General features: G+C 37.0%; 1 pseudogene; it reads right to left on the bottom strand.

Annotated features, from left to right (window-relative positions):
* Positions 1–34,129: 34,129 nt before the first annotated feature.
* LOC132521804 (E3 ubiquitin-protein ligase RNF138-like) lies at positions 34,130–36,411 on the bottom strand (annotated as a pseudogene).
* Between the last annotated feature and the right edge of the window lie 35,678 nt (positions 36,412–72,089).

Below are 72,089 nucleotides of genomic sequence, written 5' to 3'. Positions count from 1 at the left end.
AGACTTGTCTGCTCACCTGCCGGGGCGGGCAGAGCTGGGAGCTGAGGCTCGGGCCTCGGAGCGCAGGGAGAGGACTGGTGGCGTGAACACAGCCTGAAGCGGTTAGTGTGCCATGGCTAGCTGGGAGGGAGTCCAGGGAAAAGTCTGGACCTGCCGAAGAGGCAAGAGGCTTTTTCTTCCCTCTTTATTTCCTGGTGTGTGAGGAGAAGGGATTAAGAGCGCTGCTTAAACGAGCTCCAGAGACAGATGCGAGCCGCGGCTAACAGCGCAGACCCCAGAGGTGGGCATGAGACGCTAAGGCTGCTGCTACCACCACCAAGAAGCCTCTGTGCGAGCACAAGTCACTATCCACACCTCCCTTCCAGGGAGCCTGTGCAGCCCGCCACTGCCAGGGTCCCGGGATCCAGGAACAACTTCACCGGGAGAACACACGGCACGCCTCAGGGTGGTGCAACATCCTGCCGGCCTCTGCCACCGCAGTCTCGCCCCGCATCGTGTCCCTCCCTCCCCCCCAGCCTGAGTGAGCCAGAGCCCCCGAATCACCAGCACCTTTAACCCTGTCCTGTCTGAGCAAAGAACAGATGCCCTCCGGCAACCTACATGCTCCAAAGCTGAGCCCCGGGAGCTGTGCAAAAAAAGAAGAGAAAGGGAAATCTCTCCCAGCAGCCTCAGGAGCAGCGGATTAAATCTCCACAATCAATGTGATATACCCTGCGTCTGTGGAATACCTGAATAGACAACAAATCATCCCAAATTGAGGAGGTGGACTTTGAGAGCAAGATTTATTATTTTTTCCCCTTTTCTTCTTTTTGTGAGTGTGTATGTATATGCTTCTGTGTGAGATTATGTCTGTATAGCTTTGCTTTCACCATTTGTCCTAGGGTTCTATCCATCCGATTCTTTTCTTTTACTTAAAAAAATGATTTTTCTTAATAATCATTTTTTATTTTAATAACTTTATTTTATTTTATCTTACTTTATTTTATTTTATCACCTTTCTTTCTTTCTTTCTTTCTTCCTTTCTTCCTTCCTTCCTTCCTTTCTTTCTTTCTTTCTTCCTAATTTTTCGCCCTTTTATTCTGAGCCGTGTGGATGAAAGGCTCTTGGTGCTACAGCCAGGAGTCAGTGCTGTGCCTCTGAGGTGGGAGGGCCAACATCAGGACACTGGTCCACAAGAGACCTCCCAGCTCCACATAATATCAAATGGCAAAAATCACTCAGAGATCTCCATCTCAAAACCAGCACCCAGCTTCACTCAACGACCAGCAAGCTACAGTGCTGGACACCCTATGCCAAACAACTAGCAAGACAGGAACACAACCCCACCCATTAGCAGAGACGCTGCCTAAAATCATAATAAGACCACAGACACCCCAAAACACACCACCAGACGTGGACCTGCCCACCAGAAAGACAAGATCCAGCCTCATCCACCAGAACACAGGCACTAGTCCCCTACAGCAGGAAGCCTACACAACCCACTGAACCAACTTAGGCCACTGGGGACAGACACCAAAAACAACAGGAACTACGAACCTGCAGCCTACAAAAAGGAGACCCCAAACACAGTAAGATAAGCAAAATGGGAAGACAGAAAAACACACAGCAGATGAAGGAGCAAGATAAAAACGCACCAGACCTAACAAATGAAGAGGAAATAGGTAGTCTACCTGAAAAAGAATTCAGAATAATGATAGTAAAGATGATCCAAAATCTTGGAAATGGAATAAAGAAAATGCAAGAAACATTTAACAAGGATGTAGAAGAACTAAAGAGGAAACAAGCAATGATGCACAACACAATAAATAAAATTAAAAATACTCAAGAAGGGATCAATAGCAGAATAACTGAGGCAGAAGAACAGACAAATGACCTGGAAGATAAAATAGTGGAAATAACTACTGCAGAGCAGAATAAAGAAAAAAGAATGAAAAGAACTGAGGACAGTCTCAGAGACCTCTGGGACAACATTAAACACACCAACATTCGAATTATAGAGGTCCCAGAAGAAGAAGAGAAAAAGAAAGGGACTGAGAAAATATTTGAAGAGATTATAGTTGAAAACCTCCCTAATATGGGAAAGTAAATAGTTAATCAAGTCCAGGAAGCACAGAGAGTCCCATACAGGATAAATCCAAGGAGAAACACGCCAAGACACATATTAATCAAACTGTCAAAAATTAAATACAAAGAAAACATATAAAAAGCAGCAAGGGAAAAACAACAAATAACACACAAGGGAATCCCAATAAGGTTAACAGCTGATCTTTCAGCAGAAACTCTGGAGGCAAGAAAGGACTGGCAGGACATATTTAAAGTGATGAAGGAGAAAAACCTACAACCAAGATTACTCTACCCAGCAAGGATCTCATTCATATTTGATGGAGAAATTAAAACCTTTACAGAAAAGCAAAAGCTGAGAGAGTTCAGCACCACCAAACCAGCTTTACAACAAATGCTAAAGGACCTTGCTCTAGGCAAGAAACACAAGAGAAGGAAAAGAACTACAATAACACACCCAAAACACTTAAGAAAATGGGAATAGGAACATACATATCGATAATTACCTTAAATGTAAATGGATTAAATGCTCCAACCAAAAGACACAGACTGGCTGAATGGATACAAAAACAAGACCTATATATATGCTGTCTACAAGAGACCCACTTCAGACCTAGAGACACATAGAGACTGAACGTGAGGGGATGGAAAAAGATATTCTGTGCAAATGGAAACCAAAAGAAAGTTGGAGTAGCAAGTCTCATAGCAGACAAAATAGACTTTAAAATAAAGACTATTTGAAGAGACAAAGAAGGACACTACATAATGATCAAGGGATCAGTCCAAAAAGAAGATATAACAATTGTAAATATTTATGCACCCAACATAGGAGCACCTCAATACATAAGGCAAATATTAACAACCATAAAAGGGGAAATCGACAGCAACACATTCATAGTAGGGGTCTTTAACACCCCACTTTCACCCATGGACAGATCATCCAAAATGAAAACAAATAAGGAAACACAAGCTTTAAATGATACATTAAACAAGATGGACTTAATTGATATTCATAGGACATTCCATCCAAAAACAACAGAATACACATTTTTCTCAAGTGCTCATGGAACATTCTCCAAGATAGATCATATCTTGGGACACAAATCAAGCCTTGGTAAATTTAAGAAAATTGAAATTGTATCAAATGTTTTTTCTGACCACAATGCTGTGAGACGAGATATCAATTACAGTAAAAGATCTGTAAAAAATACAAACATATGGAGGCTAAACAATACACTACTTTAAAACGAAGTGATCACTGAAGAAATCAAAGAGGAAATAAAAAAATACTTAGAAACAAATGACAATGGAGACATGACGACCCAAAATCTATGGGATGCAGCAAAAGCAGTTCTAAGAGGTAAGTATATAGCAGTACAATCCTACCTTATGAAACAGGAAACATCTCGAATAAAAAACCTTACCTTGCACGTAAAGCAATTAGAGAAAGAAGAACAAAAGAAACCCCAAAGTTAGCAGAAGGAAAGAAATCATAAAGATCAAATCAGAAATAAATGAAAAAGAAATGATGGAAATGATAGCAAAGATCAATAAAACTAAAAGCTGGTTCTTTGAGAAGATAAACAGAATTGAAAACCATTAGCCAGACTCATCAAGAAAAAAATGTAGAATTAGAAATGAAAAAGGAGAAGTAACAACTGACACTGCAGAAATACAAAAGATCATGAGAGATTACTACAAGCAACTCCATGCCAATAAAATGGACAAACTGGAAGAAATGGACAAATTCTTAGAAATGCACCTCCTGCCAAGACTGAATCATGAAGAAATAGAAAATATGAACAGACCAATCACAAGCACTGACATTGAAACTGTGACTACAACTCTTCCAACAAACAAAAGCCCAGGACCAGATGGCTTCACAGGCCAATTCTATCAAACATTTAGAGAAGAGCTAACACCTATCCTTCTCAAAGTCTTCCAAAATATAGCAGAGGGAGGAACACTCCCAAACTCATTCTACGAGGCCACCATCACCCTGATACCAAAACCAGACAAGGACGTCACAAAGAAAGAAAACTACAGGCCAATATCACTGGTGAACATAGATGCAAAAATCCTCAACAAAATACTAGCAAACAGAATCCAACAGCACATTAAGAGGATCATACACCATGATCAGGTGGGGTTTATTCCAGGAATGCAAGGATTCTTCAATATACACAAATTAATCAATGTGATACACCATATTAACAAATTGAAGGAGAAAAACCATATGGTCATCTCAATAGATGCAGAGAAAGCTTTTGACAAAATTCAGCACCCATTTATGATAAAAACCCTCAAGAAAGTAGGCATGGAGGGAACTTACCTCAACAAAATAAAGGCCATACATGACAAACCCAAAGCCAACATCATCCTCAATGGTGAAAAACTGAAAGCATTTCCACTAAGATCAGGAACAAGACAAGGTTTCCCACTCTCACCACTCTTATTCAAGATAGTTTTGGAAGTTTTAGCCACAGTAATCAGAGAAGAAAAGGAAATAAAAGGAATCCAAATCGGAGAAGAAGAAGTAAAGCTGTCACTGTTTGCAGATGACATGATACTATACATAGAGAATCCTAAAGATGCTACCAGAAAACTACTAGAGCTATTCAATGAATTTGGTAAAGTAGCAGGATACAAAATTAATGCACAGAAATATCTGGCATTCCTATACACTAATGATGAAAAATCTGAAAGTGAAATCAAGAAAACACTCCCATTTACCATTGCAACAAAAAGAATAAAATATCTAGGAATAAACCTACCTAAGGAGACAAAAGACCTGTATGCAGAAAATTATAAGACACTGATGAAAGAGATTAAAGATGATACAAATCGATGGAGAGATATACCATGTTCTGGGATAGAAAGCATCAACATTGTGAAAATGACTCTACTACCCAAAGCAATCTACAGATTCAATGCCATCCCTATCAAACTATCACTGGCATTTTTCATAGAACTAGAACAAAAAATTTTGCAATTTGTATGGAAACACAAAAGACCCTGAATAGCCAAAGCAATCTTGAGAACAAAAAACGGAGCCTGAATCAGGCTCCCTGACTTCGACTATACTACAAAGCTACAGTAATCAAGACAGTATGGTACTGGCACAAAAACAGAAATAGAGATCAATGGAACAGGGTAGAAAGCCCAGAGATAATCCCATGCACACACAGTCACCTTATCTTTGATAAAGGACGCAGGAATATACAGTGGAGAAAGGACAGCCTCTTCAATTTGTGGTGCTGGGAAAACTGGACAACTACATGTAAAAGTATGAGATTAGATCACCCCCTAACACCACACACAAAAATAAGCTCAAAATGGATTAAAGACCTAAATGTAAGGCCAGAAACTATCATACTGTTAGAGGAAAACATAGGCAGAACACTCTATGACATAAATCACAGCAAGATCCGTTTTGACCCACCTCCTAGAGAAATGGAAATAAAAACAAAAGTAAACAAATGGGACCTAATGAAACTGCAAAGCTTTTGCACAGCAAAGGAAACCATAAACAAGACCAAAAGACAACCCTCAGAATGGGAGAAAATATTTGCAAATGAAGCAACTGATAAAGGATTAATCTCCAAAATTTATAAGCAGCTCATGCAGCTCAATAACAAAAAAACAAACAACCCAATCCAAAAATGGGCAGAAGACCTAAACAGACATTTCTCCAAAGAAGATATACAGATTGCCAACAAACACATGAAAGAATGCTCAACATCATTAATCATCAGAGAAATGGAAATCAAAACTACAATGAGATATCATCTCACACCGGTCAGAATGGCCATCATCAATAAATGTAGATACAATAAATGCTGGAGAGGGTGTGGAGAAAAGGGAACACTCTTGTACTGCTGGTGGGAATGTGAATTGGTACAGCCACTATGGAGAACAGTATGGAGGTTCCTTAAAAAATTAGAAATAGAACTACCATATGACCCAACAATCCCACTACTGGGCATATACCCTGAGAAAACCATAATTCAAAAAGAGTCATGTACCAAAATGTTCATTGCAGGTCTATTTACAATAGCCAGAAGAATGGAAACAACGTAAGTGTCCATCATTGGATGAATGGATAAAGAAGATGTGGCACATATATACAATGGAATATTACTCAGCCATATAAAGAAACGAAGTTGAGTTATTTGTAGTGAGGTGGATGGACCTAGAGACTGTCATACAGAGTGAAGTAAGTCAGAAAGAGACAGACAAATACAGTATGCTAACACATATATATGGAATGTAAGGAAAAAAAAAGTGTCATGAAGAACCTAGTGGTAAGACAGGAATAAAGACACAGACCTACTAGAGAATGGACTTGAGGATATGGGGAGGGGGAAGGGTAAGCTGTGACAAAGTGAGAGAGTGGCATGGACATATACACACTACCAAATGTAAAACAGATAGCTAGTGGGAATCAGCCACATAGCCCTGGGAGATCAGGTCAGTGCTTTGTGACCAGCTAGAGGGGTATGATAGGGAAGGTAGGAGGGAGGGAGATGCAAGAGGGAAGAGATATGGGAACAAATGTATATGTATAACTGATTCACTTTGTTATAAAGCAGAAACTAACACACCATTGTAAGGCAATTTTACTCCAATAAAGATGTAAAAAAATAAAATAAAATAAAAATAGAAAGAGAACTACCATATGACCCAGCAATCCCACTTCTGGGCATATACCCTGAGAAAACCATAATTCAAAAAGAGTTATGTACTACAATATTCATTACAGCACTATTTACAATAGCCAGGACATGGAAGCAACCTAAGTGTCCATCGACAGAGGAATGGATAAAGAAGATGTGGCCCATATATACAATGGAATATTACTCAGCCATAAAAAGAAACAAAATTGAGTTATTTTTAGTAAGGTAAATGGAGCTTGAGACTATCATACAGAGTGAAGTAAGTCAGAAAGAGAAAAATAAATAGCCTATGCTAACACATATACATGTAATCTAAAAAAAAAAAAAGTTTCTGAAGAACCCAGGGGCAGGACAGGAATAAAGACACAGATGTAGAGAATAGACTTGAGGACACATGGAGAGGGAAGGGTAAGCTGGGACGAAGTGAGAGAGTGACATGGACATATATACACTACCAAATGTAAAATTGGTAGCTAGTGGGAAGCAGCTGCATAGCACAGGGAGATCAGCTTGGTGCTTTGTGTCCACCTATTGTGGTAGGAGAGGGAGGATGGGAGGGAGACGCAAGAGGTAGGAGAAATGGGGGTATATCTATATATATATATAGCTGATTCACTTTGTTATACAGCAGTAACTAACCCACCATTGTAAAGCAATCATACTCCAGTAAAGATGTTAAAAAAAAATGATTACAATTAGACACAAGTAGGCAGAAATATTTTAAATTTATATATAAATTGTTTTATGAAAATAAGTATTACAGTGATATTCTGGCAATAATCTCATAAAATTCTTAAATATTCTCTTTGTATTTTATGTTTAACTCACAAATAGCATTACTATTTCATCATATTTAAATTTAATTAATCAATTTACAAATGTAGGTTATAAACACTTTGGAGCAATTCAAATGCATACTAAATGTGATAGTATTTCAGTTTTACTCTTCACTGAGGATTCATGCACATGAACAGAAACAACTCATGCTCTTCAGGGTTAGAAAGATGAGTACACTATAGTGATCACTAATGATATGTTCTCTCCTCTCTGTTTCCTACACAGGCATTGAAAAACATCAGAAGACTTCAATAGAAAGATATCAATTCAAGTTTATGTATTTAACTTCCCCTTTTACCCAAATCCTATTGGAAAGTCTAAGGAAATATAGAAATAAGAAAGATAGAATTAAAGATGGCAGACCAGCTTAGGTATTATCAAAGAGGCAGATTAAATAAATTGCCAACCAATGGATAATAGTTTGAATTTCAACCCTGGTGTTATGGGTTGAAGTGTTTGCTTCAAAAATTTATATGTTGAAGTCCAACCCTTAGTACCTCAGAAAGTTACCGTTATTTAGAAACAGGGTCTTTAAAGAGGTAATTAAGTTAAAATGAGATAATTAGTGTGAACCCTAGTCCAATATAACTGGTGTTTCTATAAGAAGAGGAAATGAGGACACAGATAGGCAGAGAAGAAAGACCATATGAAGACCCAGGGAGAAGATGGCCATCTACAAGCCAAAGAAAGAGATCTCAGAAGAAACCAACCCTGCAGACATCTTGATCTTGGACTGTTAGTCTCCAGAACTGTGAGGAAATAAATTTCTGTTGTTTAAGCCAACAAGTCTATGGTAATTTGTTATGGCAGTACTAGCAAACTCATAAGCCGGGCAAAAGAAGGTCCTACCTCAAAAGTAATTGGTAGTATTTTCCAAACAAATATGTGGAAAACCCTTAAGCATGGAATCATATTTGAAAAGATGCTATAACCTCAGTTTGGGATGGCAAAAAAGGTAGATGGAGGTGTCAAATTTAGTTGAGCCCCAAGCAACTGGACGCAGCATTTGTCCAGTGATTTCACTTAATGTAAATGAACACTGATGGTTTCTGATTGAGAAATAAAGACAAGAGAGAATGAGGATAGCAATGTAATAGGTAAATTTGGGTTATCAAAACAAAAATGAGTTGAAACAAAACCAAAAGGTTCAGAACTCCACTTACTTTCCATAGCATTCCTAGTGTTCTAACTGTGAGTTTCCACTGTCACCTGATGCAGACAACTACAAAATCCAACCAGCAGAGGCTGGAGGAAATGTTGGGGAGCAGTTCCAACAGAGAACATATTAAGAAGCTTTGAGAATTTTACAAGAACCCTATGCCTCAAATGACTTCTCTCAAAGTCTGCTTGGCACGGAGAACCTGAATAGTTGAGTGGAGACTTTAAGCATCTTGAGTCTGGTGGACTCCCACATCGAATGCAATACACTTCACTCATCTGCAAGTCCAACTGTAGACTAAGCACCAAAAGGAAAAGGAACACCACAAGATCAAGAGCCCCTAAAAGGGAGACCAAGATAAATTATTTTAAATATTCCCCTACCTAATGTATACCAGAAGTAGTGGTGAGTAAAAAATTCAAAGAAAAAAATACAGTTAAGTATATCTTGATTTTTTTCTAAATTTTAATTCCTAAGTTCTTAGATTCTAATTCTTGGGTTCTAAATTCTTATTTATAAAGTTTACTTTGAACTTTACAACTAGTTGATTGTAATCATTTAAAAAATTATTTGACTAGAAATGATGTAAGCAACAGTGATGTACTGGAATCAGTTTATAACAGCTCACAAGAGTAAATTCAGCATATGTTCCTAATTCCACATCTGGTGACATTGATGCTGATAGCTTGAAATTTGCCATGGCAGAAATATTTACACCATAAAAATCAGCAACTTCTAAAATTCAGGGATTGTTTTTTTATTCCTCCAGAGAGTTACCTGTTAAGGATTTATAAGTACCCATACTTATAATAATTATATAATGGAGTTTGTAAGTTTGAGGATGAATGAGTCAATTCACCATAACAATTAAAATACAAGATGTTGAGGATTGACTATAGTAAGAATTGCACAGATATACAGGAAGAAAGCTGTAAAAAGTTATGGAAGAACATAAATGAAAACATAGCAAGTATGCAGGAAGTCTAAATTTTATAAAAGATGTCAAACTGGGCTTCCCTGGTGGCGCAGTGGTTGAGAGTCCGCCTGCCGATGCAGGGGACACGGGTTCGTGCCCCGGTCCAGGAGGATCCCACATGCCGCGGAGCGGCTGGGTCCATGAGCCATGGCCGCTGAGCCTGCGCGTCCGGAGCCTGTGCTCCGCAACGGGAGAGGCCACAGCGGTGAGAGGCCTGAGTACCGCCAAAAAAAAAAAAAAAAAAAGAAAAGATGTCAAACTTCCCCAAAAACTATTCTTTAAATTTATTGTAATTCCAATATAATATCTACAATTTGGGAGGTTGATCCAGTTAAAGTTTATTTTGTCCATTTGGAGAAAAAAAGAAATGCTAAAGTATAGACAAAAAAAATGTTTAGAGCAAAATGATAATAGATTTCTCTAACCAGATCTTGAAATATTTTATAAACTCATTTTATTAAAAGAATATGGGACTTCCCTGGTGGTGCAGTGGTTAAGAATCTGCCTGCCAATGCAGGGGACAAGGGTTCGAGCCTTGGTTTGGGAAGATCCCACATGCCACGGAGCAACTAAACCCGTGCACCACAACTACTGAGCCTGCACTCTAGAGCCCACGAGCCACAACTACTGAGCCTGTGCACCACAACTACTGAAGCCCACGTGCCTAGAGCCCATGCTCTGCAAATAGAGAAGCCACAGCAATGAGAAGCCTGTGTACAGCAATGAAGACCCAATGCAGCCAAAAATTAATTAATTAATTAAAAAATAAAATTAAAAATATGACAATGAAAAATAATGATTATATCCTTGGAACAATGTGGAGTACAGGAAGAGATAGATGCTTAAATTTATTATATTAAAAAAGATAGCATTTCAAATCCATGAATGAAAGGGCACATTGTTTTATAAATAATATTGGAAGAATTGGCAACAGTTGAGAAAAAAAGCTACATCCTTGTCTCACACCACTCTATTATGTTGAAGAAGCAGGACTCATAGGTCACAATTACAAACTAACATTGTCTTGTCTCCATTTTCCTTTAAATATGATCTGAGGTCTGCTGATGTCTGTTTGCCCTCATTGGTGACCCTTTGGGACAAGACCTAAGCTGACCCCACCTGGTGTGCTTTTGTGCTGAGGGGCATAGTGAAGGAACTTTTGATCATAGGAAACATTCAGGAAACTCTGTTCTGAGAAATTCTGGGAATACAGATCAGCCAATCAGCAGCAATCTGTCCTTCATTCTAACATCAAAGAACCTAGTAAGCTAGTCACTTGTCCCTTAAGTTCTCCATCATGCATCAGACACCTATTCACCATGTCCTGAAACTTTAGAGGACACATTGAACTTGCTAAATGGTATCCTTAAAGAGAAGGGAGACCCACCTATGCCATCCCTCCCCCTGACAATGATAGTGAGATTCATAGGACATTCATGAGGCTTTGGGTAAGGAAGCTTTATCACAAGAACATCCATTCCTTTAATTAGCAAATCGTGCCCCTCGTCTATCCTTGATGTAGTTGAGAGGTTGAAGAGTACTGCAACCATTATGATATAAAATTGTAGTGGCTGCATCATGTTCTGGTCCCTCTAGATAATTTAGCATACAGTATCTATTGTATCTTGGTACCTTAACACAACTTTAATTGTAGGATCATGTTATACATATTTATAAAAATAAATTCAAAATGGAGTTAATATACTGTGAAGTATTATAAGAATATATGAAGATATGTTTATAATCTTGAAAAGAAAGGAACTTCTAACCTTAAAGGGTAGAAATTTTAAAAGATCTATAGATTTGACTAAATAAAAGACTATACTGAAGGAGACAGAATATTAAAAAGCAAATTACAAACTCAGAAAAACATATGCAACATAAATGACAAATAAAGGGCTAATATCCTTATTGTATAAAGATTAGCACAATAGAAAATGGCAAAAGTGGCATAAACAGGCAAGTCACTAAAGAAGAAATACGCATGGCCTTTAAATATATGAAAAGATATTAATCTCACTAATAAATGAATGTAAACTAAAACAACAGTGAGGATTTTTGTCTATCAGGTTGGCAAATATTACAAAGATTGATAGTTCTTAGTGTTGTTAATTTGGGGCAACAAGCATTCTCACACACTGTTGATGGAATCAGTATATTTTAGCAAATTTTTGGTTGGTAATCTGGTATAATTTATCAATTTATAAATGTATCAATTTATATCACATGCACTGCCTTTGACCCAGTGCAGTGATGCACCACCCAGACCCCCTTGTAGGAACTCATTCCCCCAGCTGCTGGGAGGGCTGCTGGCAGACAGCGCTAAGCTGTCAACAGTCTTCAGGAGTCTGAAAGAGAGCCACCTTGCTCAAAGGCAGGTCAGCCTCCTTCCTTGGGTAGCCTGCATCCAATGACTAATCAATTTAAGGATCATCTACCTCACTCCAGCGTGAGACAACTCAAGCCATCCCAGGGGCCAGCCCAGCTTAAAATTTCCCTGGAGGATCAGCTAAGGTTCCTTGAGACTGCATGGTAGCCAACTTCTCACTAGTCCTGCTTCCTTCCCTTCCATTCCACCAGCATTGACCCAGGAGCACTTCCTAATATACCTCCTAAATGCAATCTTCATCTTAGAGTGTGCTATTAGGAGACCCAACCTGCAATACCCAGCAATTCTATAGGTAAGATTTTATCGTATTGAAATAATCACAGGTTTATGAAGGTGTAAGGGGCAGAATGTCCATTACATAATAGTCTATAAAAGGAAAAAAATAAAATACCAAGCTAAATATCCATTAACAGGAGTGTGGTTAAATACATTATAGAAATCATACCATGAAGTTAAAAAGCCAATTATAGAATGATACACATATAGTTAAATTTTTAAATATCCCTATATGATATGTTTAAATATGTGTTTATACATGCATAAAAGGATTTGGGAAGATACTGCAAACTCTTAGCCATGTTTATGTTGGTCTCCACGTACTACATTTCTGTGTTTGATTTTGTTGTTTACATAAAAAGCTACTGAGATACCCAATAAACAATGTAAAAACAGGATCACTAAACAAATAGAGGCTGAATGTTTAGGCTCGAGTCTCAACTTGGATAAAGAACACAATGTGAAGGGGCCTTCTCTAACTTTATGGCCACTGGCATCTTCATGATGCAAGTTCACAAATTATTTTGCTTTCCTCAATTAAAAAGTATTTCATTAGGATAATTGTTAGCATGTCTCTAGAAACATAATCATTCCTCATTTTTTATGCACACTCACATAAATATGAAGAAACAACAGAAAGTGAAAAGGACAAAAGGCTATGACTTTAAACATTTAGGTTCAAATTCTGGTTCAATCTCCTATTCAGTTTATAACCTGAAACACATCTCTGTCTCTCCTCATCAAAGGTGAGAGGTGAATATGAGAATGCGTGTCTTCCTCACAGTTGTGAGGATCGGATGCAATTACCCCTAGAAAAATTCTTTGAAAAAAAAGGAAAGTAAGATACTAACATAAATGTAAAAAGTAGCCATAAGTTTTAAATTGTTTTGCCATCTTGGAGATCAGCGTTATCTCACCCGAGTCTTCAAGACCTATTTATATTGGCCATTCTCACACAGCTCCAGTTCCCATATAACATCTGTGGGTGGTTTGTTTGAGCCAAATGGAGAAGTAGCTAGTGGGTCCATGCATCAGAGAAACAAAATCTTTTCTAGGTTGTATATGTGTGACTGGGAGAACAATATTCTAGTCCAGTCTCTGCCAGTAATTCCTGATATGACCTTTACTAGTCACTTTCTTCTCTAGGCTTATTTGATTAAAAATAATAAACACATATATACATGTGTGCATGCATATGTACAGACATCCATCCATACATACATATATAAATAGTTCAGAAAATAATGAAGGTATCAAGCAATATAATATATAAGTTTTCTTCCAGTTCAAAAGTACTTTCACTATGTGTTCTTGGACATACTATTTATCTGGCTTTTAATATTCAGTTTCTCTGAGCTTCAGCATCTTACTGAGTAAAATATGGACAAACAGTGGAAAAGAATAATCTCTGGGATCACTCTTGACCCTGAAATTTCAAAGTCTGTTTATGGAAAAACTGCCAAATATGTGGGTGTAGGTGTGTGTATGTATCTCACTATGGCAGTTAGTCCACAAGTGGGGAGGCATTCATTCATTCATCCATTCATTCATTTATTCATATATTTTAATAATCTGAGTATTTATTTTTGGTAAAGCAGTGAGGGGAATATAAAAGTGAACAACACAAATGCCCTCTTTTCCTGGACTAACATTTAAATAGGAAAAATACAAATTATATGGAAATAATGACAACATAAGGTAGAAACTAATAAGAAATGCATGCAAAGTATAGATAAAACATTAGAAATTCAGAGTAGGGAGATAATGCTCCCACCTGAGGGAGTCTTAGAAAATTTCATTAACAATATGACCTTTGAACCAAGCCTTAAATATGGGGAACGAATCCTTCCAAAATTCTCTGTATACAAAGATCACAGAAAAAAATTCAAGAGCAGAATCAGTTATACATGCAGAATTTCTTCTTCCTACCAGCAAGTCACATACTAAGTAGTTTGCTGTTTATTACATATTTTAGAAATTTCTTGCCTTGTATTGATAGCAAATTAGCTGAAAATGTAATTTACTGGATTTTTTTCCTTTGGATTTACATTTGAAAAAAACACCATTTTACAGCCTAATTGATTATAATAGAAAATCTAAATATTAATATTACTCTAAAGGTGACCCAGGGGTCTCTGAATAGGTGCACTAATGCTGCTTATTGATAACACTCTCAATAATAAAACTATTTGGATGTGAAACACAGCAAACATGTTAGCTTCTTTCTTGTTTTATTGTCCTAACAGACAAAAACCCCTATAGCCAATAAACTGAATCTGCTTTTTTTTTATTGCTTTGTCTTTGAAACTGTGGCCCTTGGTCTTAAAACCAATGATAGAGTAGTTACAGATGAGGAAAAGATATGGTCACTTTGGAGTGTGATGCTTACTTGTTAGAAATAAACAAGCCAATTTTAGCAAAATAAAACTGACTTAACTTTGTGCTAAGATCTCTGACTTAATAGCCACTCCAATTCTCTCTGACATTTAAAAATTATAAGGCACTGCAAAAAGAAATTCTTAAATGTCAGAATCCTCATAATTTCTTCAACTTTTGCTACTGAATTCTTAACTCCTTCCCCAACATCACCCCGCCCCCACAGAGTACCATGCATATAGTTCTGCTAGCAGCAAGGCCAATCAGCCTGAGACACATTTCCCATCATTATCCTCAAGCCAGCTCCTCTGAGAGGCTCCTTCAGAACCATTTCATTACATCATTAGACACATTTTAAAGGTGGAGTTAATGAAAGGCTGAGAAACTGAGGCACCACAGTTCTCTTCCCCTTGTTTCCTTTCCATTAACTTATCAAGATAACTATTTTTGGCCACTGCAGTTGTGCCACATTTGTCTTTAATCTAGTGAAGTCTGAGTCAAGGGAGAGCTGAAATCATATGGTAATTCTAAATGAGGTGGCGGTAGTAGGGAATTTAATAAGAAGATGATGGAGAAGGAAAAATCAAATGTAGGAGGAAAACAAGAAGGGGGGAGGAGGAAGAGGTGAAGAGGAAAGAAAATATAACATTTATTCATATTTACTAAAGGGAAGACACTCTGGAATTTTGTATAAACTATGACACCAGCACAGTGCACCTATTTTATATGCAAACAACCAGTGGTTGAGTTTCAGAGGGGTATATAACTTGCCTATGATCACACAGCTAATAAGTGGGAGAACTGGGATTCAAAATCCCACAGTACGGGCTTCCCTGGTGGCACAGCGGTTGAGAGTCCGCCTGCCGATGCAGGGGACATGGGTTCGTGCCCCAGTCCGGGAAGATCCCACGTGCCGTGGAGCGGCTGGGCCTGTGAGCCATGGCCGCTGGGCCTGCACGTCCGGAGCCTGTGCTCCGCAATGGGAGAGGCCACAACAGTGAGAGGCCTGTACCGCAAAAAAAAAAAAAAAAAAAAAAATCCCACAGTATGTCTCCCTAAGACAGGGAGCTGGTAGCTCTAATGAGATGTTTATGTTTAGGAAAATTTACAGAAATAGTTCTCCATTTAATAATACTAAGTCATTTCACGTGACTTATTGAACGTCTGTCAGTATAATAACATCTTTTAATCTATTTCTTCTAGTTTCACTCATAACATTGAAATGAAGCAGAGATATTCTGATCTGCTTTCTTAGTATTTTATGTGAACTCATTTCTTATAAATTCCAATTTTACAGACCATAAAATAAAGGGAGGCCCCATTCACTTTTTTCTCCTATCAAATTTCAATATACATTCTCAGAGATGGTTCGTGTGTGTGACTAATATGTACATATAAAACACCGCACTTCATAAATTATTATTGTTGGGCACCATCTCAATCAATTCCCTTTTCTCTGTTCTACATTCTGAGGAATCCTGCTGATTCTGTTTTCAAGGTTGTTGTTGTTTCAACATTTACTGACTGCCAGCAAAGGAGATTTTATTTTCTACCAGTTTCCTCAATTTAGAAATAAAGTAATTATCATTATGGAGAGTATTGGTTAATGTTCTACAAAAAGGAGATTTTAAAAAAGGAAACCTTATTTCCTAGTCAATGAAACCATCACATTATTACAGGAACATTTTCTCTTTATTCTTAAAATACTGTCTAATCAAACAATCCAGAAAACCCTGATTTGAGAGTGACCCTTTATAGCAACAGAGGGATTTCATATTGCCTTGTTAGAAGTAAATGAACTGTGTTCTCTCTAAATTCTACCATATTTGTGTCCATTCTCTGATTTTGCTTTAGTATGGTTGTTATCTATAAAATTACTGATAAGTAATAAAACACAGGTCAAAATTATTAAAACCTTGTTGCAAATACCACCAAATTATAACAAGGAAATATCAACTGAAAGCCACAATTCCTAGCATTTACCTGTAAAATATAGTTTAAATAACAGGATTCTTTTTCTTCTTCCTGTGGTGGCTTAAGATTTTGCATTGCTCCCATAGCTTGCCATCCAAATGAAAGGAACTGTTTCTAGAAAGTTCTCTGGTAAACTTCACTTGAGAATAAACTATCTTTAATTATTAAATATTCATAGAGGGTTTTGGTTATATTATTTTTGTCTGGCAAGGAGTTGGCGCCATATAACCACTTGTCTCTAAAGTATAAGGAAGGAGGGTGAATGCATGTAATACTTGCTCTGGCTAATTCTTCCTAATCCATTTCCCTTCTTTAAAAAAGGACAGTACAGTTTTGGTCTTTTTTATGATGTTTTAAGGTTCCATAGTGCTCTTAGAAATGTTCTCTGAATTGTAGTTCTATATGAATTACAAGTTACATGAGGCTGTAATGTTCTTGCATAGACTAAGACAACCAGGGGTAAAACAGTAAGACCCAGGGGAGAGCTTGGGCAAAACCACGGTGAGCAAAGCCAAAAAACAATGCACTGTGGTGATAATGTTGACTTTTCTTATTATTACATGACATCTCCCATTAGTAAAAGCTTACTTGACCAAATAGTTGTTCCATTCTCCTCCTGTAACTTGACATCTCAGTAGATTTATGGCCAGCATTTCTCAACATACATTTTTAAGGAACATTTGGTTCAAAGAAATGTTAGCAGGTGTTAACTTGAAAAGGGGTTCTAAGATCAAAGTTGGGGGACTACTTAGACTATAGAAAGTTAAACAGGTTGCTTTTCTCAAGGTCTTCTTAGAACTTTTAGTATGATAATATTTACTGTGACTCACAATAAGAAGCATACATATCTACAACATTTCTTGAATGTATTTGTCCTTTGAAACTTTTTTCATACAATCTGCTTATAAGAATAATGCTCAACAGTATTCACTTTGGAAAACACTGAAATACATAACTACAAAATTGCTGCGGGGTGCATCTTTACATGTAAGAGGCAGGCAGAAGGGTGGGTAAATGGAAAGCTTACCTCTGCTACTTTTGAAACAATTGGCTAGGAAGGGAAAGGAACTTGAAACCATTACAGGAGAAACAATTAATAGAAAAATGGGCATTTTACATGGAAATACTGACTCCAAGGTGATATGATGTGGCATTCTCTTTACATAGATGGGTTTAGCCTTATTCTAACCTCATGAGGTCAAACTGGTCACACTGATTGTGGTTACTCTGTAAACTGTCTCAAAAGGTAATGAAACTTGTGTCGCTGTAGATACTGAAACATAAACTGAATGACTATCTTATAGCAAGTTGGGGGACAATGGGATTTTGATTGGTTGGGTAAGATACTTTAAAGAACCCTTCCAACCTTGACAGACTATGGTTCCAACACTGTAGTTTATAATAATCTGTTGCTGCACGAAATCACCAAGCTACAACTGGTAGTACATTTTTCTCTTAGAAATTCTTTAAAAAGTGTCACAATTGATTATTTTGTTTCTTCTCCCCAAATAGTTTAGTGGCTTTCACAATGTAGAAACTAGGAATGCAGGAGGCATTCACAGAGCACATTTATCCATGCAGATTTACAGGGAGAGATTCTTATCCATGTTTCTTGTACCATGTAGAAAATCTCCATAATGCTTCACACTAAAATTCTGTAAGAGCTTTATTTGTCTCCACAAATCAAAGAATTGAAGATAGTATTCTCAATTCATGTACTGCAAATGAAGTCATGGAATTTTATAAGATATCGCATGAGAACATATACACAGGTATTTTTGGAGATGAAATTATCATCATCCATAATGACCTTGTGAATGTTTGCAATTTATTTTTTAAATATTTATAAATTATCCATGTGAACTTGTTAAAATGTTATGTTTTTTAAATAGCTAGTAGAACATCTACGTTTGGCAGTATCTCCAATTCTTCAACCACTTTGTTTTTCATAAGGTCCTAACGTTAAAGGATTCAACAATCCACATACTCAGCCCAGGAGGTGACCAGGAAAACAAGTTCAGTGTTATGTGAATGCTGTCACTGCAGGACAGCATTTCCCTCCATTGTTAAGGCTACAGCAGCAGTGTGAGGAATTATTAGCCTGTCTCCTCCAGATCAATGAAGTGTTTACTCTTTCAGGTTTTGTGTTTATTCCCTATAAATATCCTAACTATTGATATCTATTTAAAGAAGATTCAGGCTCCTAGGTTTCTCAGTCTCCCACAATGTCCCCTCACTCCAGAATCATGGCTTGAAATTCATTTATTCCTTAAGTCCTGGATAATTTTTATCATCCTGACACAGTACCTTTTAGTTACATAATATGGTTTTAATACATAGCTTATGTACATACATATATTCATACGCACAACTATTTAAGCTCTTCTATCATTTAAGAAGTACGAATAATGGAGCATTCCTACCAATTTTCTTCTCTGCATGATATAAGAAAACAACCTGGAACTAAGAGTCGGAAGACCTCTAGGACCAGTCTTTTGCACATATATGCAAACTGTGCTTTTAACTCATGTATCATCAATAGCGTAATTCTCTCTAAGACATACTCCTGAAAATTTAACAAATTCTCAAGTCATAAACTTCAAACTTAACAAGTTTCCAGTAAAATCCACTTTCTAAACTATTTTAAAATAATATTATTTAAATTCCAATATCCAATTGAATATGGATTTCATTCTTTTGTAAAATAGGTAGTGATATTCCATCTAGATCTGAATTTTCTATTAAATATATTTCTATACAATAGAAATTATAATGAATGAGTTATATATTTGCTTCAAAATTTGTCAACGTTACTCTGGCTCCATAAAGTTCATTTCTTTTCATTTATATCCAGGAAAAGTCATGACATATGTATTTGGCTGTATTTGTAAAGTAAACATCTTTCTAGTCACAAAGGAACTATATATTGCATGACTTCTTCAGTAACAAGTCATAGAAGAAAACTGCATTATAGGCATATATTTTATGAACAACCATATTATTGAGTATTACATATAGGTAGTTGTCATCATTTTTACAAAAATACATGAAAACATTTCCATGCCCTGTTTTCTTACTTGATTTATCAACAGATATTCAATGAGTGCCTATGTGCCAGGATAAACGCTGCCACGTGATCAACATTTTCTTAGCGTGTACTACATAGAAAGAAAGATAGACAGTGAACAAAGAATGACAATCATGGTAAGAGTAGGAACGAGAAGCACAAGATGCTTTTTCTCTGACATAATATGAGGAACAAAATACTCCCAAACTCCCTCCCAGATTCTCTCACTCCCTGAGACACCCAGTTTGCACAAGAGTGCATCATCTACTTTTCGTGTGCAGATACAAAGATCTCATAAGGGTATGGGATTATATGTCAGTCAGAATCTGGTCAGAAAAATAGAAATGAAGAGAATTTTAAATTAAGAATTGGTTAAACAGGTATTGAAGGGCTGGAGAGGCAACAAAAAAAACCATGGAAGTAACACAGAGATAGCAACCATGGGGAGAGGCTACCTCCCTAGAAATGGGGGCCCAGAGGGAAAAGACTGGGGGTAGCAGACCCTAGAAGTTCAGAGGAAGAATCCTACATAGTTAGGCTCCTCCTGAGGACAGGACACTCTCCAGCTAGAGCTGGGGCCTCTGAGGGGGCATAATAAGGATGGTTCTAAGAGCATGGGGAAAAGGCTGGAAAGTAGAATCAATTACCAATACTCAGGGTGAAGGCCATGGCTGGGGTGCCGTTGAAAGGAGCATCACACACGGGCTTCCCTGGTGGCGCAGTGGTTGAGAGTCCCCCTGCCGATGAAGGGGACACGGGTTCGTGCCCCGGTCCGGGAAGATCCCACATGCCGCAGAGCGGCTGGGCCCGTGAGCCATGGCCGCTGAGCCTGCGCGTTCGGAGCCTGTGCTCCACAATGGGAGAGGCCACAGCAGTGAGAGGCCCGCGTACCGCCAAAAAAAACCGAACATCACACAAAACACGAGCAAGTTGCTTCTCCTTTCTTCAGTCACAGAATCTCCCCTTAGTGCCCCCTATTATCAGAACTTAACAGGGATACAGATGGCAAAGGAGAGGTGAAGTTTGCAGAGTCCCAGCCCCAGTATCACGAAGCTTAATATAGAAGAATGAGTTTGAAGATAAGAGACAATAGCTTAATAAGAAGTACTGGGAACCGGAGAGTGTGGATCTGAGGGCTGGAAAAGCAGCAACTCATTTTGAGGGCATTTGATACCCCCACCCTCTTCCCGCTGCCCCTCTCACGCCTAGGGAAATAGTTGCTCCCTGCAGTATCTCTGTGTTTATGTCATCCTGCTGCCTTTCCAGCCCCCCAATAGCAATTCAACCAATTCCCTATTTGAAATTTTTATTATTTCTGTTTTCACAGCAAAGCACAGGCCTTGCTTGACCTCCTCCATCTAAATCCTAGAGATTCTATACAAGCCCTGCTCAGTTGCTGTTACTTAAGCTGCCTTGCCTGCCTTAAAAAGTCTTCTCTGCCCACACCTGAATCCTGCCCAGTTCTCCTAACCAGTGTCTGACGTTGATTTGCTTATCTCTATTATTAGTTAATACAATTCCACTTTACATCCTGTATTTCCATCAAAAGCCATCTTACTTCCCTTTGATGGATTTCATTTCTAATCTCGGTATCATGTCAATGTATGGAAATATCTCATGGGAACTTCCAAAGACATTCATTAGAGAATTGCTCTGTATCCCTTCCTAGCCCCTTACCATGTTGTTTGGAAGGTTGTAGGTGGGAGGGTATATCCTTGAACAGTGGGAGGAAAAATTAAGGGAGAAAAATTAATGAATATATATAACCTAGTTGATAACTTATTCATTAGTTTACATATATTAACTCATTTAACTTTCCAAATAATCCTGTGAATTAAGATATTATTCCCACTTGACAGAGGAGGTTCAGCAAACTGAAGGAATTTACCCAAAGCTGAGCCCAGATTCAAACCCAATCCTACCTGATTTCAAAATCCCTATACCCACTGATTTAATACTTTTCAGTGGAGTAGCAGGGTCACAGACTCTAGTCCACATGAAAACTTCCTAGCATAACAACTTAGGCAAAGATAAAATACTGTCCCCATATCCCACACTGATTGCACTTTTTATATATAATGATTTGGAATCCAATATTAATCCAATTCAACAAAGACGTATTGAGCCTCACGTATGTGGCAGGCATGTGATAATGATTGCTAACACATTTATTAAGGGCTTACTATGTGTTGGGTACTGTTTCGAGAACATGCCTCATTAATTCTCAGAACAACTCTGTAAGACAGATGCAATTATTAACAGCCTCATCTTACAGATGATGCAAATGAGGCCCAGAGACGCAAAGTGATGTGGCCAAGATTCACAGCTGGGAACTGGCAGAGCCAAGAAGAGAACCTAGGCAGGATGACTCTGAAGTCCATGGGCTTAACCATTACACTGTATTTCCTCATATGTAAAGGTTGAAGAGACAAAAATCAATAAGACTTAGGCAAAGAGATCAGAGTCTAGGTGGTGGAAAACATCAAGAAACATAACAGATATGAAAAAGACACTTGTGAAGAAATATAAACTGTAAAATAGTGACTAGTTTTGCCAGGCGAAATCAGAGAAGATAACTTTTGGGCTGATTCCTAAGGAGATGAAAGTGTGGAGAAGGTTGATTCTCTCTTTAGAAGGAGAATCAACAGGTCCTGGTGATGTAAGGCATAAGAGAGAGGTGGGAATCCAGGATGGCTCTGTGGAGGAGCAAATCTGAGGAGGTAGATTTGGAGATTCATTTTAGACAGTTTAACTTTGAGAAGTAGGCCGCCAAAAAAGGTCTAGATTTGAAGATAAGAGTCACAACTGTTTGATAGATTTTGAAATTTCTAACACAGAAATTTCATGGGAATGGATGGTTTCCTAGGAAGAATATGTGGAGACAAAGAAGTTTAATGTTTCTCACTCTTCCTCTGGGCAGGTACCCACTATGATCAGCCGGATGGCTGAGATAAAAAAGCACAGAATTGAGAAAGGACAAAGCAGCCCCTGACATCTGGGAACTGGTAGCCTTGTGCTTACTATCAGCTGGGCCTCGGTGTTGTTAGGAGCTGGCCTGGTTCTGTCAGCTACGTCTTGATTTCTCGCGTTGAACATCAAGGATTCATAGAACATCAACATCAGACAAGGGCGCTCTGTGATCATGACAGACAAGACAAAGACCAGTCTGTAATCACTTCTGAACACAGACAAAACATGAACATTTCCAAACCACAAAATGATCAAACATCCCTCATCCTGGCTAACATAAGTGACTGCTGCTTCTTCAGCAATGACAGCATTAGCCTCGCTCTGGTCTGCCCTCCTGGTTCTGGAAACCTTACAGGAGCTAGGAGTGGATGCAGCACCTTGAAGCCCAGGTGTGATGATTGGAGCAAGTGTCCAAGGAACTCCCTCCCCTCCAGCACCTCCCAGCCAAACCCCATTGCAAGACCCTCAACCTGGGGAGCCCTCTTGATAAATAAAAACTTAAAATACCCAGTCACAGAATTGTCCCCACTTGCTGACAGAACCCAATGCACAGCAAACCCCTGCTTACTTAGAACCACTCCACACATAGCCAAAGTCTAAATCTTATAATAAGTCCTTTCTAACAACCTCTTACTGAGATAGTTCTCTGCAGAGGGCTCAGGTCTGACTGAAAATGTGAGGAGAAGCCTCTAGGACCCCTTGAGGTCCTGGAGAGTGGAGGACCAATGTTAGACCTCCCTAGGCCCACGAGTTGCTCCATGGCTACAGGAGACTCGGGACTTCTCAACCTGGCTGTCCCCACCCCACATACAAAGGCCCCAGCCCATTTCCAGAGAAGGTCTGGCAGGGAAAGCCACTGAGTCACCCACGAGTGCAGTGAGGCAGCTGGGAAGGATAGGTGCCTCAGGGACGCAGGGTGGGACCTGGTGGCTCTGGGGGAAGATGGGGCTCTGGAAACCTCACACAAGCTAGGAGCGGATGCAGCACCTTGAAGCCCAGGTGTGATGTTTGGAGCAAGTGTCCAAGGAACTCCCTCCCCTCCAGCACCTCCCAGCCAAACCCCATTTCAAGATCCTCAACCTGGTGAGAAATTAAAATTAATGAACACTGTACACTGCTACTTTTATTGACTTGATTTAATATAGCCAATATGCACTTATGAGTCAAATACCCTATTTGTTGAAAAAGCGTCTACTTGGATGATTACTTCACTGTGAAAGTAAAGTGAGAATAGTGGAAAATCTTACTGTGAATGTGACATAACTTCTCAAAAACGTTTGTTCAAATTAATAATAAAAACATTGATCTTTAGTTGCTACTGATTGCAAACACTCAAACTCTAACCATAATTTTAAAAAAGCAATGCATCACTAGTAGATTTAGATCCATATAGAGCTATAATTTTTTTATAATACAGGTGAAATAGAATTAGTTACAATGAGCATGTGTTGTTTAAATTGTCAGTCATTGGTTTCCTTCATATTTTTACTACTCAACATATTTTTGTTTCTATCCTTAGAAACAATGATAGGGAATATTTACATAAGAATTCTGGTAGACTACGAAAAGTAGAAAAATACCTTATTTTTCATTGTTTCTTGACATGACATAATGTGATCACATGTGACTGATGCAACCTGACAAATCCAGTCACAATATGAAATGTCACAGGAAACAAGGGAAAACTACTATCTTTATCCAGACTGAAAAGAAAAAAAAAATACTTATCATGAAATATGAAAACAAAGGCTTTGGAATATGAGCAAATAATATGCCAGCATGGAGTCTGTTCAAATTTCTTATATTTAGCCCTTTTGAGATATATTCTATTATGGATATTAGGCCAGTGTCACGGATTTTAGAAATTATTTTTTCCACTGGAAAGTATTAGAAATACCACAGCCTGAGGCCCTTTTCTGTTTCTAAGCCTGTTTAAATACAACTGGAACCCGTGCTTTCTAAAGGACCTCTATTCTGTGGTTTCATAACTCAAAGTTTGTGCTTTCTCATAGGCTCCAAGGTAATTCTAAATGGACTACACTTCAGTGAGCTGTTTTTCTGAGACTGTACCCTGCCTCTGAACTGTGCTAAAATAACCTTGCATTATCCTAATTAGGATTATTCACAATACACACATATTGCAAAGAGCCATTTTCATTTTCAATTAGTTGAAAAGGATTAGTTGCAGTGATACTCCTATGGTCCTGAATGCAATTATTATTAAATCCAATATTTTTTATTGCTGTTAAAATTATGCTCCTTACAGATATAACTTAGCTAATGGAGTAAAAAGATGGTCTCTTCCTGACAAATCATTCTCTTCTAAAGAAAACTGTGAAGGTAACAACACATAAACGGAAGAAAATATATGTGCGGTAAAGAGGCTGTTTAATCACAAGTAATGGCAAACCTAAAATTAGTTCCAATTAGAAGAGAAATGCATGAAAACCAATCTGAACGTAGCAGATAAAGGGTGGCATGAAACAAAGCGAGAGAGTGGCATGGACATATATACACTACCAAACGTAAAACAGATAGCTAGTGGGAAGCAGCCGCATAGCACAGGGAGATCAGCTTCGTGCTTTGTGACCACCTAAAGGGGTGGGATAGGGAGAGTGGGAGGGAGGGAGACGCAAGAGGGAAGAGATATGGGAACATATGTATATGTATTAACTGATTCACTTTGTTATAAAGCAGAAACTAACACACCATTGTAAAGCAATTATACTCCAATAAAGATTAAAAAAAGAAAAAGATTATTAAGCAGTAGCATATAACAGGCCCCCAGGTGTATTACTTCCTCATTATACCTATTCTCAAACAGCAACATACTGAATGTACAGTAAACCAATAAAAAAAAAAAACCTCCAAGAAATAATTTTACATGGTGGCTACACTTCAGATGAACAAGTACATGTTTTCTGGAAGAAAGACCACAACAACTTGGTTTTTACTTCCAAAATACAGTGGCATGTTAATTGCTTGATCAGCCAAATGAAACTAAATGTAATTAAGACTAGTGTGGGGTTAATTTGATCCATAATTATGTTATATAAAGTAAATGAAAATTATTTCTTTCCTAAATTGCAATTCATTAAAATTACAGATATTAAAATAAGATACTATAAAATTACATGAAGCATGTACACATTAATAGCCATTAGTAATAGCTTGATATTTCTATCTAAGCAACAGTTTATTAGAATGCTAAAAGGTGATATTTGACCGCTCACATGACTGATTTTTTTTACTTTGTTTTTCTACTCTTCTAAGAAATTATTTTTTTAATGAAGCAAAGTGTTCTAATCTTAGTCTGTTTTTACCATTTTCTAGATATTTATCATCTGCTTAAATACCTTTGGATTAATGCTCATTGAATCTTCATTAAAATACAAACACAGGTATTTAAAAACTCAAAATGGCACACAGGTATGTACATTTCGTATTACAACAAATGCATACATTATAAGTAAAGTATTTGGAAGATTATTATTCAAAGGGCAAATTCTGTATCTTTAATTCAAATTATAGTCATATATCTATTTATAGAACATTTTTGTCTTAACCTCATTAAAAAAGAATTGAATGTAAAAAAAATTAATTGAAAGTAAAGGAACTAACATTTACTGAGGGCTTATCCTGCTTCAAGCACTATGCTATGTGCACTTTAAAGAAACTATTTTCATCCCTTTATGAAATTGATATTATTTATTCTTCTCCTTTTACATATAAGAGAACTGAGACTCAGAGAGACTAAGGATTTTGCCTGAAATCATGGAGCCATTTACTTGTACCATTTACTGTGAGGTGGGGAAGGGTTCTCTTTTTTTAGACATGGTGACAACACAAGGGAAAACAATTAATTTGCTGTGAAAAAACACAGTGTTTTAGTTCCCACTTTAGATTCTTTTTCATTGAAGATAACTTGTTTATTTCTGTGAAAATAAAAACCAGAAGGTCATAGCATATAATCTCTGTGCCCATTCACGTGACATTAAATACAATTTGGCCAAACAATCCTATCATTCCAAGTCCAAAATTATCTAACAAAGCCTCTTTAGTAACAGAGAAGGAAATACTGACAGCTAATGGATCTATCCTACTGAGTAGTAACGAATGCCTTACACAAGATTCCACACAAAGAAAAGACTAATATTTAGGCTAGGAACAGAAAACACCAGCTTATTATTATACTGTGCAATTGGAGGGAAAGGAGTATAAAACAGTGGAAGGTGTGTACAGATTCTACTGAAGAAGCCTGGCCTTCCTATATGTAATAATGCCCTTTACCTTTACTTGTTTTGGGATTGAGGACAAGAGTGGTGACTTGAAGATCTGGTATAATTTAAAAGGAAAAGCATTTACAGTAGGATTTATTTACAACACATAGCAATAGCAGTTTATCTGTTAGAGACCAGAGATATTAAAACCAAGTCTAGGGGACTTCCCTGGTGGTCCAGTGGCTAAGACTCTGTGCTCCCAATGCAGGGGCCCAGGTTCAACACCTGGTCAGGGAACTAGATCCCACATGCCACAACTAAGAGTTAAATAAATAAATAAAATAAAACCAAGTCTAGCTGAAACTTCAATGTGCCACAACACATTTATTTATTGCTATAAAGCAAGGTATCTGCATACCCTGGAGAATCTGATATACTTTGCACAATAAAGTATCACTATATTACTATTAGTAGTAGCATGCAAATATTAACAAATGTTTCTCAATAATTGATTATGCTGTACTAATAAGGACAATGATCCTTTTGATTTCTTGGAAGTCACCTGCATTTCTCCTTAAGTTAAAGCTAGATATCATCCATGAAAAAAACGAAACTAAAGGATAATCGTACTTAACAAGTTGCCAGAACACATTATTTACAGTAAGAATGTGTGCTTAACAAACCAAATATTTAATATTTCATGCATGAGAAATGGGCAGACATAATAGTCATTAGTATTCCAGGTGAGGCAGAATATGCAAGTTTACTCAGCTATTAAGGAATGAGTCATATGCTATTTAATATAACAAAATAGTTTATGTATATTAGAGTAAACAGTGAAATCACAATAGGAAAAAAAATGGATTTGGTTCAGATGTTGAGCTGCTCTGTAAACCAATTGTCTATCCGGAGGGAAACAGCTCTGTCTACAACTACTTAGGCTCTAGGGCCTATTAGAAACCCTGGAGTGGGCTGTTGTTGCTGTTCTCAAGGGAATTTACCACGTCACACTAGAAATAGCTGACAATAATTGGAAAGCCTGCTCCTGCCAGTATTGCACACATTTTTAATACCTTCCTAAGTATTATGGGAGATAATACACAAGGTCTTTAGAATTCTAGTCATGCCACAACAAGCCATGGAAAGGACAACTAGACAATAGCCCCAAACTGGACTGTGACAGGCTAATTATTGTGGCTTCATTATAAAACCTCTTTTTACATAGGTCACCTGGGAAGTGTAATTAAAAATGCATTATTGGTGTATTTTTTATTGAAGCGATTAAATTAAAAAGCCAAAAAAATAATTATATGAGGAGCAAATAATAATGTTGGTCAACAGCGTTTATCTGAGAAAGAGAGAACATGTTAGTGGTTCATTAGCAGTAAATGTGTTAACGGGAATCTGTTTGAAAAATGAGCCATAGAACAGCTTTTAAATACGCAGATTAAAGGATTTATAATGTCAAGTTTAACACAGAAATTACAGACAGTATTACATAACGATGAGTAATAGCACCTTTAATCTTAGTAAAATGATTTACATCATACTTTGTGCTGCTTCAATTGTATGTGTATTATATGTGCTGCATCTCAGATAGAAAATTTCCCTTATATTTTTTACACACTTATGGATCTGTTCTTCCTGCTTTCTAATTATGTGGTACATCTAAATAATTAGATGTTAAAATAGGTATTATCCAGGGGCACAATGTTTGTCTTCGATATCCATTCTACGTAGGAATACCAGAACATGACACAATTTATTTAGGAAAATTTTTACAAAGCCCTAAATGTATCATGTCAAATCAACCCTCTCTCATCTCAAAACTCTCCTGGTACCTCCTTACATCATCATCATCACCACCCTATAATTATCATGATCACTAATAATTAATGAGTGCTTTCTACGTGCCAGGAACTAAACATTGCCTATATTGTTTAGACATTAAATTCTCCAAATAACCTTCAGAGATTGGTATTTTATCTCCATTTTTTTAATGAGGATAATCAATTAATATTTAATAAATCTCTCTGGATATATGTACAAAAATGTACTCTTCTTCAACAGACTAGCCTAAAATTGCAATCATTTTTTCCTCTATCCTACTAGAAATCTTCCATATCGTAAGCCTGTTTATTTTAACTGAGTATTTTCCAAATATATAAAAGCAACAAGTAAGCATCTACTAAGTAAGAATCTCACAAGCAACGCTTATAATCCCTTTGGAGAGGAAAACCAAATTCAGGGAGGCGGAAGAACATCAATTATGAAGGGCGGTGAATTTCAAGATGAATAAGTGAATGAATGGATAAATGAGAGAACTTTGTTGTTATAACATGGGACTTTTGATTCAAGAAAAATATTTTTACAGTTTACAGAAAAAAAAGAGTTCTATTTATTTTCCTTTTTTTTTTTTAACCTTTGTCCATTGATTCATTTCTAAATATTTTCTCCCATTCTGAGGGTTGTCTTTTCGTCTTGTTCATGGTTTCCCTTACTGTGCAAAAGCTTTTAAGTTTCCTTAGGTCCCATTTGTTTACTTTTGTTTTTATTTCCATTACTCCAGGAGGTGGATCAAAAAAGATCCTGCTGTGATTTATGTCAAAGAGTGTTCTTCCTATGTTTTCCTCTAAGAATTTTATAGTGTCCGGTCTTACATTTAGGTCTCTAATCCATTTTGAGTTTATTTTTGTGTATGGTGTTAGGGAGCATTCTAATTTCATTCTTTTACATGTAGCTGTCCAGTTTTCCCAGCACTACTTATTGAAGAGACTGCCTTTTCTCCATTGTATATCCTTGCCTCCTTTGTCATAGATGAGTTGACCATAGGTGCGTGGGTTTATCTCTGGGAATTCTATCTTGTTCCATTGATCTATATTTCTGTTTTTGTGTCAGTACCATATTGTCTTGATTACTGTAGCTTTGTAGTATAGTCTGAAGTCAGGGAGTCTGATTCCTCCAGCTCCGTTTTTTTCCCTCAAGACTGCTTTGGCTATTCGGGGTCTTTTGTGTCTCCATACAAATTTTAAGATTTATTGTTCTAGTTCTGTAAAAAATGCCATTTGATAGGGATTGCATGGAATCTGTAGATTACTTTGGGTAGTATAGCTATTTTCACAGTATTGATTCTTCCAATCCAAGAACATGGTATATCTCTCCATCTGTTGGTATCATTAATTTATTTCATCAGTGTCTTATAGTTTTCTGCATACAGGTCTTTTGTCTCCCTAGTTAGGTTTATTCCTAGGTATTTTATTCTTTTTGTTGCAATGGTAAATGGGAGTGTTTCCTTAATTTCTCTTTCAAATTTTTCATCATTAGTGTATAGGAATGCAAGAGATTTCTATGCATTAATTTTGTATACTGCAACTTTACCAAATTCATTGATTAGCTCTAGTAGTTTCCTGGTGGCATCTTTAGGATTCTCTATGTATAGTATCATGTCATCTGCAAACAGTGACAGTTTTACTTCTTCTTTTCCAATTTGGATTCCTTTTATTTCTTTTTCTTCTCTGATTGCCATGGCTGGGACTTCCAAAACTATGTTGAATAATAGTGGCAAGAGTGGACACCCTTGTCTTGTTCCTGATCTTAGAGGAAATGCTTTGTTTTTCACCATTGAGAATGATGTTTTCTGTGGGTTTGTCATATATGGCCTTTATTATGTTGAGGTCGGTTCCCTCTATGCCCACTTTCTGGAGAGTTTTTATCATAAATGGGTGTTGAATTTTGTCAAAAGCTTTTTCTGCATCTATTGAGATGATCATATGGTTTTTATTCTTCAGTTTGTTAATATGGTATATCACATTGACTGATTTGAATATATTGAAGAATCCTTGCATCCCTGGGATAAATCCCACTTGATCATGGTGTATGATCCTTTTACTGTGTTGTTGGATCCTGTTCGCTAGTATTTTGTTGAGGATTTTTGTATCTATATTCATCAGTGATATTGGTCTGTAATTTTCTTTTTTTGTAGTATCTTTCTCTGGTTTTGGTATCAGGGTAATGGTGGGCTCATAGAATGAGTTTGGGAGTGTTTCTTCCTCTGCACATTTTTGGAAGAGCTTGAGAAAGATGGGTGTTAGGTCTTCTCTAAATGTTTGATAGAATTCACCTGTGAGGCCATCTGGCCCTGGACTTTTGTTTGTTGGAAGATTTTTAATCACAGTTTCAATTTCATTACTTGTGATTGGTCTGTTCATATTTTCTATTTCTTCCTGGTTCGGTCTCGGAAGTTTATACCTTTCTAAGAATTTGTCCATTTCTTCCAGGTTGTCCAATTTATTGTCATAGAGTTGCTTGTTGTAGTCTCTCAGGATGGTTTGTATTTCTGAAGTGTCTGTTGTAACTTCTCCTTTTTCATTTCTAATTTTATTGATTTGAGTCCTCTCCCTCTTTTTCTTGATGAGTCTAGCTAATGGTTTATCCATTTTGATTATCTTCTCAAAGAACCAGCTTTTAGTTTTATTGATCTTTGCTATTGTTTTCTTTGTTTCTATGTCATTTATTTCTGCTCTGATCTTCATGAGTTCTTTCCTTCTGCTAACTTTGGGTTTTGTTTTTTCTTCTTTCTCTAGTTCTTTTAGGTGTAAGTTTAGGTTGTTTATTTGAGAGTTTTCTTGTTTCTTGAGGTAGGATTGTATTGTCATAAGCTTCCCTCTTAGAACTGCTTTTGCCACATCCCATATATTTTTGGATCGTCATGTTTTCATTGTCATTTGCCTCTAGGTATTTTTCGATTTCCTCTTTGATTTCTCCAGTGATCTCTTGGTTATTTAGTAACGTATTGTTTAGCCTCCGCATGTTTGTGTTTTTTAGTTTTTTTTTCCCCTGTAGTTGATTTCTAATCTCATAGTGTTGTGGTCAGAAAAGATGCTTGATATGATTTCAATTTTCTTAAATTTACTGAGGCTTGATTTGTGACCCAAGATGTGATCTATCCTGGAGAATGTTCTGTGTGCACTTGAGAAGAAAGCGTAGTCTGCTGTTTTTGGATGGAATGTCCTATAAATAGCAAGTAAATCTATCTGGTCTACTCTGTCATTTAAAGCTTATGTTTCCTTATTAATTTTCTGTTTGAATGATCTGTCCATTGGTGTAAGTGAGGTATTAAAGTTCCCCACTATTATTTTGTTTCTGTCGATTTCCTCTTTTATAGCTGTTAGCAGTTGCCTCATGTATTGATGTGCTCCTATGTTGGGTGCATATATATTTATAATTGTTATATTTTCTTCTTGGATTGATCCCTTGATCATCATTGATCCCTTGATCATTATCTCTTGTCTCTTGTAACATTCTTTATTTTAAAGTCTATTTTATCTGATATGAGTATTGCTACTCCAGCCTTCTTTTGATTTCCAATATCATTTTCTGTCCCCTCACTTTCAGTCTGTATGTGTCTGTAGGTCTGAAGTGGGTCTCTTGTAGACAGCATATATATGGGTCTTGTTTTTGATCCATTCAGCAAGCCTGTGTCTTTTGGTTGGAGCATTTAATCCATTCATGTTTAAGGTAATTATCAATATGTATATTCCTATTACCATTTTATTAATTTTTTTTTTTTTTTTTGCGGTATGCGGGCCTCTCACTGTTGTGGGCTCTCCCGTTGCGGAGCACAGGCTCCGGACACACAGACCCAGCAGCCATGGCTCATGGGTCCAGCCGCTCCGCGGTATGCGGGATCCTCCCGTACCGGGGCACGAACACACGTCCCCTGCATTGGCAGATGGACCCTCAACCACTGCACCACCAGGGAAGCCCCTCTTAATGTTTTGGGTTTGCTTTTGTAGGTCCTTTTCTTCTCTTGTGTTTCCCATTTAGAGAAGCTCCTTTAGCATTTTTTGTAAAGCTGGTTTGGTGGTGCTGAATTCTCTTAGCTTTTGCTTGTCTGTAAAGCTTTTGATTTCTCCATCGAATCTGAATGAGATCCTTGCTGGGTAGAGTAATCTTGGTTGTAGGTTCTTCCCTTTCATCACTTTAAGCACATCATGCCACTCCCTTCTGGCTTGTAGAGTTTCTGCTGAGAAATCAGCTGTTAACCTTATGGGAGTTCTCTTGTATGTTGTTTGTTGTTTTTCCCTTGCTGCTTTCAATAATTTTTCTGTGTCTTTCATTTTTGCCAGTTTGATTACTCTGTGTCTCAGCATGTTTCTCCTTGGGTTTATCCTGTATGGGACTCTCCGTGCTTTCTGGACTTGGGTCACTATTTCCTTTCCCATGTTAGGGACGTTTTCAACTATAATCTCTTCAAATATTTTCTCGGGTCCTTTCTCTCTCTCTTCTCCTTCTGGGACCCCTATAATGCGAATGTTGTTGTGTTTAATGTTGTCCCAGAGGTCTCTTAGGCTGTCTTCATTTCTTTTCATTCTTTTTTCTTTATTCTGTTCCACAGCAGTGAATTGCACCATTCTGTCTTCCAGGTCACTTATCTTGTTCTTCTACCTCGGTAATTCTGCTATTGATTCCTTCTAGTGTATTTTTCATTTCAGTTATTGTATTGCTCATCTCTGTTTGTTTGTTCTTTAATTCTTCTAGATCTTTTTTTTTTTTTAGGAGAAAACCACGTTTAATTGAAAAATAAAGCAATACATCTCAAATAAGACTGTTTAACAACATAAACTGTAATTTGTTGAGGCCTGTAAGTGGTATTCTGAAATTTAGGTAGAGTATCAATACAGTTTCCTCCCTTACCCTGACTCAGCTATATGCACGTTAAAAACAAGGACTGTCTCATGAATTTAAACTGTGTATCTGTAAAGCCAATCCCTATTCCTAATCCACTGACAAAAGAAAGGGAGGTTTTAAACAAACATTTCCATACTGAGGAGCTCCCAGATAAAAGCAAATAAAGTCAATATTTTCCTTACGAAAAAAACTTCTGTGAAAGACACACCAGACTATAAATGATATTTAACTAACCCACAAACTTCAAAACACAATTTCATCAAGATGATCTCTACAATTTTCCTTTAAAGAAGTTCTCAAATCCCAGAATGGTTTAACTTGACATACTGGAAGTACTAAATTTTGAAAAAAAGTACTAAAGTTATTGCTTAAACTGGAAAAACCCATGGTCAAAAGTTTTTTTAGAAAAGAGTTTGTTAAACAGCTATTCTTACAATTACACTCATGTAACAGCAGAGAAATGTTCAAGCACATATTAAACATCACTCTTTCGAATGACACAACCAAGGCATATGTTAACATGTATGGCTTTTTTGGTGATTGTTATTACTACCCATAAATTACTGTTTGACTGAAAAAGGTTTTTACAAAACTCCACTTCCAAAATTAACATTTTTATTAAATCAAGTTAAAAAAATGTTCACTGTAGAAAAGTCAACAAGGATTTTAACAAAATCAAAATATACCTTTTTATACAATATATGTATATATTAGCAGCAAACTACTTCTGAGACTTTCTTTTATGTTCTTTTGAGTTATTTATTTTAAAGAAAGCATCAACAATGTATTAGTATGGAATGTCAGCTAATCCACTCTTCATCTTTTATTCTGTGATTTGGGCCTTCTAGTACAAGTTATTTTATGATTCTCATTAATGAATACTAAGAACAAACCCAGTTTTTGACTAAAATGTAGTGAAACAGAGTGGCTGGTAGAATCCACCTCACTACTATAGTCCCACATTACCTTAAGATAACAAATGAGCACCATATAAACAGGTAATTGTGTAGGTGTGTAAACTCATTTTTAAGGTGTAATAGTAGCCAAGTAGATAACTTAGCATTTGACTGTTACTTTAAAAATTTGGTGACATACAAAATTTTAATCAAATCAGATAAATACTTTGATCCCATATTGCTTGTGCATTTTTAAAATCTTAATAGAAATTCTGTATATAACCTGACAAACTGCATGCATATATGTGTATATACACATACAAAAGTGTATGTATATATGCATATACATCTTTAGATTTGAACAAATTTCTAAACTGAGACGAAGTCAAACCTCTCATTTAAATATATATATAGAATGTAATATCACCAACTGAAAGTTTCTAATAAAAGTTTCATCTTAGCTAATCAGCAATTCTGCTATTGAAAATTCTGAGGCCAAAGAGCTGTAATTCAGCTTACTGTACTTTAGGCTTACAAATTAGCCAAACAAACAAGATATGAAATTACCAATTGCCCACCAAAGAAATAAATTTTTCTCTTGATATTTCCTTCTAATAGCAAAAAGGAAATATCTATACAATGAGCTTTCACTTTTTAAAGAGTCAAAATTAGTAAAGAAATCTCACTAGTCTTCAAAAATACTAAACATTATATAAATACAATTTTCTTATAATAGTTGAATTCCTCTGCTAGAATCTGTATTTAAAAAAGTTTCCTTTGGATTGTTTCATTTAGCACTTCAAGTCTCCATTCTGCAACTCAAATAACTGGCTCAGATTTGTTAGGTTTATATCAATCTCATCTTTCACAATTTGGTACTCTGTTACCTGTGTACAATAATGTCAATGGGAGGAACTGCACCAAATTTCAAAAGCAAGGAAAAATTCAATATGTAATATAAAAAGATAAGTACAACAGGGATTCCCTTTTCACCATTACATTAATGAAATATAATCCTTTTAATGCTTTTAAAGATAATGTCTTAACTTTTATCTTTTAACTTATCAAGAGAATGAAGTTTTTAGATGGCCCACCTTTTTCAATTAAAAACTAAATCAATAGACTGGATTACTTTTATTAATATGCACATCAAGTTATTGAAACGGTGACTTCATGTAGTTTTCTCCTTAAAGATGGCACTTGCAGGTACAAAGATGCAGAGACGTCTACAGCCTTCAGACGTTTACCTGAAAAGATTCTTCAACAGCAGTTTGATATTGGGTTTCCTCATCTAGCTGAAGATTCACAAATTCTCCATAATCAAACTGATGCCTTTGATTTAGATGACTAACGAAATTTCTAGTAATCTGGCTAGGATCTCCCCAAGGAAGAGACACACAAATAGGACATGTCACAGGAACTATCTGAAATAGGTGATTACTATTACAGTGATCCAGTAAACGCTGTCTGGTAAAATTTGATTCTTGACACAAGGGACACTTAAAGGTGGGATGCCCAGAAGAACTTGTATTCTCTTGACACGTTTCTGTGTTATCAGATGTGGATGTTTCACTCCTATTACTGTTCCCTACTGAATCTTGAGAGATCTGAAAGTTGGGAATGACAGAAGAAACACCATATTCATCTTGGTACTTCTTACAAGATTTGTAATGATGTCTCATGCGATAGAATTTAATACGTGCTGACAAGCCGCGGTCCGTACGGGCGTTTTGAGCACCTCCTGACAGACGGGGCAGTAGAAATCATCTTCGGTGTAGGACGTGGCCGCGGAGAGCTCCTCGGCCATGTCGGGAGATGGGGGATCGAGGTTATGGCGGCGGCAGCGGCCCCTCTTCTAGATCTTTGTTAAATATTTCTTGCATCTTCTCTATCTTTGCCTCCATTCTTTTTCCGAGGTCCTGGATCATCTTCACTATGATTACTCTGAATTCATTTTCTGGAAAGTTGCCTATCTCCACTTCATTTCATTGTTTTTCTTGGGTTTTATCTTGTTCCTTCATCTGGTACATAGTCCTCTGCCTTTTCATCTTGTCTATCTTTCTGTGAATGTGGTTTTTGTTCCACAGGCTGCAGGACTGTAGTTCTTCTTGCTTCAGCTGTCTGCCCTCTGGTGGATCTATTTTCCATATTAAAGCTGTGTGTTAGTCTAGAACTAGTTATTACCTACTGACTCTAAATTATATCTTGACATATTACGATTAGATAAATTAATAGTTTTAGTATTGTTATGTTGCATTAGTTCTTTATTAATGTTATTATTTTTTAATATCAGTAGCACACACTTTTGAATACCTACTGTAAACCAGGTCTTGTGCCAGAGCTTTTACATGAAATATCTCTGAACCTTTACACATAACAGAATCAAATTTTTCTCATTTTAGAGATGAGAAACTTGTAGTTCAATAGGTCAAGTGACTTTTTCAAGGTCATGTGACTGATAAATTGAAGAGTTCAGATTTGATTCTCAATCTACCTGACTCCAAATTGCACGCATTTTTCCAGTATTCCACTTTATTTATGAAAGAATTTATAAAAGGTATTAACATAATTTTTATTTTTTTCACATGTAAATCCTCCTTAACCCAAATTTCAATTTCAAATTCATTTTAAATTCATAAAGTTCAAGTAACCAAAATGGTTTGCTGGGTAATGTATATTGGTAATTGGGACTTATCAGGATAACCATAATAATGACAGTGTTTTGGGTTTCTCAGAAAAAAAAAATAGATGAACTAGAATCGTTGTGAATTCAGTGTTAAGTATCTATCTTTATAGTAGAGTTATTTAAAATTGGAAATCCAAAATCCATAGTGATATGCATAACTGCTACTTTGACTCTTAATCAATATTCATGTTGTCAATATTAAATACATGGGAAAATACTGATTTATCATCTGTGAAATATGATATATTAAAAACCTAAAGTTTACTATGAGTACTTTTCTCAAACAGCATGTTAGTTTTTTATTATATTCTTCTTTTAATTTTTATAAAAAAATTTTTGGCTGCATTGGGTCTGTTGCTGCATGGGAGCTTTCTCTAGTTGCAGTGAGTGGGGGCTACTCTTCATTGCGGTGCATGGGCTTCTCATTGCAGTGGCTTCTCTTGTTGCAGAGCATGGGCTCTAGGCATGTGGGCTTTAGTAGTTGTGGCACGTGGGCTCAGTAGTTGTGGCACACAGGCTCTAGAGCAGAGGCTCAGTAGTTGTGGTGCATGGGCTTAGTTGCTCCACCGTATGTGGGATCTTCCCAGACCAGGGATCAAACCTGTGTCCTCTGCATTGGCAGGTAGACTCCTAACCACTGCACCAACAGGGAAATCCCTATATTCATATTTTAATAGTACATTTGTTGTTTGTAATAGTAGCTGCTCTAAATTTTATGGAACTAATTGCATATATTGATTGTCAGAACATTATATACAAATTGAATCAAAAAAGGGAATCTACGATTGACAAAGTAGGACCTCTTTAGAGTTTTTCCACTGAAACCTCAAACTAACAGCTATGTCTTGGCAGAAGATGAGCTATAAATTACAGCAGAGTCTAGGATAATGGAGTGAATACAGTAATGTTAGATCTCTGCAGCATATGGCAATAAATTGTGTGATTATAATGAAAGAGAATTAAAGAGCTTGTTCCCAAGGTAAATAGCTGATATTTTAAGAAATTAGGTAACTGGATAATCACTGGGTGGGTACATTCTCTAAATGGTTATTTAAACCCTCTTTACAGCATTGTTCTACTCTCCTGTAACCCAACTGGATAAAAGATATCATTGCTGTAGATAGTCACAGACAGCATAGGTGTTCAATAGAGCACCCAATGCATCAAGCACTTTAGAAAGTTCAAAGTTAATTGTAAAAGACCAGGTCCTGAATCTCAAGGGGTTGACACCAAAATTCAGAATAAACATACTTGAAATGTACAAAACTCAAGTTGATTTGTCTCTAACACCTATCACCCGACTTATCTGTTACCTGTGTCTGGTCTAATATTGATGTTTTATAAATGAGTCCAAGAAGCAGCCCAGTAAACCAAACTGCATAAAAGTAACTGAAGTTAATGGAATTCTTTCTGAACCAGCCATTAACACATTGCCTTATTTATTAATTACTTTGTTTGTTTGTTTGGAAGAGGAGGCGTCATCTCTGGTCACCTCTTCAGGCCTTCTACTTAATGTCTGCAACTCTTCTTTTTGACCTTAAAATTTTTAATTGCTAAAAATTGCTAAAAATGCTTTCTTGACATACCAGCTCTGATTCCAAGACTTAATTAATAATAAAGCTATCTAGAATTTACTGCACGCCAGACACTACATGCAACATGCTTTATATATGTCTCATTTAATCCTCACAGTAAATTACAAGGTAGGTAGGACTATTATTCCTATTTTACAGATGAAAAGAATTGAGACTCAGGAAGGTTAAATAGGGCCACACAGATCACAAGTAGCAGAGCTGGTATGCAAAACTAGGTGCATTTGACTTTAAACTCTTGCTCTTTTCCATTATGCCCTACTGCCTCAACTAGACTACAAAGAAACAATCTCCTTTCTAGTCTCTTAGGTTGACATCCTAGTAACAGACCCTATCTTTTAGAATCAATTTTACAGGCAATACTGATTAGGAGAAACTCACACACTTGACCCAACCACTACTTTCTGTCATAAAGGCAAATGAAACATTTAACTCATGAATTACACTGAGTCCCACAGCAACATTTGAGATGTCCAGGCTGAAGCTAGAAGCCTATGATTTTGGGAAACTTAGTAGGTAGAAGCTAAAAAAAAAAAACAAAAAAAAAGACAACATTAAAAAATCACTTTAAAGCTGTAAAAATTTCTTATCTGACAAGAGATAGAGATTTCTGGGCAGATTTCTTCTGAGAAAACCACACTAATGGTACTTTTAGAGATACAAATAAAAACCAAGGACCCTCTACCAAAATGGAAACTAGAACTCCTTCAGGTACAAGAATATAAATACTGTCTATATTTGAAACCAAGGGAACTTTAAAGGAAATATGTCTTATCTAGGAGGCATGAAGGTGTTGAGATGTCACAGTATTGAACAGGATTTAAGACAGGTAAGGGCCAGAAGTTGATGGATCTGTCATCAAAAGAGATTTTGTGAGACTTTAAACAGAAGTAGAACTTCTTCAAAGTACAAGCTCTGAAGTGAGGCACAGAATTAAGGAGAAGGAATGTTTCAGTCTTCCCTTCTCTGCTCTAGCACGTTGGTCTTGACAGGCTATTTTGAATGGCATCTTCCATTTTTTACTTTTTTAGTTATTCATTTTAGGTTTTCTTGGTATAAATTCTATAACTGACAAATGATGATGAATATGCTTTCTTCTTACCCTTAGTTTGTATATTTTTCTTTTATTACCACGGTTCCTGTAATGGCAATTATTTTTAAATGAAGTCATTCAAAAGTCATTTGAAGTCATTAAAACAGTGAGTTTTTGAGCATCTTTGGGAAGGATGGACTTGAAAAAGAGAGGCCAGAAGGAAAGGGAGCATCTAAGATGCTATTGTGTAATATGATGATGGCCCGGACTAGGGCAACAGCTAAGACAATCAAAAGGAAGGAGTATATCTAAGAGACTAAAGAATTGTTTGGCCTCAGTGATGTAGAGAAATGATTTAAAATTTTCCCAAACTTCAAATCTACATCATAACTTTAAATTACTATAACCAGAAAATTGATAATATTTTATTTTTTCAATTTTTATTTATTTTTTACTTTTTTATTACTATTTATTTTTTTTTGGCCATGCCCTGTGATGTGCAGGATCTTAGTTCCCTGACCAGGGATTGAACCTGTGCCCCCTGCATTGGGAGTGTGGAGTCTTAACCACTGGCCCAGCAGGGAAGTCCCAACCATATTTTAAAAGTAGATACCAATATATCCATCTAATTAAGGTAAAAGAAATTGAATAAAATTATCATTTTAAAAAAGAGTTTCAAAAGATTAATTAGAAGATTAAAGAGAAATTAAAATATTTAAATATTTAAATGTTATATCTCTATATACCGATATTTAATTTAGTGATGTCAAAACAATTCTTAATATTTGATATGTTTACAATACTTCACCAGTTTTCAAAGTGACTTTGCATATATTATCTAATTGATTCTCACTATGACTATCTGAGATAAATAACAGCAGTGATACCCAGCATGTTTCTAGCACTTTACAGATTGTACAACGCCATCGCATTACTGATGCCCACATTTCCATCAATCATTCTATTGCTCAGTTCTGGGGTTTCTATGTTAACTGAAATATATTTTCAATACCAGTGCATCAGACTTATTTTACTGAATGTGATCTATCATCTACAATGCACAGATATTAAATGTCAATCCATTAAGTTAGATTATTTTTATCTGTGGAGTTTTTCTGACATTAATGTCGTATATGATGGTTACAGTCTATTTCCAAAAACTGATATGAATGTTCAGCTTTATAAAAAACTTTCAAACTGTTTTTTCAGAGTGGCTGTACAATTTTCCATTCCCACCAGCAAGGGATGAGTGATCCAGCTTCTCTGCATCCTTGGCAGCTTTTGATGTTGTTATTATTTTTTATTTTAGCCATTCTGACAGATGTGTAATCATACCTCTTTGAGGTTTTAACTGGCATTTTCTCAATGGCTAATGATGTTAAACATTATTTCATGTGCTTATTTGCCATCTGTATGGCCTCAGGTAAAATGTCTGTTCATGTCTTTTGCCTATCTTCTAATTGGATTGTTTGATTTTTAATGTGCAGTTCTGAGAGTTCTTCATGTATTTTATACACTAATCTTTAACCCAGTATTGGTTATAAATATTTTCTCACAGTCTGGAGTTTATCATTTCATCCTTTTCACATGGGATTTTGCAAAGCAGAAGTTCTTCATTGTGATGAGACCCAATTTATCAATTTTTCCTTTTGTACTCTCAGGCATTTATCTGAGAGAAATGAAAACACATGTTTACAGAAAAACCTGTACACAAATTTTCTTAGAAGATTTATTTGTATTTGTACTTATTTATCTGGTCTTAAGGAAAATCAGAAATTAAAATAGATATAATTTTTTTTCCCCTAGAACCTAAGCCCCAAAACAATCTCGCTCAGTTCTGGTCTTGCTTTTCACCATTCCTATCAATCATCTGAATTCTTCCTAGAGGGGAAAAAACAGTTGTCTATCACATGACATTCAGTAAGGTCAAAATATATTTCACAAAAGATTTGGTTTGAGTAATGTGTGGCTTATGGTCATATGGAGAATTATTTTGATTAATAACATTTCTTTCAAAAATAATAATTATATTTGGTATCAATTCAATAATACTTACTAAGTATCTACTATGTGCAATACCAAAGATACAAAAAAAGTTTATTAAGTAATCTCCTCTAGCTGCTTAGTCCATATCAGAGTAGAGATGTAAACAAATCATTGCAATATGGTGTGATAAGTATTGTGATGGAGGTGCTGAAGGAAGAAAATAACAATGCCTGGAGAGGTGATCAGGTAAAGCTTTACAAAGCAAGGGTTACTTGAATCTAGTCTTGAAGTATTGTGTAGCAGTTCATCTGGTAGACAAGTTAGGGGAAGAGCATTTCAATCCCAGGATAAAGTGTACAAAAGTATAGAGGCACCAAATAATATGACATATTTAGGAAACTGCAAGTCACTGGGTATGACTGCAGCACATGGAGTGAGTTGGGGAGTTGTGGAAGATGGAGCTGGTTGAATGGTTCTACCTGAACCATATTTTGCCTATAGTGAAAATGAAATCATGACAATATTTTTTTAGTATAACAAGGCTATGATCAGATTTAAATTGTTAAAAGCAAACTTTGAATTATCTAGGAGATGGTATTAGAGAAAGCTGAGGTTAGAAGCAGTGAGACTAGTTAAAAGGTTGTACTCAGGTCCATGTGAAAAATGTGGCATCTATGGAAGTGACAGTTGGGGGATACGCTGAGGAAATATTCAAGAAATACTCAGAAAACAGAAACAACAAGATTGGTAACATTATATATGGGTGGTGAAGAAGAGAAAGGGATCAAGAAAGGCTTCCTGGGTTTCTGACTTTAGTTACCCTATGAGTATACTGTCTCCTGACTTGGATAGAGAATGCAGGGAAAGGGACAGTCTTACGAAAGGAAGAACAGAGTGTGAAGTTTGGGGTATCTCTTGTACATCTAGGTACTCTAAATCAGCACCTCTTAAACTTGAACATGCTTACATGAATCATTTGAGCATCTTGTTAAAAGGCAGATCCTGTTAAAAGGCAGAAGCTCTGTGGTAGGGCCTAAGATTTTGCATTTCTAACAGGCTCCCAGGTGATATCAACGTCATTGGTTCTCAAAGCACATTTTGAATCACAAGACTATGGTGTGCTGACATTTTTAACCTGAAGTGCAAACAGGATGCCTGCTAATGACAAACTGAGTTTGCAGAAGGAAGGGATAGAGGGACGGAGGGAGGGAGGGAGAAAGAAAACAAGAAAATAATAAGAAGGGAGGTAGTAAGGCAGAGAGAATGAAGGTGCTGCAAGAAAAATGAGAAGAAATGTGCACTAAGGAGAAAAGAAGTATTGATAAGTAGCAGTTTGTCAGCAACAGTGACCTTAGTTGCTTTTAAATCACACCTGTGTCAAAGGATGCCTATCCCTCCCCTATCTAGAAAATATTATAAAGTGATTTAAAAAAAACAGCTTTTTAGAATCAAAGAGCCAGTGTGAACTAGAGAGGCATAAAGGCTGTTCTTCTGAACCCAAAGTTTTTATTTTATTTAACCACGTAATGAATGTTGTACAAGGGTACAGTTGGTACATTTGCAACAAGATGGTCAGTATCTCATACGGAGTAATATTAAAGCCCAGGATAACATGAAAAAAGAAATTGCTAGGAAAAAATAAAGAGAAATTCAAGAGATCCAAATCTATCTCCCATGCTACAGGACTTTAGTTTTTAACGTTATTTTGTTTTGTTTTGTTTTCAACATTAGGCTGAATTCTTACAGGCTTAGTAGTTTTTAGTGTGGTCCTGCCAGAAAGGTGGTAACCTCCATGACCTCTCCAAGTCCTTTCCAACCCTCAAATTCTATGGCTGTGCACTCCTCTGTTTCTCCTTTTATCTGTCAAGGCTTAACTTGTCTTTTCCTATTGCATTCAACTCAACAAATACCAAGCATACTTCATTTTTGTAAGTTTAGTAATTGTTACTCATTTTCATTCAATTATTTTTTTTTCATCTAATTGTTTCAAAATGTTTTCAAGTGTATCTAAAAGAGAAAATAACCAAATGCCCACAAATGTATCCCATTTTGAGAAGTAAGCACTGGTCTATATATTCCCTGCCTAATCATCTAAACATAGTCATAGACAAGGAAATTACTAGGTTAATAGTAGAAAATAATCATTTATCAGGAGAGAATCAATGGCACATTATTTTTAGCATTATTTTATCTAGGTAGTTGTGCTCTATCAAATATTTGCTCTGGTGCCAAATTAGGCCGCAAGTTTAATTTTTACCAGGGAAATATATATATATTTGCTAAACCAGAAAGGAGAAAGTCCATATTAAAAATAACTATGATTACTGAGACATTCTATCAAAGCCATAAATAATTATTTCTATTTTTCATTCAGATATCCCAAAGTGTTTTAATATTTCACAATAATGAACTCATTAATCCTTACAGCCTCTGATGGTACAGGTAAATAATCTGATTGACCTTGCTTTGCTTTTTTTTTTTTTTAAAGATAATTGTAAAATGATTTGCAATGCTGTTGTGTTTGCAGGGAGGGGGATACTAGACAATTCTTGATTCTTTAGTCTTCACCAAGACCGTTTTACCACCAAGTCTCAGTGAATGAATTTGTGTGAAATTGACTGACGTTTTTGTTACTAGTTGTTGCATTTTTTTCTTTGTTTCTTAAAATTTATTTTCAGCAGACCACATCTTGCTTGCCTACTTACTCTGTCAGCAATATTTTTCCCATAACTTGTTTATTTGGCTTCTTTCTAGGTCACCCTATTACCAAAGTTTTCTGCTTGGACATTCTTCCCAGTTGAACACTTTCTCTTAGTATTATTACAAATTGAATGCTTCCTTCAAGGCTGTGTATCTTATTATGTAACATCAAATTTTATTCCATTTTGGTTAATTTTACTTTAAGATTAAGTTATTTGTTCTGCCCAGAGGTCACTAAATTGAATACTACCACTTCTGTCCCCTTTCTGCCTTTTTACTCATGAAAAATCATTCCGGTTACATTTCAGGAGGAATCATCTGCCCCAAACTATTTGCCTAAGCTGTGTCTCTAGAGCATAACCCAAATAAATCTTTCTTTTTTATTTTTCCTCCCGTTGAAAATCAGAGCAAGCCATTCCAAAGATTTACCTATCAGTACATCGCTAATTACACTAAATCATTTCATTTTAAAGATGAAGAAATCTGGGAAGCAGTAAAAATATAGAAGAGAAGGTTTATTAGTGTGTATATAGAGAGATGGAATTCAATAAAGAAAGGAGAAATGATCAGAAGGCATAATGGGGGAAAAAAAGCAATACTAATGTGGCTTTTCAAATTAACATGAAGTAAAATACTGGAAAGACCAAAGCTATCTTCTTTCCCCTCCCACCTCTCCAAGCCACAGGGTATAGAAAAAATTATCAGAAAGTAGAATCTAGTTGCTTCTTTTTAGCAGAGGAGTAGGTTCCTGTTATTCCATACTATGTAAAAAATTAATTTAAAAGGGTTATTCAGGTTAGGTTTCATCTGACATTGCAACAACTAATCTAGCTATCAGAATTTATGTCTTCTTAATGAACTAGAGTGGTGGATGGTTAGAGAAACCAGATTGTCACACCAATCATGTCTTTTCTACATTCTTTCTAATAAGTAATCAACTATATACTTATCTGTGTACGGATTGGTAAAATATGGCTGTCCATTAATGCCAAAACAGCAATTCATTTCTTGCATATAATATTACACACTGTGATGGCTAATTTTATATCTCAACTTGGCTAGGCTATGGTGCCAAATTTGTTTGGTCAAATACCAGTCTAGATGTTGCTGTGAAGGCATTTTTTAGATGTGATTAACATTTAAATTAGTAGATTTTAAGAAAATCAAATTACCTCCCATTATGTGGTAAGCCTCATTCAATCAATTGAAGGCCTTAAGATCAGACACTGAAGCTTCCACAGGAAGAAAGAATTCTCTTCAAGGTTTCAATATAGAAACCTGTCTGTGTTTCCAGCCTGCTGCCCTACAGAATTTTGATTCAAGGACTGCAACATCAACTTTTGCCTGTGTCTCCAGCCCACTAGCCTGCTCTATGGATTTCAGACTTTCCATCTACCAAAATTGAAAGGGCCACTTCCTTAAAATCAATCTTTGTCTCTCTTCCTCTCTCTCCCTTGTTTCTCTGGATAATCCAGACTAATACATGTGCTAAAAGGATGTCTTCGGCTGTTGCAATACAATTTATAGTCACCTCTGTATCATTTCATTCTACATTAGAAGAACAGTTTATATCCATTACTTTGGATCAGTAAATATAAATAGAACACTTTTAAATCATTATTTGTACAAAGACCCTATTCTTACTGGCACCCTCCAAGAAACAGGTCCTCATCTACTAATGCCCAAATTATCTACATGTCTTATTCTTCCTTCTCCTATATAACAATGCCAGTTTTATCTTGATAAAACACATATATCAAAGGGTTATTTTAATAGACAAAACTCTAAAAATTCTATAGTATATAAATAAGATAAAATCCTCCCTGACCAGTTCCCAGTACTGAAAACCCTTCACAATTAGATCTGCCTCTGTAACTTTATTACCTCCACAATCCCCAGCATAAATCCTATATTCTAGTCAGAGCAAATTCCCTGTTGTCCCTAAAGATGACAAGTTCATTTTTGTCTTCCTTTTTCTTCCTGCTTCTTTCTTCCTTTCTCACTATAATGATCTTACTCTCCTCTACTGCCTACCTAAATCATACCTGCTTTTCAAAACCTAGCCTATGTTTCATATTTGCCTAAGAATTCCTAGACTATTCTAGTGCAAGTTGAAGAGCCCCTATTTGAGTGCTAGAGTATGTCATAGACTATCATAGACTCATGAAGTCACAAATTTTGAAAAGCCATCAATAATCATCCATTCCAACCATTATCAAAGACATGAAAATACCTTTACAGCATTCTAAACAAGTGGTCTTTCATTCCTTTCCTCCACACCTCCAGTGATGAAGAATTCAGTACCTCCTGCCCATTTTATTTTATGAACAGCTCCAAATCTTAGAGATGTCTTCCTCTAAGTCATATTTTGACATGTATAGTAACATCCAAGAAATGAAATATTTTTGAGACAAAATTTATAATATAAATGCCAAATAAAAACCAAAATACATTAAAATTATTATCCCTGCAGAGATAACAAAGCAAACTTTGTCAAAAAATGTCCAATGGAACAATTTTTGCAGTCCAGAATTTGTCTTTTCTTTTTTCCTAGTCTCTATTTTAATATTAAATAATGATTTCCAACTATGTTCCAGTTTGGCTACAATGATATGCTCATACAGATTGGTTTTTTAATTAATCACGTGATGCTTTACATCTGCCCTTGTCTTTATTCTTTAGCAAGCTAGATAATAGTCTCCTCTGAGTCAGATGGTATCTTAGAGCCCTCATTTTTCTCTCTTTGTACTTAGATCAGTGCAAGGAATATCAACTTCTCTCAAATAAGTGCTGAATTTAAAAAGTGATTTAAGGAAGGAAAATGTACACAGCAAAAAACATTCCTGGGACTTCCCTGGTGGTCCAGCATTTAAGACTCCATGCTCCCAAGGCAGGGGCCCGTGTTTGATCCCTGGTTAGGGAACTAGAGCCCGCATGCTGCAACTAAAGATCCCGCGTGCCACAGTGAAGATCCCACACGTGACAACGAAGATCCCACCTGCCACAACTAAGACCCGGCACAGCCAAATAAATAAATAAATAAATATTAAAATAATAAATTCAAAAATTAAATTTAAAAAACTCCTAAAATATTTGGTAGAATCCAATTTCAAGATCAAGCCACAGAGAAAATTTCCTTTCAGTTTTTTTGTTTTGCCTTTTCTCCCTTGAAAATATATGCCTAACAACAAATAGTGAAGTTCTTTACTCAAAAAAATGTGCTGGTCTTTTTTTCTTAACTGAAAATATGTTACTGGAATGAAGCTGACAGATGTAGATAGCAATAAAAAATATTGTACCAAAATCTTGAAATAAAATGATAAAAACAAGCCTACTTACCCATATATATTTTCAAATTAAGGACCATCTGTGAGCTTTAACTGTGATTCTTATATATGAATCTCTTGAAGTTTATCTCTGCTTTACTGCACTTTCCTATAAGTAAATTGAATCCAGTGCTAATAGTTTTGCAGAACATTGTATAACATGAATTTAGAGTTATGTCTGTTTGTTTGTTATTTGCCTGTTTTCACTCTCTTGTGTATCCTTCTTGCTCAGAGAGATACTGAGGGAGTCATTCTTTGTACATCTTCTTCAACCTCTGATAATCTTGCAAAGTAATTAGTTTAAAAAAAAAGATGTAGAATGTATAGCAAATATGTAGCAAATTGGTAAAAGAAATAGTCTAGTAGGGAAATTATGCTAAAAAAATAAAGATATTAACTGTACTGGGCAGGGAGGAGAATATCTAAAGGCATAATTGGCAAGGCGATTGATCAGATGACCTACTAGATTATTGTTTCCATCTCTAATTTTAGTTTATCAAGGAGGATTTTCATACTGCAGTTAAAAAAATCTTCCACGTGTCAAGTATTTCTTTTTTGTGCGTAGCTGATACGTAAATGTTTCTCAAAATGTACACCAACAATCTTTCTGCCAATATAGCCAATCAAGTTTCCTTCCTTACCAGTCTCCTAGGAAACCACTACAGTTTCTGAAATGGATAGCAGAGAGTGGAAAACAAAGGGGTAACCAATCCCCCGTTTTAATGTCTAAAAAATGCAGCTTTGTCATTATTTAATGGCTAAAAGCTAGATATGAGCACTCATTATATGAGGACCACCTCAAAAATTCTCCTATAAGGGAGAGTATTTATTTAACTTTATAAGTTTGATTTTCACAGGAAAAACGACATAGAAAAGTCTTAACTGACTGCTCAGATGTGAAAAATGGTGGCCCTTAGTTTTTTACAAATACGTTGTGGCAGTTTTGCTTGTGCCTACCTCTTCTCAGCAAGATTCTTTTTCCTGCCATTATTCAGTAACATAAGCACTGTTTTTGTTTAGAAAATCCATTCTTTCAGAATTGTATCTTCCAAACAGACAGTTTAGATCTACTAGTGCATCCAAAACCTTATGCATTGATTCTCTTATTTGACTCTAAATCCATAATTCCCTCTCAATAGTTTCCCTAAATTCTCAGTGGGAAGAAAAACCACTGCCCAGCATTCCCAAAGAAAAAAGTGAGTATCTCCCAACTAAAATTCCAAACGCACACAAAAAATGAGAAAGTAGTTTCTGCTAAACTTCCTCTCAGGACACACAAACAGGTCTTCTGTACCCGCCCTTTATTTAATTCCCTCTCCTCGAGCTACAGCTATTTGAGCAGCAGCCAACCATTGTGCCATCCCCAGGCTTATTTACTAGGTCTTGTGTACTCCTGTTATCATCTAGTATCTAGTTGATCCTATAACATGTATTTTTTTCAAGTAGTAATAACTGCTGTGAAACAGAGAATAGGCAAACAGAGGACAACTGCAGAGAGGCTTTAGGCAGAACAGTTATGCATCCTGCCACATTCTCACTGGCATGTGGTTGTGATGGCAGCGGTGGCAATCCCTTTTGACTTTCCCCACCCTACACTAGGTGAGTGCTAACAACAAAGCAGCACCCTTCCCCTTCCCACTAAGGCAACAGAAGAGCACTTTTACCTTGATCTGTCCTACTCCGGCAACAAGGAGACAACACTTCCCAGACTTCTAGCCTGCAGGACTAGGGGATAATAAATGGATGTTATTTTAAGGCAAAAAAAAAAAACCTAATAAAATAGAACAGAGTAAACTGTCTACATAGAGTGAACCCTTGATTACGTTGTAACAATTTCACAAGTTACCTTAAAATGTGTCTATAGGTTTTATCCACAAATCCTAGGAAGACTAATGTTCATAAAGCACTCACCGATCATAATGACCATATAAAAAGGACTGAGTTCAGCACTTCTAAAAGCATTATTTAACGATCAACACAGCTCTGTAAGTAAAGTTATTTCTATTTATTCAGATAGCAAAACCTGACTCATTGAGGTTAAATGACTTTCCCAATGTCACATGTAAGTGATATAATTAATGGCAGAGGTGAGTAGAAGGAGGGATTATAGAAAAGGAAAGGAAGGGCCAACTGGGCAAAAGTCTAGGCTATTGATGCAGGAAAGCACAGAGGAGAAAGGGAAAGGGTAAAAAAAGAGTGAATACATAGGAAGCTGACATTCCCTAGAGTTCAGAAGTACAGATCTACATGTGGTCTGGCTCTAGATAGAGAACTCACCTCCCAGATAAGCTAGTTGGTGTGGTGGTGACATCAGGGGTGGTAGAGGATATGCCAGTGGAAGTGTCCACACATCCAGGTTCCTGACAGCTGGGTGTGGATGTCCAAGAGTAGCTGGAGCAGAGCTGGGCCTAGATGTTACAGACCCATAATGAGCATGAATTCCAAAGTGGGGAGTCCAGGACAGTGTTTTTGAAAAACAAAAAGGAAGGAATAAAAAAGATCTCTCATGAAAATTAGTTAAAAGTAATTAGTCATAAAATGGTTGTCCCCTGAGTCCAGAGAAGCAACTGGCCCTAATACATTTGGAAAAGTTGTTCCAGGCAGAAAGTAATAATGACTGGTGCTTGCAAGAGTATCCAATATAAGTAGGTATTCAACAAATGCTTGTTGAAAAAATTAATACCCATATGAGTGATTTAATACATGAGTGAATAAATGAGTGCCAGACTATGAGTCCCAAGATCTGAGCTTTAAACCCATTTTAATTTCCAAATATATGGGTTATCTTGGGCTAATCACTAAGTCTCATTTTTTACAAATTCAAACAAATAAATTACCAATCAAGAAAGTACCTGCCAACTATGAAAGAGAACACTTAGGAGAAGCAAATGAAATTTTGACTATGAAAATACTAAGTCTGAATCACTACACAAATGAAAGACATTGTATTTATTATTTGGAATCCATTGGAAAAAATGTAAAGTGCTGGGTCAAGGAAAGAAAAAGATTTGGGATGAAAATAATGGTTTTCATAATAATACTTTTCAGAAAGAAAAAAGTAATGGGAATTAATTACAGCTGATGAAGGATCTATAAATATATTTATATCCATAAATATCTATATTGTGAATATCACCATATTTAAATAAAAATGTATAAAGGAAAAACAACGGTAAGAAGAAAACATAGTTTGTACATTTTTGTTTCCAATTTTTTTCTTTACTTTTCCCGTATAAAGTAAGTGAGGCATAAAATAATACCATGGTAAATTGCCTTTTCTCAAAAAGTATAATATAAAATATAGTAAAGTACTGAGTGATCACTAATGGTTACATTATACTTCTCATATTTAATTTATATTCCCCCCCCACAACTTACCCTCTTTCAGCCTTTACAATTTATAATTTATCATATTTTTAATGAACTGAATCCCCTCAGTTATACATGGTTTCCAGAAATGCTTGGTAACTATCCTGTTGTTTTCTGTAGAAGTGGTTTTTGAAAAACAGTCAGAGACTCCTAAACATGCTTCTAATAAGTGCCTTGCACCCTCAGAGATGTTTCCTGAGCTGTTGTCCAAGTTAACACTGAAGAAGATTTAATGATCTGTCCCTTGAGATTTTTTTGTTGGTTCCCAGGAATGTAGCAAGTGTACAATAATCCCTTTATTAAATGCTTGTGACATGCTTTGTTACTACTGATGTATTAAAGAAAGGCAATTTTCCACAATTCATACTTTCTTCTGTCTGCAACAATTCTCATAAGAAAAAGAGAAGGGTTTCACCGTACATCTATCAAGTTCTAAGTAGATAGTTATTATTTAGGCAGATCCATAAACATAGAATCCAAGCATGCTCTCTCCCCTATTTAAATATACTAGATTTTACTTCCTTTAGAAAAGAAATTTCTTGCACTAAACTGTGTAACATTGGAGTCCTACATACACTACAAATAACACAATTTGTCATAATATTTCATTTCCTAAAATGGTTTGATCTCCATTACGTAATTTTTATTTTTATGTATCCAAACAATGTTCTCAATATTAGTTTATAAGGAAGAGAAAGACAACAAAACTATACACAAAATCCAGCAGCTCATGAGAATGGAGGTGATTAATTCGTGCTTCAGCATACCGCTGTGGCCATCAGGAGGCTGGGACTGAGTTCCATTCTCTTACACAGCATGCTATGTGGGGTTGGCCAAGTCCCCTACTCAACCAAGCTTCTGTATCATGAAATGAAAATCTGTGAACTTTCTGTAAACATCACCTATGAACCTATGAGTTGCTCACTGAGAAAGGCTTGAATTATGTCAATTAGATTTATCTGGTTACCAACAAAAGCAACTGACTGGATAGCTTACAGAGAAATGGAATTTATCAGAAGGATATTGCGCAGCCCACAGAAACTATGAGACAGCTGGACAACGAGGCCCCAGAAAGGACAAGAGTAGGAGAAACTCTCAGGTTCCATAGGAAATAAAGAGCATTCTCTTCAGGGAGCTGATTTTTTTTTTCTATCTTTGTAACATTTAACTCAAAATTCCTTTTGTTAGAAGAAAGAGTTCCATGGGCCAACCTGAGCTTATCATTGGCTACAGGGTATCAAACCCCCTGATTTAAAGTTTTCCTAAACTGACTCATAATGATGAACAGTATTTATGCTGAAGAACTGGATCTGTTATTAATTAGATAAGATTAGATTAACTAGAAATTAGACTATCTTGAGGTGAATTCAGAAGTGAAGAGTTGATTCTAAAAAACAACAGAAAGAGAAGAATCAAACATTTAGTTGGTCATTTAATATACCATTTTATTAGACTTTTTGTAATGTGGGCACATTTTTTATGGAATTTAGGATTAAAATGACAAATGCAATTCATTTATTTCCAAAGAGTGGAAAATAAGTGAGCACTGATCAAGAGAAATGGTGATTCCACAGAAATTAGGTTCAAGTATACACTTGGGTTAATAGATTTGCTCTCAAGTAAGAAAATAGCCAGAGGAAATACTTAGATATACTAAATCTACTGGATTTTTCAAACAATTGAGAAGTCTGGTGTGCTGTTTGCTTCAAACAGAGCCAACCTTTAACTTTGATGGCATACGATGCTATTTTACTTGACAAGCTTCTCCTCCAAATCACCTCTAAATTCTACCACCATTTTTCTTCTCTCTTTCATTCATGTGTCCATTTGTTTACTTGTTCATTCGTTTGTTAGCACACAAATCACCCTACTAGATATAACCCTTTATATCAAGAAAGCATTAATATTAAATGCTATTTGAATGCCCTTCTTCTTCACAAGAGGCAGCCTGGACATATGGGATATGTGTTAGAAACTGACCAGAGGCACTTAAGAGGCAAAGAGAAGGAAAGCACTGGAAACAGGGAGGCTGCCTGAGGTCCACTCTACTGGAAACCAGCTCTCTGGGCCTCTCCACCGAATAGTTACACCTAAAATCCCTAGTGGTTGATGAAACTGGAAAACTATATCTACATGTATTTGACATAAAACTATAGCCCTTGATTTTTATATAAACTCCCCGCCCCAATTAGCTATATTTCTAGTTTGTCTTTGCTTGAAATATAGACCAAATATTGCAAGGAGCGAGTTAACCAAGACCTGTTATACATGTTGGACATGATAAATTGTGAGCTTTTCTTTCCCTCAGTTATGTCAGTGCCTCTTTAATTTCACTTCAAATTATTGATTTTATTAAAGTTAAACATTCAATCAAAATATTCTTTTTAATATAATAAACAAAAAACATGTCAGTAACCATTTCTAACATTGTTCACCTATATCTATCACAAACTTCAAGTTTCACGGCTCTTCAGTACATTATAAAATACAACGTAATATTATGGAAAAGCCTGAATTTCTTAGGGCAAAATTTTCTTTGGGTCACTGAATTTAATTAAAAGATTGTAACAAGCTTATACTTAAAACACACAGAATATGCTTACAACTGTCTTCATAATGTTGAAATACCTTCTTAAGAGTGAAAAAATAGGTAACCACTTTATTTGTTTGTATTATACTTTTTAAAGTCTGGTTGTTTTTTTTTCCCCACACTGGATCAACTTATTACTTAGCTTTATTCTATCACAGTAATGATGAATATTTTGCATTTTAAGTACATACAATCCATAGTTAAAATAAAAATGTTCTAATATTTAAAAATATGAAAAGAACCTCTGAACAATATTCCTCAAGAGTAGAATAAAGATATCAGGGTAGGGCTTCCCTGGTGGCGCAGTGGTTGAGAGTCCGCCTGCCGATGCAGGGGACACGGGTTCGTGCCCCGGTCCAGGAGGATCCCACATGCCGCAGAGCGGCTGGGTCCGTGAGCCATGGCCGCTGAGCCTGCGCGTCCGGAGCCTGTGCTCCGCAACGGGAGAGGCCACAGCAGTGAGAGGCCCGCGTACCGCAAAAAAAAAAAAAAAGAAAAGAAAAAAGAAAAGAAGCATGAGGCAACAGTTGTAAAATTACAAATAATTTTAAGTAACTTTTTTAACTTGGAACAGAAACATAACTATTTACCGATGGAACATTCCAAACTGAATTGCTCCAGGGCTGAGTGCCATTACCTCTCCTGGTTTTCTTCCATCTGTCTCTCACTGTCTAGAGTTTGATTTCAGACTTGTCAAGTTTTCTCTTTCTCAGCAGTACACGTTTTTGACAGTAGAGGGCACTTTGAATTTAGACAAAGCCCAAGAAATCTCTGAATCTTCATTCAGAGAGCTTTTGTTTGACTATAAAGAAATAAAATGCAATTTTAGTGTACATTTAAAATGACACATTTTTAGACTATGTGATGCTAAAGTTTGTTTCTATTATGTGAAATCAGTCTCTCACTTTATATTATTTTATAAAAATACTGTAATATGAATTTCATGCAATATCGCTGTGTCTAGAAAAGATCTATGACACAATAAAATAACAAATTAGGATCAATCTATGAATAAATAAATCTTTGATTTTTTTCTAGTTAAAAGAGCCAGTGAAGAACAAAACTGCATGTACATGTTAAGTGACACATTAAAAACTACATGAAAATCCTAAATTACACTATAAAATGTCTAAATGAAATTGGAGACACAAAAATTCTATTTACTCAGCTCACCACAGAAGTATAAAGACTTCATCCTTCTTTTTATAGCTACTTAAAGAATATTCTTAATGGAATGTAAGTTTTCATGTAATCTCACATATCATTTTATAAAAATTCCTTCAATGTCACATTGAAAGAAGTATTTAAATGACCTGATAGTCTATTCTCTCGCCTTTAAGAAAATTCTTTTCAAAATTTTCTAAAATGCTACATCATGTTGTTGAAATACGTAAAATAATTTATCTAAATGTAGTATAATTGTTTTTCTAATACAAATGAATATCTTGATCACATTCATTTATGTGACAAATGTAATCTTACTTGTAATTATTCCACTCCACTTCAAATAACCAAATAATAAAATGTAATGCATTTTAAAATTTCAAAATAGACAATTACTTCTTCTGTATACATTTGTCACCACATCAAATAATTTCCTCTTCTAATTTAAGGCACTAAGTTCTTTCCTACTTAAAAAAATTTCATTTCTTCATTTAATTGAAACCAGTTATCTTATATTTACAAGTTGAAATTTTGAAGTTTGGCTTATTTATTCTTCCTAACCAAAAATGCACCTACTTAAAGCTAATTGTGAGTCTGGTAGCTACCAAACTATGGAGAAATCCCCAATTTTGCCTTTTAGGAGTTTATACTTAAAAACACAATAAATCTATTTAATTCTCCAGCAAGTGAACAACTTGCCTAAACTCTTCAATTGTTAAATGGCCAAGTGTATGAAGACATACATAATTGTATGGCGGAGTTAAAGTTCATACATGTAAAATATTGTAAACTTTTAGGGTAGAATTTAGAAGTCACATGGGGTAGGCTTAATGAAGGCAGACAGGTTGGCTATAAATGCCAAAAAATGTACAATTAGTTTTGCTTGAATATTTACTAGAGGAGAGAAATCCATACTAAAAAGGCTCATTGATTTTTCTGTTTATCTAATTAAGGAAAATAAAGTTGAATGCTTCCACTCACCCTGACTTCCAAAAATATGAGAAAAGTAATATAAAGATGTGTGTCTCATATATAACCTTGCCCTACATAACTTTCATAAGAGAAAAGCAAATAAACAGCAATTGTCACTACTCTAAATGCACCGGCACTCCCTAAGATTTATCTTTACCCCTTCACTCATTTATTATTGCCGGTAAACTATGTATTTGCCACTAACACTGTCTGAATAGATTTGAAACAGTAAGTGTAACAGGCTCAAATGGACGTGCCTATTAACCCTTCCCTCTTCTCTCTTGCCCTTGAATGGCCTATAACTTCATTCAATCTGTAGCTACATTTGTGTTCCTTTTACAACAAAAAGGGTCATAATGTTGTCTCTGATAATACTGAAATTGCCTCATTTGTTCATCTTCTTTCAGTGCCTTGGAGCTGGTTCCCCTCTCAAGTGATGCCTAGGTTTATCCCCATCAACTTTGAAAATTACGGTCTTGTTTAGTCCCTGGCAATCTCACCGACAAAATGTCTCGGGGTTTGATGAGCCAACCGGAAGACAGATGCCCGGGGAGGCCCAGGTCTAACTGGCTCCGGGAACTAACGCCTGAGGCCGCAGGGACACCTACTAGAACCAACCCGGGTGTCATTCGCGTGTATCGCAGAAAAAGAAAGGCGGCTTTGCCAATCCCCAAGGCAAGGGAGGGAGCAGCCGGTCAGCTGACGCTGAGAAGGGAGTGAAGGAATGAGAAGAATGTGCTTGCTCAGAAGATGCGAGAGATAGGGACTCCCCACTCTGACCCCAGTGCTGCGGCACCGGGGAGAAGCCGGGCCTCCCCACAGCTGTTACCACTCGGGCTGTCACCGCGGCGGCCGTTCTGCGCGCCGCCGGGACGGTGACGCCGGTGCTGGGCCTGCCGCCGCAGCTGCTTCTGCCTAGACTGTTGCCCCTGACCCTTCTGCTGTTGCTTCCTTGATTTTAGCATCAGCTTTTCTTTTCTTTCTTTCTCTTTTCTTCTTTTTTCCCCCCTCCTTATTACAAGAGGCAATACCTCTTGTAAAAAGCAGAAAATAGCCTCCACCTTTGCCAAGAGAGCGAGGGCGCCGGGAGAGGAGGGAAGGGTGGGGTAGCTAAGGCCTCTAACAAATCTGGGTTCCTGGGGCCCCTCCTGTCTTTTCTCCCCCGCTCTGCTTAGCATTTTCCTTCCTGCTGCAGCGAGGCTTTGTCAGCCCTGGGCTGGGAACTAACTCCCGCGTAGTCCCCTCCTCCTTTCCGACTTTCGAGGACGCTTCACCCCTCACCCTTCCAACCAGGAGAAAAATACTAAAAGGTAGAAAAGGGAAGTAAATCCTCCAAGAGAACTTCATCTTCGGCAGTCCAAATTTTACAGGGATTCGTGTAAGAGAAAACAGATCTTTTCAAGTCCTGGGACAATAAAATAAAATTCAAACGGATGACTATGGCAGGTTGGGGAGCAATTAACTGCTAATTTGGAAGAACTCTTCTGGAGGATTTTCCTGACCTGCCCATTCATGTTACTTCCCTTTCTAAGATCCTCTTCCCCTTTCAAGGCTAAAAACGGGGTATGATTCAGCTCATAAAAATATGTCACAGCAATTGGAATTTACCCTTTGACCTTCTCTCTCTCACCACCACCTCACCTAAACACACACACACTCACACACAGAAGCTGCAATTCACTAGCTAGCCCTGTTTTCACTAAACAGATGGCTGTGTCACCAGTGAAAACTGCCTTTTTGCACAAGATAAAACTTCTAAGATCCTAGGATAGCACCTATTTGCAAAAGGAGCTCAAAGCCACATTTTTCTGCAGTGCACATGTGAATGCTGAGATAGTCTGGGCAATAGAGAGGTAGATAGATAAATAGATAGATGTTATATGCAGAGGAGAAAAAGAAACTGTCAGTAAATAGCAATCTTTCTTTTAACATCATTCTCTATGAAATTTGTTTTTATGGGTCAGTTATGGATGATTATATTCAGCATTTCACATTCAGAAGCATAATTCTTTCAGGGATTCTAGTGACTAGATTTAAAACACACAGGAAAGGGACAGAAAGCTGAGTCTAAAATGTATGAGGAAAGTTTTCTAGTTTTTCTAAAAACCTGTTCACCTTTCCAAATAATTTTTCCTTGCCTTTGTGCTGTGAAAGCCCCATTACCAGCTATGGAAAAAATAGTGCTAAGTGTTTTGTACAATTTCTTTTTGTGTGTGTGAAGCTTGAAAAGCCAAGAAAATGGGCAAAATACTGAATCAGGCCACCAGGGCCAGTTCAAATGCACAGAGAGACATTTTTGCTGCATTATTTGAACTATTACTAAATAAAATGCTTTCTTCCTCAGAGCTTGGCTAAGTACTAATTTTCTAAAACATGAATACGACTTCCAGTGGAAAGTTAGAAATAATTTAAATGCATGACTACACCATTGTACCCTCTCAAATTAACAATATTCCTTTAGGCCTACCCTACATCCTGAGAATGGTGCGGACTCAAATCACATTGTGAGGGTCTAAAATGTCCAGGAAGCGTTCGGTTCTAGAGGTTTGAGAACATAAGGGACAAGTTTAAACACTGTTTTCTCCGTGAATGTGGGGACTAGAAATGGTAAATCGAAACAGTTTCTGGCAGTTCATTACCAGATGCCTAAGTAAGGACTAACTTACAAGTTAAAAAAGAAATTGCCAGACAGGAATTAAGTGTGTACTATACTCTTCTTTTTGAAACAATTATTTCACTCTTCTATGTTTGCACAAGATGCTGCAAACACTCACATGCTTGAACTCACAGCCCAGAACTTACAATAAGAATAACAATGCATAAAAAACTACATAAGGTCTTTACTAAGTAACTCGGCACCATTTTTCCCAAATCTGGAGAAAAATCTCAGATTTTCTGAAGTAATCATTCACATTTACTAATCCTATCTCTGCTTGGTACAGCATAGATGATAATTTAACAACATCAGTCTTTAGGTAATAATTTTTCTCTACTATTTCTATGTGCTGCTTAAGGTTTGGGGGGGGTTCCTTCTTTTTATACTCTCCATTTTGTTTGGAGTTCGTGAATAAAGATAAATCTGCAAGTAATCCTGGATACCCTTTATCACTGTCTCTAGCTTAGTGGTGGTCTGCCATTTTTATTGAAACTTGGGCACCAACTGCTGGTTAGAAATATTTTTCATGGAATTCTTTGTACTTTAAATAAACTACTACTTCAGGATCTGCCATGTGTCCCTCATTCATCTTTAAGGCACAGAATCTCACGTACTTTTTGTGAGCTTTGACTCTGAAATATCTGTCTCACATATGTAGTCTCTAGCAATCTGAACTCATTGCAGTTTTATTGATGACCTACAGCAAATTAGGGCAGAAATGTGTATTTTGAAGGTTTGTGCTATGACTTATCTTACGCAAACAAACAAAATTCATTTTGAAAAATCGAGCCTATATTCATTTTCTGCTCTTTTTACCAGAGACCAGTTTTAAAAGGTCTCTGTGTGGGTTTCACGTAATGAACATCACAGAGGGGGAAAAACTGCTATTCCCTTTGGCATTTCTCCTCTTAAGGTGGTAGAAAAATACGCATCTGCTTTTCCCGTGGAGAGGGAGATAATATGATAACCTTCTGATTATATACATAAGCGGAAACTGATCAGCTTCTCTTTTGGTTCATTTTTAAGGGCAAGTTCCAGTTGGACTGTGCTAATGCACATATTCATGAATCTCTGCAAACAGGATTCACGGCTCTCCAGGGAACACTTGAAGTGTGCATCATTGTTTCAATGAAGTATCTTCATTATAAAACATAGGGACTATAAAAGGTGAATATCATTTGCCTCGGCCTAATATAATCTCTGGTCTGACTTTCCTCCACTATGATTTCCTTCCTTCCTTTCTTTCTGCCTACCATCCTTCCCTTCCTTCCTTCCTTCCTCCCTGCCTTCCTTCCTTTCATTCTTTTTTTCCTCTCTTTTTTAAACAAAAAGAAAAAAATGACAAAAAATCATATAAGATATTAGACAAAATCGAGGAAAAAATCTGTTTCTTTTCAAAGTCACACTTAATCTCCTTTGAAATGTTATATAGGTAGGGTTAGAAAACTTAACTCCAAAATCCAAAAATCCTTATATTTGTACAAATGTTTTATTTGATAAAAAGCAGCTTATGGAAATTTTTGGTCTCTGGGTGTGCATAAGTTTCTTGCATTGAAAAAATAAGGCCAAAGGTGGAAGGTATAAAAAATAAGTAGGTAAACACTGTTAAAGCAAGCAAAGAAGAGAGGCACTATCATCAGAACAATGTGATGAAAACAGGCACACAGATTCTTCATCTCATTGGCATTATTGTAAAGGGAGCAATATCTTGAACGGATCAGTCTTTTATTTATATTTGTACCAAATATAAATCCTAATGTTTCCCCTTTCTTCTCTTTAGAATTCTTCCAGAGAACCTGAGATTTTAAGGAGTTCTACTAATGCGTGTGTTACAAAGAGGTCTTTATTACAGAGGACATGAATAGAGGTCTGAGTGAGACTACAAAAGCCCTACACTGCACTCGGGTATAATGGGGTGCTTTATAGGGAAGGAACACTGTCTTTGGGGTATGAAGGACAGTTTAATACAACATCTATTGCAAGGGAACAAAGGAGTTATATAGCTCACAAATTAGGGTATTCACATCCAGATATATTAGTGGTGGAGTGTAGAGACTTGGAATTCAGTGTAAAATGATCTTGTCATCCAACAGAGCACACTGTGGAATGTGGCATTCCTTGGATGTAACTTGTATAGTCATCAGAATAGATTGTACAAGTCACAAATAACTGACACTCTGTGACTCTATAGCGACTAGCTCCCAAAGACAGTAATTCTTAGTGGCACTAAAAATAAGATGAGACATCTATGATTAAGCAGGAAATGACAAATGTAATTCAAGATACTATATATTCCAGTTGTCTTAGTCTCTCCGTGAAAATTAATTGAGGATAATATTTTTTAAGAGGCGTAAGGGGCACAGCACATACAACGTGGAGTCCATGATTTATTGTTTCGGTTTAAGTCACCACTTCAGACGGACAGTCAAATCTCAAATCTCTATTGTTTGATATGCCATGAGGTGGGAAAGGAAACAGGAATTGAACAAAAATTCAAGAACTCAGCACCATGCTATCGGAGCTGCTTGTCAAGTGGACAGGCCAACAGGCAGACTACAGTACACTCCCTCCTCACCATTGAAATTAGTAAGGTCATGGCTAGTTCTATGTTGCTAAATCCTCTGGATTTACTTTCAATCCTTGATTTACTGTTACTGTTTTACATTTGACATTTGCATTTGACACTTAACCACACACTGTCATTCCCTTGGCTTCCCCACCCTCAACCTTCATAATTTTACCCCAACCCTCTCTAGCCACTCTTTTCTTATCCTGCTTCTTGGACCCCTTTGCCTTAGCCCACTCCTTAAACAGAGCTATTCCTCTTAGATCTGTCTTCATCCCTTTGTTCTGTCCATTCTAAACCTTCTACTTGGATGATGTCAACTATTCTCATGGCTTTAATTATCTGTATAATTATGAGGCTGACTCTCCAACCCCAGCCCTGATTTCTCCTCTGAGCCCATGCTCATGAAACTCACTCTCTCCTGGAAAACCACCTAGATCCCCCACAAGAACCCTGAATTGGATGTGTCCAAAGCTGAATTCATATTATCCTCCCCCCTCTCCCAGATTTAACCTATTCTCTGCCTCCTGTTTCCTCATCTTAGAATGGCATCATCACCCAAACTGTTGCTTAAGTCAGAATGAATCATCCTTCTCTTTTATGCTTTACCACCAGTTAATCATTAATTCCTATCCTAAATCTACAGATTTATCTCCATCTCCATCACCATTCTCTTGGTTCAAGCCACCATGATCTATCATTATGATTATTGCAACAGACTTCTACCTGGTCTCCCTACTTTAGTTATACTCTGATCTAATACTTTCTTCCCAATTTTCTTTCTGACAAAAAAATACAAATCTGACTATGACAAAAGGGTAATGTGTTTATGTAGGGTGAAGAAGGCAGAGAAGATAGATATTATGCACAGCATGATACTGTGAAAACTCACCCAATCCATTAGAACAGCCTGTTGGCTCCATCATCGGAATATGATTTAAGTAAGATTTTCCACATAAATTACTGCAATAGTCCCTAATTAGTCTTCCTATCTCAGTCCTTATTATCCTAGAGTCTATTTTTGTTTTTGTTTGTTTGTTTGTTTTATTTTTTTTTGCAGTACGCAGGCCCCTCACTGTTGTGGCCTCTCCCGTTGCGGAGCACAGGCTCCAGAAGCGCAGGCTCAGCGGCCATGGCTCACGGGCCCAGGCTCCGCGGCATGTGGGATCTTCCCAGACCGGGGCACGAACTCGTGTCCCCTGCATCGGCAGGCGGACTCGCAACCAGTGTGCCACCAGGGAAGCTCCTAGAGTCTATTTTTAAGAGAACGGTCAGAGTAATAGAGTGACCCCTAAGTCAGACTGCGTTGTGCCTCTACTCAAAAGCCTCTAGTGCTTTTCCATTTCATTCAAAGTCAAGTCAAACTCTTAATGGCCTACAATGACCTACCTGATCCAGCTCCTGATTTCATCTGATTTCATCCCCCACAGTTCTTCCTCTAGTTCACCATAGATTCAACACTTAGCAACACAGACCAAGAATATCGAGTGGACCAATGCCAAGGTAATTTTGGGACCGAATCCAGGTTCTACAATTACCTGGTTTAAAAACCTTCAGCAAATTATTTTATCCCTCTGAGCATCAGTTTCCTCATGTTTAAAACTAGGATAAAATGCCCATTTCAAAGGGCTTCTGTGAGGAAGTTAGGTATGTAATAAGATGTATGCTTTCCATGTAAAAGGCCTTGTTAAATTTTATTCTTTTCCCCCATTTAATCACCTTCAAAACCAATTCAAGAAGGATTTCCTACTTTGAACTAACACAAAATTTTTCCTGAAAACAATTATGTTTATTAATTTTTAAGCCTATGTCCTATAGTAGATCAGATTTCAGAATGAATCACTGTTATTTGTGTTATTTTATCCTTAGAAAATTCACTGAATTGTCTTCATTTATCACTGCAGTCTAGAAACATATAGAATCCTATTATCACCTATAATCTTGTTATAGTTTTCTCTTTTTTAATTTTCTAAAATATTTTAATATAAGAACAAAATGCTGACATGACACATTGAATCAATTATTTGAATTGTATTGGGATTACTTCAATAGATTGCTAAAATAAACCCTGGAAAAACTCAGTTATTTAGGTTATAGACTTTGCAGCAGTGTCATGAGTTTCATACCACACATTTATAAAAGAAGAAGGCAAGCCTGTGTTCATATCCCAATTCCAGCTTTCACTAGCTCTGCAACCTTGAGAACATTATATAACTACTCTGAGCCTCAATTTCTTATTCCATAAAATGGGGTTAATAGGGCTTCCCTGGTGGCACAATGGTTGAGAGTCCGCCTGCCGATGCAGGGGATGTGGGTTCGTGCCCCGGTCCGGGAAGATCCCACATGCCGCGGAGCGGCTGGGCCCGTGAGCCATGGCCGCTGAGCCTGCGCGTCCGGAGCCTGTGCTCCACAATGGGAGAGGCCACAGCAGTGAGAGGCCCGCGTACCGCAAAAAAAAAAAAAAAAAAAAAAAAAAAGATTGCTATCTCTGTTCTCTTAAGGGACAACCAAGTATTTCTTTACCCTCTGATTTTTGTAATTTTCTTAAATTCTCATATGTGAATCAAACATTAAACGTATTTTTGATAGAGTCAGGAAATCAGCGTGGATGAGATACTGTTTCTGAAAAGTCAAAGTAAACACTCAGACATCTTCAGCCAGATTTTTCTGAGGCTGAGCTTCATTGTCATATGAAGAAAACAGCCATGGAGAGACTTGGTTTTAAAAGCTGTAGGTTCCAGTCTCAGCTCTAACACTCACTAGTTGTAGGCACCTAAAAAAACAAAAAACAAAACACACACAAACCCATTTACTGAATACCCATTATGGACTTTGGTGTCCAGTGGAGTAGAGGGCAGAGAAAAGGATAAATTTCATATGGTCCCTGACCTCCACAGCATAGTACAATGGCATGACACACACAAAGGTAAGTGTGTTCCTTCACTTATTTATTTTACACAAATTAAGAGCCTCCTATGTATCAGACACTGTTCTAGACAATGGGGAGAGAACACTGAAGAGTCAAATAAATAAACAAACAAACAAAAATTAAAATCTGACCTCACTGAGCTTATATCCTAGTGAGCAGAAATAGACAAAAACCAAAATATATAAGTATGATATACAATATGTTATTTGAACAATTTATAAGTTCTATAGAGAATATAATTCAAGGAAGGAGGATGGAGGCCCAAGCCTTAAATATGTTGATCTCATAGGGCCTCACTGAGAAGATGACATTCCAGGAAAGACCTGAAAAAGGTGAGGGAAAACTCAGGCAGATATTTAGAGGAAGAGAATTCATGGAAAGAACAGAAACTACAAAGGCCCTGGGGCAGAAACATGTGTGATGGTCGTGGGAAGCAGCAGAAAGGCCTTGTGCCCAGAGCAGAGTGAGCAAGGGATAAGACCAGAGAGATGGAAGAGGGGCCAGATTGTTCAGGACCCTGGAGACAAGACAAGTCTGTGACTAGATGTCACTTGGTATATTACAGGGACATAATGTGTTGAAGATGGAGTATGGGGAGAGAGGGGCAGAAACAAGGAGACCCTGCAGGCACTCTCGAAACAATCAACAAGAGAGGTGATGCTGGAAGTTATAAGAAGTTATCTGATTCTGGGTAGATTTTGAAGGTAGAGTTGACTGCATTTACTGATGGATAGGAGGAATCACTCTAACATCACGTTTATCGTGTTATAAAACATGCAACAGGGGCTTCCCTGGTGGCTCAGTGTTGAGAATTTGCCTGCCGATGCAGGGGACACGGGTTCGTGCCCCGGGTCCAGGAAGATCCCACATGCCGCGGAGCGGCTGGGCCCATGAGCCATGGCCGCTGAGCCTGTGCGTCCGGAGCCTGTGCTCCGCAACGGGAGAGGCCACAACAGTGAGAGGCCCATGTACCAGAAAAAAAAAAAAAAAAAAAAAAACATGCAACAGGAGTCTAGGTCTCTTTTCTTACCACCTGTAAATATGCATACACCACAGATTAATTTTGTCTGAGAGGTTAGGAAAGACTGCACAGGAAAAATGGCATTTGACATTGAATTTGTTCTTGAAGAATGACTAAAATTTTTTGGCTGGGAGAAAGGGAAAAAGACTCCAGGGTTTTGCAATTAGTAAATCATTGGAAACATAAAATCAGTGTCAGTCAGGGGTGGAATATACAACATTTACAAAACATGTGAGAGTGTTGGTTCATGGCCTGATAGGAGAAAGGTGAGTGACCACATGTATACATGTGGGGTTGGTCTAGGAGCCTTGGGTTACATAATACAGAAATTAAATTCAAATGATTATATTTAAAAAGGAATGCAAGCATGGCTGCATCCAGGATCAGAAGATAAAATATGTTTTTATAGCTACAGATCTTGTGAGGGATTGGGTATCTACAGACTCCATGGTATATTTACCTTGAAAGCTGCTTTGTAAAATAGACTTTAGTTTTTAGAGTAGTTTTAGATTTACAGCAAAATTGAGCAGAGCGTACAGTTTCCATACACCCTTTCTTCCCACATACACAAAGCCTCCCCCACTATCAACATCTCAGCACCAGAGTGGTACGTTTGTTATCTAACTCCCAGTGTGATGGCTTATGGGAGGTAATTAGGATTAGACAAGGTCATGAGGGTGCGACCCTCATAATGGAGTTCGTGACCCTACAAGAAGAGACACCAGAGACCTTGCACTATCTCTGTTCCCAAATGGGTGCATAAAGAGATCATGTGAGCACACAGGGAGATGGCAGCTGCCTACAAGCCAAGAGAAGAGGCCTAAGACTGAAACATAATTTACCGGTACCTTAATTTTGAACTTCCCAGCCTCCAGAACTCTGAAAAATAAATTTTTGTTGCTTAAACCACCCAGTCTATGGTATTCTGTTAGGGCAGCCCAAGCCAACTAATACACATGGTAAATATCCATCCCTTTACTTCTAATTTATATGTCTTTATATTGGGTTGGCCAAAAAGTGCCTTCTGTTTTTAACTAAAAATAAAAGCCACATTTTTCATTTTCACCAAGAACTTTATTGAACAGCATATTCACCCGTTTGTTCCACTACCTTCTGCCATTTTTCAGGCAACTTCATAATTCCATCTTCCCAAAACGTTTTACCTTTTTGAGAAAAGAACTGTTCCAGGTGCCTTTTACAGTCTTCCAGGGAAGTGAAATGTTTTCCATTAAGAGAATTTTGTAAAGACATAAATAAAGGGGAATCTGAAGGTGCAGTGTCTGGTGAATACAGCGGATGAATCAGAACTTCCCAGCCAAGCTGTAACGGTTATTCCTTGGTCATCAAAGAAACACGCAGTCTTGTGTTATCCTGATGGAAGATTATGTGTTTTCTGTTGACTAATTCTGGATACTTTTCCTTGAAGTGCTGCCTTCAGTTGGTCTAACTGGCAGCAGTACTTGTTGGAATTAATCATTTGGTTTTCCAGAGGTGCTCATAATAGAGGACTCCCAATCCCACCATATACACAACATCACCTTCTTTGGATGAAGACCGGCCTTTGGTGTGGTTGGTGGTGGTTCATTTCGCTTACCCCATGACCTCTTCCATTCCACATTATTGTACAGTATCCACTTTTCATCACCTGTCACAATTTGTTTTAAAAGCAGAACGTTTTTGTTATGTTTAAGTACAGAATTGCATGTGGAAATACGGTCCAGAAGGTATTTTTTTGCTTAACTTATGTGGAACCAAACATCAAAGCGATTCACATAACCAAGCTGGTGCAAATGATTTTTAAAGCTTGATTTGGATATTTTGAGTATGTCAGGTATTTCCCGCGTGGCATAATGTTGATTGTTCTCAATTAGTGTTTCGATTTGATCGTTATCAACTTCAACTGGTCTACCTGACCGTGGAGCAGAGTCCAGTGAGAAATCGCCAGCATAAAACTTTGCAAACCACTTTTTACACGTTCGATCAGCCACAGCACCTTCTCCATACACTGCACAAATCTTCTTTTGCGTTTCAGTTGCATTTTTACCTTCCTTGAAAAAATAAAGCATAATATGCCGAAAATGTTGCTTTTTTTTCTTCCATCCTCAATATTAAAATAGCTACACAAAAATTCACCAATTTTGGTAAGTCTTTTTAAATGCACACTGATATGACAGCTTTCACATACACTCTAACAAAATTGTTTCGAATGAAATTAAAGACAACTAAGTGCTACTAGAGCCATATTACTGAAAAAAAATGAACGAAGCTTTTGGCCAACCCGAAATTTAAAATGAGTTTCTTATAGACAACATAGTGTTGGGTTTCATATATTGATCCACTCTGATAATCTCTGGATTTTAATTGGTATATGTACACAACTGACATTTAAAGTGATTATTGATATAGTTGAATTAATATCTGTCATATTTGTTACTGTTTTCTATTTATTGTTCTTTGTTCCTATTTTTGTCTTCCTCTCTTTTCTTCTTGTCTTTTTTGGTTTTAACTAAACATTTTATATGATTGAATTTTCTCTCCTTTCTTAGCTTATCAATTATACTTCTTAGGAACTTTTTTAGTGGCTGCCCTAGAGTTTGCAATATACCTTTTCAACTAATCCAAGTCTACTTTCAAACAACACTATACCACTTCACACATGAGTATAAGTACCTTACAATAACAAAATAATCTAATTTCTCTCCCATCCTTGTATCCATACTTTCATTCATATCACTTATATATGTGCATATATAATGTGTGTGTGTGTATATATATGTGTACATAATTGAATACATTGTTGCTATTATTATTTTGGAAAAAAAACTGTCACCTGTTAGACAAACTAAGAATAAGAAAAATAAGTTTTTATTTTACCTTTCACTTTTTCCTTCTCCAATGCTCTTCTTTTCTTTGTGTAGATCCAAGTTTCTAACCTATATCATTTTCCTTCTCTCTGAAGAACTTCTTTTAACATTTCTTGGAAGTAAGGTCTACTAGCAACAAATTCCTCCAATTTTTGTTTGCCTGAGGAAGTCTTTATTCTGCTTCATTTTTGAAGGATAATTTCACAGGGTACAGAATGCCATTTGGTGTTTTTCCCCTTAATATCCTAAATATTTCACTCCAGTCTCTTCTTGCTTGCATGCTTTCTGAGAAGTCGAATATAATTCTTATCTTTACTCCTCTGTAGGTAAGGTGTTTTTCTTCTTCTTTCAAGATTTTTCCTTTACCTGTGATTTTCTGAGTTTTGAATACCACATGCCTACATGTAGGTTTTTTTGGCATTTATCCTGCTTGGAGCTCTCTGAGCTTCCTGGATGTGTGGTTTGGTGTCTGATATTAATTTGGGGGAGATTCTCAGTCATTATTGCTTCATTTATTGCTTCTGTTTCTTTCTTTCTTCTCCTTCTGATATTCCCATTACATGTATGTTTCATCTTTTATAGTTGTCCCACAGTTCTTGGATATTCTGGTTTTTTCAGGCTTTTTTCTCTTTGCTCTTTCATTTTGGAAGTTTCTATTGATATATCCTCAAGCTCAGAGATTCTTTCCTCAGTGTGTCCAGTCTACTAATGTGTCCATCAAAGGCATTCTTTATTTCTGTAACACTGTTTTTGATCTCTAGCATTCCTTTTTGATTCTTTCTTAGAATTTCCATCCCTCTGTTTATGCTGCCCATATGTTCTTGAATGTTCTTGCATTACTTTATCCAATAGAGCCCTTTACATATTAATCATAGTTGTTTTAAATTTCCACTTTGATAATAACGTCTCTGCTATACCTGAGTCTGGTTTTGATTCTTGCTCTATCTCTTTAAACAGTGTTTTTCGCCTTTTATTATGCCTTATAATTTTTTCTTTTTTTCTGCTGACTGGACTAAGTAAAAGGCACTGAGGAAAGCAGGCCTTTAGTAATGTGGTGGTAAGATATGAGGGGCAGAGGAAGCATTCTGTGATGTGATGTTATAATTAGGTCTCAGTCTTTTAGTGATCCTGTGAATCTGGACTGTGAACAAGTGCTTCTCAGTCCTACCCTTCCCCCAAATCCTTAGGTGGGACAGGATGGCTAGAGTGGGCTGGAGCTGGGTATTTCCCCTCTCCCATGTAAAAGCATAGTGGGGGTTGGAACTGCATATTTCCTTCTCCCACACAGATGGCTAGAGACAGCTGGGGTTGGGTATTTCTCTCCCCCAAGTCAGTTAGGCTCTGAAAAAACCCTATAGTTTAGGCTCTGGTAAAATATTTTCTCTTGGGACTTCCCTGGTGGCACAGCAGTTAAGAATCCTCCTGCCAGCACAGGGGACATGGGTTCAAGCCCTGGTCCGGGAAGATCCCACATGCCGTGGAGCAACTAAGCCTGCGAGCCACAACTACTGAAGCCTGCGTGCCTAGAGCCCGTGCTCCGCAGCAAGAGAAGCCACCGCAGTGAGAAGTCCACACACCGCAACGAAGAGTAGCCCCCGCTCGCCGCAACTAGAGAAAGCCCGCGCACAGCAACGAAGACCCAACGCAGCCAAAAATTTTTAAAATTAAAAAAAAAAAAAATTTCTCTTGAGGTTAGGTCTTGCTAAGAATGGAATGTTCTGAAACCATATTTCAACATGGTTCCTTTTCCCCTCCTCCAGAGGGAATTTTTCTCCAGTATTCACTGGAAGAGCCTGGGCAAGTTTGCGGCAGTAAAACTCACAAAAGTTTTGGCACCCCTCCTAGGACTGGAATTTTTAACTCTCAGACTTATCCACTTTAAGCTGCTGGCAATTCATCAATGGTAGTTCAAGTTTTCCTACCCTGGCACTGCTTCCCAGAGAGGTTTCTGCCAGGGCGTATGCTGTGATTCTCTGTATTTATTTGTCTGTTTCTCTAATTTTTAGGGGTAGCAGTTTGCCCTGTGACCTCACTTTTCTGATAAATTTAGAAAGAGTTGCTGATTTTTCAATTTGTTAAGCTTTTTCATTCTTGTTAGGGCAGAGTGGCAACTTCCAAATTCCCTACATGTTAGAACCAAAGCCAGAAATCAAAAGTGGCTTTTTAAATAAATTTCTAAAATCTTTTGTTAAATTATTTTCATAAAGATGGATGTAGACAAAAATATGTGCTATTGAGTTTTCTTTTATATTATTTTCTTCTAGTTGAAGTCTTCATATTTATTGGGCCATTGTTGTAGACAATTTAGATTGATATTTACAGTTTTATAATGCCAATCTCAGATGTAAAACAAATCATATCACCATGGCATCATATGTCTTTACTTTCTGGCCAGGATTTTTAGTTGCAAACAACAGAAATTTTCTCTGGTTAACTTAAACTGAAAAGGAATTTATTGGAAGGGTGTGAGTTAGCATAAATGATAACCAGAAAGTCTGGAACACAGGCCTGGAAAGAATCCAAGGGAGTAAAGAATAGCCAAAATTCTCTCTTCCTGTTTAAGGTGTCACCTAAGGATACCTAAGAACCCTGGAGGGATCAAACTATAAATCCTCAACACTGCCAGTTTTGCTATAAAAACAACTTCAGTAGGACTTACTGCCTTTGTCTCATGCCCCCAAAATTCAAGCTTGGGTAGAAGTGCCTGACTAGACACACACAGGTCATTTGCCTTCATCTCTGGGGCTGTGAGAGGCAAATTATTTGCCAGGACTATGAATGCCATTTACGTTTGACATTGAAAGGCACTGTGTGGTTTTTATAGCAAATGTGTCTCCTGGTTATGCTTAAACTTAGTAAGAAACATAGAACTAGTAAGTCCTTGAGCCCATACCACCTACTAGTAGGGGAAGGTGGCTCAGAAGCCTGCTGGGTGTCATTAACCATCTACATAGAGATAATGGCATACTGGCTAATGAAGGATTAAGGAGTATTTACTAGAGTACTTTGCTGTGGTTGGAAGGACGTCTGAAGTTAGAGATTTTGGCACAACTTTGAAGTTGCTTATCCTAAGCTTTTTAGAAATTATTGAACCTGTTCGGTCAGAAAATTGGGCTGTAAATCCCATGATACTAAATATTTCTTATAAAATATCAAGAATGTATATGTTTAAATTGGGTTGGAAATTCTGCAGGAACAGCACTTTTTACAGTAGTGCCATATTTCTGACTGACGCCTGTCCTAATCCCAGGCCATGCATGCAAAGCTTCATGAAATGTGCAGCATCAAATACATTACCAAACATTTTGAACTTTGAAAAAAGACAAAAACAAAAGTTAAAGGTTTAGAGATTCCTTTATTCAAGCCAAATTATTCCACCTTTATCACAGTGTAACAACACATTTTAAAAACCTCAAATAGGGCTTCCCTGGTGGCGCAGTGATTGAGAGTCCACCTGCCAATGCAGGGGACACGGGTTCGTGTCCCGGTCCGGGAAAATACCACGGGCCGCAGAGCGGCTGGGCCCGTGAGCCATGGCCGCTGAGCCTGCGCGTCCGGAGCCTGTGCTCCGCAACAGGAGAGGCCACAACAGTGAGAGGCCTGCGTGCCGCAAAAAAAAAAAAAAAAAAAAAAAAACCTCAAATAAGTTATCCATGTAACCTTGTGACTTCAATTTTCACAGGTTCTTTTTGTCTCTGGGCCTGTATACCATACCACGCTTACATCTCCGCCTCTTTCTGCTATGGGCTACAAACTGTATTATAGCAGAGTTTTAAAACTGTCAAGCATCATGGGAAAGGTAATATTTATACAAAAAAGGCACAAGAGCTGCTATCTGTTCCCTTGATGTTCATCCTCAAAAGTCCTTCAGGTGTCCTGCTTGTATACCCAGCCGCTACCACAGGGCAGCTCCATGATGTTTGGCTAAAGAGTCATTTGAAGAACAAATAGCAGAGGCAAGTTTGGGCTATAAATTAATAGGTCCCTGCATTAGCAAGGTCTTTCTTGCATTTAGCATTTTAAACTGGGATTAAAATTAAAAACAATTTCCAACAGCGTAAGAATTAA

Source organism: Lagenorhynchus albirostris, chromosome 6, assembly GCF_949774975.1.
Source record: "Lagenorhynchus albirostris chromosome 6, mLagAlb1.1, whole genome shotgun sequence".
NCBI lineage: Eukaryota > Metazoa > Chordata > Mammalia > Artiodactyla > Delphinidae > Lagenorhynchus > Lagenorhynchus albirostris.
The sequence above is the reverse complement of the archived record's forward strand: the minus strand, read 5'-3'. Positions and strand labels throughout refer to the sequence as shown.